Genomic DNA, 72,089 nt, shown 5'->3' with positions numbered 1-72,089 from the left:
ACATGCAAGAGGTCCACGTCACCTGCTTAGCCTTGGCCCTTAGATTGGATTTTGAATCAATTCCAGTCATCGATCTTATACCAGATGGCAACACAAAATAGTTTATCCATATTGCTCATTTAACACTTTATGTCATCTTTTCAGTTCGTGAATAATAACTCTGATCAGACTTTTATGCCATACTGCGAGCCTTTAGCGAGATTTTCCTCTTCGTCTTCCCTTCACCACAATAAAATCCGATTCGTGGACATGCATCCTCTTCCCTTCCCACTCCCATTTAAAGCCATGTATTCTCCTCTCCATTTATAAGTGCAGCAGGCGATGCATCTACTCACTTTCATTTTCTCAATGGAAGAGGGCCGAGAGGTATCTAGCTCCCCAGGCGCGGCCGGACGACGCTGATTCCACCACCACTTCCGCAGCTCACTTGCATGTTGCTGATACCTGCAGCTGCAACGGTCAAGAGGACGGTGCCATCTTCAGAGCACTGGTGTCCTCCAACGTGTTTCCGCCCATCAGGTACAACTATGGTAAAGCACGAGTGCTCAAGCTTATTCTATTGCCATCAGAATAAATTGTATTGTTCTGTAATATGATTCCCATCCTCTCTTCCCTGTCTGTTATGATGCTCCTTAACAACCCATCTCATCTAATTTCTTTGCAGGTTTATGTCTACATAGCATAATTACCTCAAAACAATGAGAAAACCGGCCTAAGAAAAATAAAACTAATCTTGATAGTATTGATGCTACCGACGATGCAGACATGGTTGAAGAAACCTTCAGAGATCTAGACCTCAGATCCTGGGTAGCCGTTTTGAAGTTCATCTTTAGAATATATTTGCAGTGCCGCATCTACTCTGATGTAAATAGATGTTTTTGGTCCTATTTTTACTTGCAAACAATATCATGGATCATATATTTGTGCCAGAAATGAGTAAACAAGTAGATAGGCACTGTTAAACAAAAAAAAAGCTTAACTTTATTCTTTCCCATTTCACCTTGCAAAAGGTGTAACCTATTTGTGGTTTTTAATTTTATGGCTGACACCACTTTATGGGGGAGGCTCTTTTCAATACAGTTGTGGGTATTAACATTAGCTTTACTACATGATGAATTCATGTTTTTTTGAATGGGTTTTTGTTTGAAATCATGTTTATTTAGAATACACTTCATAAGATGCAATTGTCTAGAGTTTGGAATCATTGACTCAATAATCTTCAGTCCTCTCAAGAAATATTTATGGTTTCTTTACAATCTTTGATCAATTTTTATTTTGTACTATTATTAGGAAAAATTTCATCTACAAATTTCCGCAGCAACGCGCGGGGCGTCAACTAGTAAGTTTAAAAGAAGACGCCATATTGCAGCAGTTCAGCATCACATTTTCAAAAGTTGGTACATACCGTAGACACTAATATTAGTATCTATTGCAAAAATTATCTTGCAGGCAACAACACATTATTGGGTAGAGCATCTCTAACCGATCACTTAATTTGGGGAGTAAAAGTCTCCCTATCCTTTACAAGAGTACGGTTTCTAACCGAATCCCTAAACTTTTTTTTTTTAATGAAGGCAAAAGCTTTGCCTTATCCATTAATTAAGAAGAAAGTACCCACTTAATTTATGGAAAATCGGGCGAAAACCATACAACAAGACACCACAGGGCCACGCCCACACTCGCCACAGGGCCAAGCCCACCCAAACACACCAAAGAAACAAGAACGTTCGGTTCGTCGAATCCCTAAACTTAACTCCCTAAAACTTGCATCTCGCTCATACATTTCATCGAACACGGTTCGGTTCGGCTACAAACTCAACTACAACACTACTTCAAAGCACGAAACAAATCTATCATTGCGATTACAACCGTGACTAAACTCACAATTGCGTCAAATGCGTAATGAAGGAAAACAAAATCACACTATGACATGTCTTCCTCATCTTCAATCTTTTTTCGCTCGCCTTGGTTTTGTAGCCTCCGGGTCGTGCTATCGCTCCACCGCGTCGACCCGTCGGGGTGCACCGCCCTCGCCCGCCTCCCACCACCAAGGAGAGGATATCGGGGCTTACCCACTTTTTTTTTTCCCTGGGATTCGTTCCCCTCCGGAGCAAGACGATCGGGAGGGGATTGGAATCCTTTTCCAAAAAAATCTTAGGATGTACCCTTTGATTCTTTGAGAATTACTGGAACTGCAAAAATTACAAAATAGTACAAGGTCCAGGTGAGAATTCCATCCACGGCCGCCTCCCCCTCCCGTGGCGCGCTCCTTGCATACAAACGTCCGCCTCCCGCGTCGCCACCCCCCAACCCCAATTCCACCACCCAATTCTCACGGCGATCCTAGGGTTTCCTCAACCAGCTCCCTTGTGCCGATTCCGCCAACCTCGGCTCGATCGAAGCGCGCGCGCCGTCTGGTTCGTGACGGGCGACCATGGTCGGGTCAGGGGAGAAGGCGGCGGGCGGGTGCGTCGGCGGCGGTGGAGGGGAGCGGCGCAAGTACCCCATCCTAGCGGACGACTACGAGTCGGGCAGGGCGTCAGCGCCATCGTCTACCGCGCGCTCTGCAGGCCGCTCCGCGAGATCGTCGCCGTCAAGGTGCTCGACTTCGAGCGCACCAACAGCGACCTGGTAAATAATGCATGCATTAATTAATGCCGCCAGTTTTTCTCGCCCCAATTGGCAATTCCTGTCTCGTTCGTTGGGTGATGCATTGTAGCCCCCCCAGAAAGTCCCAAGTGCAGATTTCGATCATATGTTTAGGGGAATGGTACGCTTGGATTCATAATTCTGGGTGGGACCAAGCAATCATATCATATAGCTGGAATTGGGTTTATAAATAAATTTGTAGGTGCAAAATATCTCATGTAGAGGGGACCCGACAGCCTCGTTTGTTTCTATTTAGTTCTAGCATTTTCTGCCGCAGTTTCGCGGACCCTATTCAAGTTTTTGTCCCTCTTCACTCTCACGTTTTGTTTCTAGGAAAAAGATGAATGGAGCAGGTGTGCATAGAGCACCTGCACATTTCTTGATTTTGTCTTTTTTGTATCTCTCAAATTATATATTATTTTGATTAGATTTGTTTTGCAAGTTACTCAAAAATAACAAATAGAATGGAGGAAAAATAGTTTGGATTTTTTTTGCGCAAATTTAAATTTTAAATCATTTAAAATTTAAAATAAATTCTTGAAATATATATGTAGATAGCGACATAAAAAATCCAAAATATTTTTCCCACATTCTAATTGGTATGTTTAAGTGATCTGCAAATTTTCGAGTTCAAACAATATGTGGTGTGAGAGATACAAAAATAAGAAGTTGTTTAAGAGGGGAGAAAAAGAACTTGCAAGGATCTTGATGCAGTATACACGGTATGGATACGGGTGCGCACCAAGCACCTTCTTTCTTTCTAATAAAATGACCGACGCCGTTTTTCTTACGCAGAACAATATCATGCGTGAGGCTCAGACAATGATCCTTATAGACCATCCTAACGTCGTTAAGGCGCTCTGCTCGTTTGCAAATAACCAAACGCTGTGGGTAGTTATGCCATACATGGCTGGAGGATCTTGTCTGCACATAATGAAATCAGTCCAGCCGAATGGTTTCGAGGAAGCTGTCATTGCGACGGTACTCCGTGAAGTTCTAAAAGGTTTGGAGTATCTTCATCATCATGGGCATATACATCGCGATGTCAAGGTAATTAAATGCACATTTTAGACCTAACTGTGTTCATATATATCAGAAGTATCTGATGTTCCCTTCTGCTGAGCGCTGCACTGATATTGCTAGGGAATTCGTAAATATTATTCTGATTTACCCTTTCCAAACAAGTTATGTTACTGTTCATTTTCTTTTTTTCTTTCTTCCTTTTGACCATAGGCAGGAAATATCCTAGTTACCTATATACTTGTGATCTGACTAGACTGATGAAGGAAAGCTACTCAAGGACAAGGGTTCAACTGAGCGTATATAATAAATGTTCTCAGTTTATTGGTGCCTCTCATTCAGGAGTTTTAAGGTCTAAATGGCTACTACCGTTTTGCCTTTGGTAGGAAACTTCATGTTTCAGCAGGCTAGGGCTTGATTTGGATCAGTTCATCTCGACATCCTTTCCCGATGGACATTTTTTCATATTAATTTCGTTTCTTGAGTTATTAAATGCTTGCATTGATTCAGCTTTTAGAAATAATGTGTGCTTTTGCAGGCATTCAATATGGTGTGTTGGCTGATGGATTTCTCCGCCCTTTCCTTGGTCAGATACAGGCTTGCTAAACTTTATAATTGGATTGTTTAGTCTATATAAACTTGAAGGCATAGCCATTTATATGGATGTAAGAGTTGAACTCCGTAGAACGTGAAGTTCCTATTAGAGTTGAATACTTTAGTCATGTAAAAATAGATGCTTCTATTATCTATGTTTTGTTAGGGATTTCTATAGCTCTTCTCTAAAAAATGAGATGGATGTAAGAGTTGAAATCTGTAGAACATGAAGTTCCTATTAGAGTTGAATACTTTAGTCATGTAGAAATAGATGCTTCTATTATCTAAGTTTTTTTTAGGAATTTCTATAGCCCTTCTCTCAAAAATGGACGGGCGCAGCAACGCGCGCATTCATGGTCTAGTAAATAGATGTTATATACCTTCCCTAAGCATGTGTAAGTGTTTCCTCTTCTTTTTGCTTAAAGGAAAATATCAAAATTTATTATAGGTAATAAAACTAGAAGGTCAAAATTTTCTATAAAGGAGGCTTTAGGATTAAACCAATAATTACATTTAGAAGTGCGGTGTTTTGGAGCTCAGGCTACATGGAGCATTTTTTTTGTAAATTTTAAAATAGCATTTCATAATTTCTGAAAACTATGAAACAAAATTCTAGAGGTAGACAACGATGTACTCAGCCAACCTGCAAAAAAGTAATACGAAGCACTTAGTGTTTTGGGTTGTGCCAAATTCACAAAATTGTAAATATGAAGTAGTGAACGGTATAGAATTTGAAACTTCCAACATTTTGTCAAGATTTGTTATATTTCTATAGCCTAGAGATTTTGCACAGTAGTACAATACATCATTTGCTACATCCACATTTTTTCAGAAATTTGTGAAACTTTAAAATATGGAATTTGAAATTTTGAAAAAAAAAACAGGAGCCATGTAGCTCGGACCACATTCGGGGTTTTTGTTACTTTTAGGCCATTTTAACATCCATTCATTAGCCCTTCCACATAGACCATAAGGGAATAATTTTTCTATAAGTACGTTACTTCTTATATTTCTCAATTTTAGATATCCACATCTTTTATTGAACTTAAATAAATGCTAAATGGTGGGATCATCTTTTACATTTCCATTAAACCTATCCATGTAAATCGATCTAATTAGCTCGTAATCTAATTTGAATGGTTCATTCATTCCATAGATGGCGCAATCAGCGTGAGAAATTAATTGAACCCATGGCATGGCAGGTGGTTTTGGTCATGCCATGGGTCCCGCCCACCAGCTCGTTGGTCTTTGGGTGATCTCCTTCTTCATGAAGTCTTCGTCCTCCCAAGATAATGACGTGGTAAAAAGTCTTGCAGTTTTTGATGCCTAGGAGTTTTCTAATGGTCCAAAATACATAAAATAGGGTTTTCTTGTCCCACAAAATTTAATAACAAAATGTTAGGATTTTTTGAGAAATCATGTAAATCAATGTAAAATCATGGTGGAACCTTTGTTATGATTCAAGTATGTTGAAATTTGACACAATAAACTACAAAGTCTGTGGATAAATCTTCTTACCCTTGTTGGCAACAATGGTGGTTGATGTAGTTGTATTGACAAAACTTTTGTCATTTTTTTCTTGTAAAATTTTGACTGTGTGCATCCTCTATGTATTGGCTAGCTATTGTTTTCATGTTGGTGCGAAGACCGGTAACTTCTTGATATTAATACTTCATCCATTCTTGCATACAATGCCATAAATTTATATTCCAGGTACCAAAAAAATAAACTTAAATAACAAATAACATGATTAGTTATGTGGAAATGGCCCTTGTTTAGGGCTTATGAAACATTACTCCATGGATGCATGCAATGTTTGCATTAGTGAACATCCTCCTACGAGCTAAAAATGTAACCAATTTTTTTCCGCTTAATATTAGTGGCTTTGTATAATGGTATGTATGAAAAATATACTTTTGATAGCGGCCATTTATACAAGAACGGAGGGAGTATATATGTTTCCTTTTGAAAAACATAATAATAGTTAGCTATTCATGCCGACCAAGTGGATGTAGCACTTGTCGGCCACACTATTCACCCGAGTTTGTTTTAAATCCTCTTTTAGCTTAGTTTTTTTTGAAGTAACCACATATTTCATTACATATTCTATTTACAAAGATTACACGCACGTTCATCATATGAGACAAATATAGATATCAAACAACTTTGCGTAAAGAATTCAGCAAGTAAAATCACAATTTTGCATTGGAGAACCTTGTGCCTGGCTGAATCCTCCACCACCACCATGGCAACGCTGGATAAAGAGGCAAACCGCCGCCATAAGTCAAAGTATGGGCAACAAAATCCCGCTATTCTCCAGAGAGAATGTTTATGTCAAATTTAGTTACAGAACACACGCATGCAGAAATAGCAAGAAAAAGATCCACAAAATTATCAAGGAATTCTTTTCCACGAAAAGCAAAAAAGACTGAAGAGGCGACCACAATCACACAACATTAACCGCGAACGGCGTCCGGACCGAGTGCGCGCCATCCGACCAGGTGACGGCGCCGTACGCGTACCCCTTGCTGACCCCGGCGGCGGTAGCGAATGTCACCTTGTACGCCGCCGTTGTCCACCGCCTCGAGAACACCAGCCGCTCGGGCAACACCTTCACCGACAGGCCCGGCGGTGCCTCGACGACCAGCTCGTACGTCGCGTTCGACGGCCCAACATTCATGGCGGTTCGTGACACGGCGACCGGCTTCCCGGAGACGAGCCTGGGCACGGAGATGGACGGGTAGTTGAGGTCTGTCGCGATAAGGTCCGGCGATGTCCCGCCGGGTGGGCAGGCGAACCCGGCGTCGCCGGAGACCTTGCGGACGAGCTTGTCCTTGTAGCCGTAGTAGCAGAGGAAGTTGAGGTAGTCCTTGGTGGTTGTGTCGAACACCAGGCCCGGGCTGAGCGCCCTCAGCGGGCTGATCTCCCCGGCGCCCATGTCGTGGCCGGTCGCCGCCGCGCCCGTGCTGCTCGCCACCGGCTTACCGAGGTTGTTTGTCGTGGTCGCTGCAGGCAAGATCGTTCTGGTTAGAAATGCAAAACCCCCAAGCGACCTGCTTCGCTTCATGTGAAGACTGAAAACTGATTGGATTGTTACCTGTGGTCATGAGAGCTGATCTGATCATGGACGGGGACCAGCCCGGGTGAGCCGACTTGACGAAGGCTCCGGCGCCGGCGACGTGCGGGCAGGCCATGGAGGTGCCGGATTTGATGGCGAAGGCCGAGGGCTTCTTTCCGGCGGGGACTTCCGCCTTGTCCGTGGACGGCATCGCTGCGGCGAGGATGCTCACCCCTGGCGCCATCAGATCAGGCTGCCACACACACACAAAAAAAAAACGCCATCAAAACGGATGCTAATTAATCCGTCTGGCAAGACTCCATCAATGGTGCTAATTAATCAAATGAGTTTCAGAGCTAACCTTGAGCACGGATTCGGTGAGGCCACCAGGGCCGCGCGCCGAGAAGGACGCCACCGTGGGCGCAGGCTTGAACTCCTTGACATCCTCGGTCGGGAGGATCACGGCCGTCGGATTCCTGAATCAGAGAAACATCGTCGTTCATTTCATTTCACTTCCTCCACTAACAACCACCGGCCGCTGATTGGTGACTCACTTGGTGGAGATCATGTAGCCGAGGATCTGGGCGCCGACGTCGTTGCCCACCTGGGAGAAGGCGAAGCTGCCGGCGTCGAACGGCACGTCCTTCTGCTCGTCGTCGATCAGCACCAGCCCGCTCGCCCCGGACCCCTCCGCGACCAGCTTCTTCACCCGCCTCGCCACCATCGAGTTCGTGCCCACGCACACCACGATCTTCCCGGCCACCTTCTGCGCGTCCAGCGATCCAGGATAGCAGTTGCTGCAATGCAATTCGTGACAAGACAGGATCGACACTGATCAAGTTGCAGGCGTGACGATGGTGGCGTTTGTGAAATCCTCAAAATGGTCGATCTTGTAGTACCTTGCCTCCGACACCGGCGTGTACCGACCTGCCGCTTCGGCCCCCGTCACCAGAGGGTAATGCTCTCCACTGAGGCTTTGGTTGCAGAAGTTTATGGCGACTCCCTGACACGGCGCGTTGTGTTCAGGTTGCAGCTAAGACTAGAACTTTATCGAAAAAAAAGCTAAGACTAGAAGCCATGGCAATATTGCACTAGTGTACAGTGCACGCGGACGTGGTGGTGCGTACCTTGATGACGTTCCCGTTGCCGAGGACGACGCTGGACTGGAAGGTGCGGTCGATGGTGGAGGCGGCGACGGTGAGGATCCACGGCGCGGAGTTGACGACGGTGTAGGGGGTAGGCCCGTCGTTGCCGCCGGAGCATACCACCAGGACGCCCCTCTGGTTCGCGTGGAACGCACCGAGCGCGATGGGGTCGGAGAGGAAGTCGGACGCCAAGGCGGAGCTCATGCCGATGGAGATGGAGATCACGTCCACACCGTCGCTCACCGCGTCGTCAACAGCCTTGAGCAGCGCCGAGCTCGAGCACCCGCCCAGGGTGCACACCTTGTACGTGGCCACACGGCTCGCCGGCGCGCCGCCCTTGGCCATGCCCCGCGCGATGCCATAGTAGTCCGCGTCCGCCACGGCCGCGCCTGCCGCCGTCGACGCGCAGTGCGTGCCGTGCCCGACGGTGTCCCGCGGCGAGCCTGCCGTGTCTGCCGGCAACGGTGCCGCACCGGAGAGGGACGCGTTTGGCGAAGCCGACGCCGCCGATTCGGGCTGGCTGCCGTAGTACCGTGCGCCGATGAGCTTCCTGCGGCACAATGCGGGCGATGGCAGAGGTTTAGCGGCGCGTCTGACACAGGAATGCAGTGCACATTGACTGCAATTGTTTTTTTTTTCTTTACTTGTTGCAGTCGCTCTTCTTGAAGTCCGGGCCTTCCATGCACACGCCTCGCCACCTCGCCGGCACGCCCCGCATCCCATCGTCGTTGAAGCTCGGCGCCTCCGGCCAGACACCTGCCCGCCGGCGACACCAATTAGGTAAAAAAGGATTCGCGCAGGTGAGAACAGTGTAATGCAGGTGTCAGTCTCACGACTCATCACGACGTAGAATTGCCTTGCCGATCGTACCGGTATCGATGACGCCGATGATGACATCGCCGGAGGCCCGGCGGCCGAGGCGTTCGGCGTGGAGGCCGGACTGGGCGTCGAGGAAGTCCCACGAGCGCGTCGTGTGCAGCTGCAGCGCGCGGTCCCGGAACACCGACACCACCCTCTCATGCCCTGCTCATGCAACAACCGAACAAAATCCGGGCACGATGTTAACTCCGCAACTAACAAATCCGGCGCGGAGCGAGGACGGGACCGGGAGCCGAACCGGACAGCGCGGCGGCCTCCTCCTCGGTGAGCTCGGCGGCGAAGCCCTCGAACGCGTGGTGGTAGCTCTGCGTCAGCGTCGACGGCCGCTCCTGCTCGTCGCTCTGGACGACGATGGACGACAGCATCTGCAGATGGGAGGCCCGCACCGCCTCCGCGTCGCCGCCGGAAGAGCTCCCCAGGTAGACGACATACGACTGAATCAATCACACCCAGCAATCAAATCAAACAAAGTATACTAGGATGACATTCCAATAACCCACGCGCAACAACAAGCATCATTATATTTCCTGAGTAAGCTACTTTAGTTCTTGCATTTCAGGCATCTAGTTGCAGTCTAGTAACACTGATAATTCTACCTCTTTGGCGTGCTGTGCTTCAGCTGAGAGGGATACCAGGAGGCGATAGGCGAGGACGAGGATGACGAAGTGCGCGCGGTTCACCATTGATCAAATGCTCGATCACTGCCAGTCTCCAGCTGATGGGAGTGATCACTTGCAGCATGCTCAGGCCCAATTTGTAGCTTCTCGTTTTTGGTTTGTTTAAAGGAATCCGATTCATCTGAACCCTGACTGGTCTCTCTTTATGTTCCTTTTCTCCGGTGCTGCCGCTTTAGCCTCGCACCGTCGATAGAAACTTCTCTCGGACAAATCCTTTCTCGTCGCTGTCACCTGATCAACCACATGCCTGTCTGAAATCATATCTGAATGCTGCATAGATTATTAGTAGTATTATATTCTTTTCTTTGAGGAATCTGCTGGAGAGATTGCTTGGCATTTCGGAATGGAATATGTGCGCTTTCACCGGTGGAGACGGTTCCTTGCTTTCCTGACCTCCTGCACTTACGCTTGCTGTTCCTGCCATTCCGATGCTTCCCTATCAAGCTTTAGTTAGTGCATAAGTACATGTTACTGATAATGAAGATAACTAAATTTTGGATGTCACAAGGAAAGTATTAGATCTCAAAGTTGACGCAGAATCTCATGCGGTGTCATCGCGCGTTTACATGTCGATAAGCTACGTGTCAGCGCTAATAGTGTCGCCGTGTCGGTGCTGCGCAATGTAGCTGAGCAATTGTCGAACAACGCTGGAGCAGGTCGTTTTCAGATACCTTATCTGCTTGCTTTGTACTGGTGACGCTCGTTTTCTGGTAGTTGAGCTCTCACCTCAGGCAGCATGAAGACACATTAATTCTCGTAACAATGCATTTCTGGTTTGTTGCTGACTACTGTTTCCTTTTTTCGTAAGGATGTCTCTCCTATTCTTTACTGAGCACTGCGTCTCTTTTTTCATATTGTATGTACGGGTATGGCAATATCATACTTGTGGTTTTTTTTTTCGATAAAGGATGCTTTATTACTTCAAGAAGCAATTACATCCGGCCTCTGCATAACCAGGATGCACACAACCGTTTGTTGTCTCAAGTGACCAAAGTTACATAAAACAAAAATAGGCGAAATACATATCGGAATGATGAATCATATGACGCCTAAGAGCTAGGTGGAGCTACTATCCGTAGACTATGCTGCCACCCATGTAGGGAAAAAGTATCCCTCGCCGTATCCTCCAACCGTGTACAGACCTCCGTAAATAGGTCTCGGTTCTCCACACGCTGAAGAGGTAACCACGAACGGAGAATACCTGTGCATCTGTAGATAACCTGCAACAAAGAGCAATTTTTGTCATTAAAGATCTTGTCATTTCTACATAGCTAGAGCGCCCAGATAACTGCTAGCGCCCCCATCCTAAGAAGCATTTTAAACCTTGAGTTGATACCATGAAGCCAATTGCCAAAGACATTAGCGACACTAGTCGGAGGATACAAGGTAGACGCTACTTGGATGACTGACCATATAGATCTCGCATAAGCGCCTTTGGAAGAATAAATGATTGATGGTTTCATCATGATGACAAAAGACACATCGTGTACTTTCGTGCCAATTCCGCTTAACAAGACTGTCTTTGGTGAGAATAACTCCTCGACGAAGATACCATCCAAAAATTTTAATTTTTAATGGTATCTTCATCTTCCAAATTTTCTTATTATTATCAACTGGTAAAACAGAAAGCAGCATCGCATTGTATAAAGATTTTACAGAAAAAGAACCATCTACGTGGAGGTTCCATCGAAATTCATCTGGCTCTGGCGATAACTGAATATCTCCAAGCCTCTGAATTAGGTTGTTCCATGCCACGAGCATTTGTCCTAGTAAAACCCGTCTGAACGTCACATTCGGGGGTGAGGTAGCCATTACAGTTGCAATGGTATCACCTTGGCGACGCGCAATTCTATACAAAGCGGGATACTGTTCACATAGGGGTGCATTGTCGAGCCAAGCATCTTCCCAGAACCGTATCTGTGCTCCATTCTTAATGGAGAAAGTCCCATGTCGAAAAAATGCATTTTTTGTCGCCATAAAACTAGCCCAGAAGTGTGAATCCCCAGGTTTCCAGACCACTTGAGATAATGTCTTCGAGCCGATATACTTTCTCCGAAGTATGGTTTGCCAAATCCCATCCTCAGTAAGTAGCTTAAAAAGCCATTTACCCAGTAGCGCTGAATTCTTGACCTCTAGGTCATGAACTCCAAGCCCTCCTTGATCTTTGGGACTACAAACTATACTCCATTTAACCAGTCGATATTTCTTTTTCTCGTTGTCCCCTTGCCAAAAGAATCTGGATCGATAATAATCGAGTTTGTGCAGAATTCCTTTGGGTAAGATGAAGAATGATAACATATAAAGTACCATATTAGTTAGTACCGAATTAATGAGTACCAATCTTCCACCCAGGGACAACAATTTACCTTTCCAACTACTGAGGCATTTTTGTAATCTTTCTTCCACTAATTTCCATTCCGCAATTGTCAGTCTCCGATAGAGAATCGGAATACCCAAATAACGAATCGGAAATTGGCCTTGCCCACAACCAAATAACTTTGTATACAGAGCTACATCGTCTTGGGCATCACCGAAGCAGAACAATTCACTTTTATGAAAGTTAATTTTCAATCCTGATAATTGCTCAAAAGCTGCTAAAATTAATTTCAGATTTCGAGCTTTTTCAAGATCGTGATCCATAAAAAGAATTGTGTCATCAGCGTATTGAAGGATAGATAAGCCACCATCAACTAGATGTGGAATCACACCTTCAATTTGACCATCAGACTTGGCCCGCTCTATGAGTACCGCCAACATATCCGCTATGATGTTAAACAACATCGGAGATAACGGATCCCCTTGGCGTAACCCTTTTCGCGTTTGGAAGTAGTGTTCGGTGTCATCATTGACCCGTATAGCCACACTACCTCCATAAACGAAATCATTAATTAGAGCTCGCCACTCAGGCGAAAAGCCTTTCATCCTGAGTATCTGTTGAAGGAAAGACCATTTAACTTTATCATACGCCTTCTCAAAATCAAGCTTTAATATAACCCCATTTAATTTCTTAGAATACATCTCATGTACCGTCTCATGCAAAACCGCCACTCCATCAAGGATATTACGTCCTTGCATAAAGGCTGTTTGCGATGGTAAAACCACATGATCCGCAACCGTATTAAGTCTAATGGTGGTCACTTTAGTGAAAATATTGAAACTTACATTTAATAGGCAAATGGGTCTATATTGTTGGGTCCTTTCCGCCTCATTAATTTTCGGTAACAAGATAACTTCACCAAAATTTAGACGAAATAATTCTAGTTGTCCAATGTGTAAATCACTGAACAAATCTAGAAGGTCCGATTTAATAGTATCCCAGAAGGTTTGATAAAACTCTGCTGGAACACCATCTGGACCCGGTGCTTTGTTGCATTTCATTTGGAAAACTGCCTTCTTAACCTCTTCCTCAGTATAAGGTGCGGTTAGCAAGCCGTTTTTTTCCAAAGAAACTTGGGGTATATCATCTGTTAAGTCCTCATTAAGAGAAAAAGTACTTTCCATCGGAGGACCAAACAGACCCTTATAATAATTAGTAATGTAAGACTTGAGTTGCTCATGGCCTTCAATCAACCCTTCATCTTGAACAAGAGAGTGAATACGTTTTTTCCGGTGTCTCCCATTGGCTAAGCCATGGAAATACCACGTATTTGAATCTCCTTCCAAGATGAATTGAGCCTTGGATCGTTGATACCATTTGAGTTCCTCTTCGCGAAGAAGACCCGCCATCTGTTCATTGGATTGATTTTTAAGCTCAATCTCATGTGTAGACAGTGGTCTAATCTCCGCAACAGCCTCAAGCTCATCAATCACATTTGATAAGCGAGTTTTTTTCTTTTTTAAGGATACCAGCCGTATGGGCAGCCCAACCAGAGAGATGTTTGCGCATAGACCGCATTTTATTATTCCATCTCAAAATAGGCGTACTCCCCCCGACCGGTCTTTCCCAAACCCTTCTAACCATATCATGAATTCCCTCTCGATATAACCAGCCAAGTTCAAATTTGAATGACCGTTTACAAACGGTTCTGGGATTTCCAGTGGTTAAAAGTATGGGAGCATGGTCAGACAATTTTTCAATACGTTCTAGTGCACGGACTGACACCATAGGGTATTTATTTTCCCAATCGGTATCCATCAACACGCGATCTAGTTTCTCGTATGTGGGCTCTGGCAAGCTGTTCGCCCAAGTAAACTGTCGACCAGTCATAAACACCTCTCTTAAATCAAGGCTATCGATGACAGTGTTGAACAAGAAAGGCCAATGACCATCAAATCGGCCTTTACTTTTCTCATGAGGAAACCTCAACATATTAAAATCACCTCCGATTAAAATCGGGTAAGGATTATCCTTTGTAAGGTTTACCAACTCACGTAAAAAGTCAGCCTTAAACTCTTCCTGGGCGGCACCATACACAGCAACCAGACTCCACACAAAACCGTCTGCTTTATTCTGAATGTCGAGCTTAATGTGATACTCTCCATCAGAACTAGCCAAGACGGTCATGGTGTCTATGGTAAAATGCCCCCTGACCTACCACGGGGCGGGCGAGAAATCCACTGAAAGTTAATCCCGCCCGACAAACGGTCGAGAAAACTTTGAGAGAAATTTCGCCTACCCGTCTCCGATATAGCAAGAAAATCTAAATCATAATCTCTACAACCATCAGCAATGTGGGAATGCTTAGCCAAGTCGCGAAGACCTCTGCTATTCTGGAACATGCCATTCATCGAGAAACTATTTTAGATTTATAGTTCTTGCCATACCTACGAGATTTCTTTCCAGCCGATGATCGAGAACCACGTTCGGACGCTTGTAAATCAGAACTAAGCTCCGCGTGTTCTAAATCAACTTCTGAAATGTTGCCAATTATAGCCGAGAGAATTTGACCATCTAGGATGTCATCATCTTCATCATCGTCTAAAATTGCCGTTTCAGGCCTGATGACGCGTAAAGCACACGCTCGTTGGGAACCCCAAGTGGAAGGTGTGATGCGTACAGCAGCAAGTTTCCCTCAGTAAGAAACCAAGGTTTATCGAACCAGTAGGAGTCAAGAAGCACGTCGAAGGTTGATGGCGGCGGGATGTAGTGCGGCGCAACACCAGGGATTCCGGCGCCAACGTGGAACCTGCACAACACAACCAAAGTACTTTGTCCCAATGAAACAGTGAGGTTGTCAATCTCACCGGCTTGCTGTAACAAAGGATTAACCGTATTGTGTGGAAGATGATTGTTTGCAGAAAACAGTAGAACAAGTATTGCAGTAGATTGTATTTCAGTAAAGAGAATTGGACCGGGGTCCACAGTTCACTAGAGGTGTCTCTCCCATAAGATAAACAGCATGTTGGGTGAACAAATTACAGTTGGGCAATTGACAAATAAAGAGAGCATGACCATGCACATACATATTATGATGAGTATAGTGAGATTTAATTGGGCATTACGACAAAGTACATAGACCGCCATCCAGCATGCATCTATGCCTAAAAAGTCCACCTTCAGGTTATCATCCGAACCCCCTCCAGTATTAAGTTGCTAACAACAGACAATTGCATTAAGTATTGCGCGTAATGTAACTAGTGACTACATCCTTGAACATAGCACCAATGTTTTATCCCTAGTGGCAACAGCACATCCATAACCTTAGAGGTTCTTGTCACCCCTCCAGATTCACGGAGACATGAACCCACTATCGAGCATAAATACTCCCTCTTGGAGTTACTAGCATCAACTTGGCCAGAGCATCTACTAATAACGGAGAGCATGCAAGATCATAAACAACACATAGACATAGCTTTGATAATCAACATAACAAGTATTCTCTATTCATCGGATCCCAACAAACGCAACATATAGAATTACGAGATAGATGATCTTGATCATGTTAGGCAGCTCACAAGATCCGACAATGATAGCACAATGGGGAGAAGACAACCATCTAGCTACTGCTATGGACCCATAGTCCAGGGGTAGACTACTCACACATCACACCGGAGGCGACCATGGCGGCGTAGAGTCCTCCGGGAGATGATTCCCCTCTCCGGCAGGGTGCCGGAGGCGATCTCTGGATCCCCGAGATGGGATCGGCGTTGGCGGCGTCTACGGAAGGTTTTCCGTATCGTGGCTCTCGGTCTTGGGGGTTTCGTCACGGAGGCTTTAAGTAGGCGGAAGGGTAGGTCAAGAGGCGGCGCGAGGGGCCCGGACCATAGGCCGGCGCGGCCGGGGGTGGGGCCGCGCCGCCCTGGGGTTTGGCCACCCCGTGGCCCCTCTTCGTTTCGTCTTCGGACTTACGGAAGCTTCGTGGAAAAATAGGCCCCTGGGCGTTGATTTCGTCCAATTCCGAGAATATTTCCTTACTAGGATTTCTGAAACCAAAAACAGCAAGAAAAACAGAATCGGCACTTCGGCATCTTGTTAATAGGTTAGTTCCGGAAAATGCACGAATATGACATAAAGTGTGCATAAAACATGTAGATAACATCAATAATGTGGCATGGAACATAAGAAATTATCGATACGTCGGAGACGTATCAGCATCCCCAAGCTTAGTTCTGCTCGTCCCGAGCAAGTAAAACGATAACACAGATAATTTCTGGAGTGACATGCCATCATAATCTTGATCATACTATTTGTAAAGCATATGTAGTGAATGCAGCGATCAAAACAATGTATATGACATGAGTAAACAAGTGAATCATAAAGCAAAGACTTTTCATGAATAGCACTTCAAGACAAGCATCAATAAGTCTTGCATAAGAGTTAACTCATAAAGCAATAATTCAAAGTAAAGGCATTGAAGCAACACAAAAGAAGATTAAGTTTCAGCGGTTGCTTTCAACTTGTAACATGTATATCTCATGGATATTGTCAACATAGAGTAATATAATAAGTGCAATAAGCAAGTATGTAGGAATCAATGCACAGTTCACACAAGTGTTTGCTTTTTGAGGTGGAGAGAAATAGGTGAACTGACTCAACATTGAAAGTAAAAGAATTGTCCTCCATAGAGGAAAAGCATCGATTGCTATATTTGTGCTAGAGCTTTGATTTTGAAAACATGAAACAATTTTGTCAACGGTAGTAATAAAGCATATGCATCATGTAAATTATATCTTATAAGTTGCAAGCCTCATGCATAGTGTACTAATAGTGCCCGCACCTTGTCCTAATTAGCTTGGACTACCGGATCATCACAATGCACATGTTTTAACCAAGTGTCACAAAGGGGTACCTCTATGCCGCCTGTACAAAGGTCTAAGGAGAAAGCTCGCATTGGATTTCTCGCTATTGATTATTCTTCAACTTAGACATCCATACCGGGACAACATAGACAACAGATAATGGACTCCTCTTTTATGCATAAGCATGTAACAACAATTAATAATTTTCTCATTTGAGATTTGAGGATATATGTCCAAAACTGAAACTTCCACCATGAATCATGGCTTTAGTTAGCGGCCCAATGTTCTTCTCTAACAATATGCATGCTTAACCATAGGGTGGTAGATCGCTCTTACTTCAGACAAGACGAACATGCATAGCAACTCACATGAAATTCAACAACGAATAGTTGATGGCGTACCCAGTAAACATGGTTATCGCACAACAAGCAACTTAATAAGAGATAAAGTGCATAATTACATATTCAATACCACAATAGTTTTTAAGCTATTTGTCCCATGAGCTATATATTGCAAAGGTGAATGATGGAATTTTAAAGGTAGCACTCAAGCAATTTACTTTGGAATGGCGGAAAATACCATGTAGTAGGTAGGTATGGTGGACACAAATGGCATAGTGGTTGGCTCAAGTATTTTGGATGCATGAGAAGTATTCCCTCTCGATACAAGGTTTAGGCTAGCAAGGCTTATTTGAAACAAACACAAGGATGAACCGGTGCAGCAAAACTCACATAAAAGACATATTGAAAACATTATAAGACTCTACACCGTCTTCCTTGTTGTTCAAACTCAATACTAGAAATTATCTAGACCTTAGAGAAACCAAATATGCAAACCAAATTTTAGCATGCTCTATGTATTTCTTCATTAATGGGTGCAAAGCATATGATGCAAGAGCTTAATCATGAGCACAACAATTGCCAAGTATCACATTACCCAAGACATTAATAGCAATTACTACATGTATCATTTTCCAATTCCAACCATATAACAATTTAACGAAGGAGAAACTTCGCCATGAATACTATGAGTAGAAACCAAGGACATACTTGTCCATATGCTACAGCGGAGCGTGTCTCTCTCCCATAAAGTGAATGCTAGGATCCATTTTATTCAAACAAAATAAAAACAAAAACAAACCGACGCTCCAAGAAAAAGCACATAAGATGTGATGGAATAAAAATATAGTTTCAGGGGAGGAACCTGATAATGTTGTCGATGAAGAAGGGGATGCCTTGGGCATCCCCAAGCTTAGACGCTTGAGTCTTCTTAATATATGCAGGGGTGAACCACCGGGGCATCCCCAAGCTTAGAGCTTTCACTCTCCTTGATCATGTTGCATCATACTCCTCTCTTGATCCTTGAAAACTTCCTCCACACCAAACTCGAAACAACTCATTAGAGGGTTAGTGCATAATAAAAATTAACATATTCAGAGGTGACACAATCATTCTTAACACTTCTGGACATTGCATAATGCTACTGGACATTAGTGGATCAAAGAAATTCATCCAACATAGCAAAAGAGGCAATGCGAAATAAAAGGCAGAATCTGTCAAAACAGAACAGTTCGTATTGACGAATTTTAAAATGGTACCAGACTTGCTCAAATGAAAATGCTCAAATTGAATGAAAGTTGAGTACATATCTGACGATCATGCACGTAAATTGGCTTAATTTTATGAGCTACCTACAGGGAGGTGGACCCAGATTCGTGACAGCAAAGAAATCTAGAACTGCGCAGTAATCCAAATCTAGTACTTACTTTTCTATCAACGGCTTTACTTGGCACAACAAAACACAAAACTAAGATAAGGAGAGGTTGCTACAGTAGTAAACAAATTCCAAGACACAAAATAAAAACAAAGTACTGTAGGTAAAATAACACATGGGTTATCTCCCAAGAAGTTCTTTCTTTATAGCCATTTAAGATGGGCTAAGCAGTTTTAATGATGCACTCATAAGAAATAGTAGTTGAAGCGAAAGAGAACATCCAGAGGCAAATTCAAAACACATTTAAGTCTAACATGCTTCCTATGCATAGGAATCTTGTAAATAAACAAGTTCATGAAGAGCAAAACGACAAGATCAGGAAGATAAAACAAGTGTAGCTTCAAAAATTTCAGCACATAGAGAGGCATTTTAGTAACATGAAAATTTCTACAACCATATTTTCCTCTCTCATAATAATTTTCAGAGGCATCATGAACAAACTCAACAATATAAGTATCACATAAAGCATTCTTATTCACATGCATAAAAGTATCATTACTCTCCACATAAGCATAATCAATTTTATTAGTTGTAGTGGGAGCAAATTCAACAAAGTAGCTATCATTATTTTTCTCATCATCAAATATAGGAGGCATATTGTAATCATAATCAAATTTATCCTCCATAACAGGTGGTACTAAAAGTCCAATATCATTATCATAAATAGGAGGCAAAGTATCATCAAAGTAAATTTTCTCCTCAATGCTTGGGGGAATAAAAAGATCATGAAAACCAGCTTCTCCAAGCTTAGAACTTTCTATATTATTATCAACAATGGTGTTCAAAGCGTTCATACTAATATTACTACTAGCATGCAAATAAGATTCCATAGGTTTTTTAATTTTCGCATCAAACAATCCATATTTTAAATCAGGAAATAGAAATAGAAGCTCATTCTTGTCCATTATACCAAACTAGTGAAATAAAAACATGCATGATATTAAGTAAAGTAAAACAAGTAACTAATTTTTTTGTGTTTTTGATATAGCAAACAAGATAGCAAATAAAGTAAAACTAGCAACTAATTTTTTTTTGTATTTTGATTTAGTGCAGCAAACAAAGTAGTAAATAAAACTAAGCAAGACAAAAACAAAGTAAAGAGATTGAGAAGTGGAGACTCCCCTTGCAGCGTGTCTTGATCTCCCCGGCAACGGCGCCAGAAATTTAGCTTGATGACGCGTAAAGCACACGCTCGTTGGGAACCCCAAGTGGAAGGTGTGATGCGTACAGCAGCAAGTTTCCCTCGATGAAACCAAGGTTTATCGAACCAGTAGGAGTCAAGAAGCACGTCGAAGGTTGATGGCGGCGGGATGTAGTGCGGCGCAACACCAGGGATTCCGGCGCCAACGTGGAACCTGCACAACACAACCAAAGTACTTTGTCCCAACGAAACAGTGAGGTTGTCAATCTCACCGGCTTGCTGTAACAAAGGATTAACCGTATTGTGTGGAAGATGATTGTTTGCAGAAAACAGTAGAACAAGTATTGCATTAGATTGTATTTCAGTAAAGAGAATTGGACCGGGGTCCACAGTTCACTAGAGGTGTCTCTCCCATAAGATAAACAGCATGTTGGGTGAACAAATTACAGTTGGGCAATTGACAAATAAAGAGAGCATGACCATGCACATACATATTATGATGAGTATAGTGAGATTTAATTGGGCATTACGACAAAGTACATAGACCGCCATCCAGCATGCATCTATGCCTAAAAAGTCCACCTTCAGGTTATCATCCGAACCCCCTCCAGTATTAAGTTGCTAACAACAGACAATTGCATTAAGTATTGCGCGTAATGTAACTAGTGACTACATCCTTGAACATAGCACCAATGTTTTATCCCTAGTGGCAACAGCACATCCATAACCTTAGAGGTTCTTGTCACCCCTCCAGATTCACGGAGACATGAACCCACTATCGAGCATAAATACTCCCTCTTGGAGTTACTAGCATCAACTTGGCCAGAGCATCTACTAATAACGGAGAGCATGCAAGATCATAAACAACACATAGACATAGCTTTGATAATCAACATAACAAGTATTCTCTATTCATCGGATCCCAACAAACGCAACATATAGAATTACAGATAGATGATCTTGATCATGTTAGGCAGCTCACAAGATCCGACAATGATAGCACAATGGGGAGAAGACAACCATCTAGCTACTGCTATGGACCCATAGTCCAGGGGTAGACTACTCACACATCACACCGGAGGCGACCATGGCGGCGTAGAGTCCTCCGGGAGATGATTCCCCTCTCCGGCAGGGTGCCGGAGGCGATCTCCTGGATCCCCCGAGATGGGATCGGCGTTGGCGGCGTCTCCGGAAGGTTTTCCGTATCGTGGCTCTCGGTGAGGGGTTTCGTCACGGAGGCTTTAAGTAGGCGGAAGGGTAGGTCAAGAGGCGGCGCGAGGGGCCCAGACCATAGGCCGGCGCGGCCAGGGGTGGGGCCGCGCCGCCCTAGGGTTTGGCCACCCCGTGGCCCCTCTTCGTTTCGTCTTCGGACTTCTGGAAGCTTCGTGGAAAAACAGGCCCCTGGGCGTTGATTTCGTCCAATTCCGAGAATATTTCCTTACTAGGATTTCTGAAACCAAAAACAGCAGAAAACTTGACAAGCGGCACTTCGGCATCTTGTTAATAGGTTAGTTCCAGAAAATGCACGAATATGACATAAAGTGTGCATAAAACATGTAGATAACATCAATAATGTGGCATGGAACATAAGAAATTATCGATACGTCGGAGACGTATCAAGGCCCAGTGGAGACATTCGGGGAACCGTTAAACGGTCAAGCTCCGTTTGTCTCAACACATTAGCCGAAACAGAAATCTCGTCAGACCGACTACCCAAGGAAACCCCTAGGCTACTCAAATTAGAAGAAATACGAGTATCTGAAAAAGAAACAAAAGACTTAGACGGTTGTTTAATACCTGCCGTGTCAAGGTTCATCTCCGCCTTGTGTCGCATGGCTCGCTGCATGACGTCCTCATCCGTCGCCCCTGCCCCATCCTCCGAAAGAGCAAACCTCCCACTCCTCCTCACTGTCGGCTGAACGACCGGAGGAGGAACCGTGGGTGAAGGCTGCTGCAAGGAGGCCGGCGAAGAAGTGGGCGAGCGCGGCGGAGAACCAGCTGGTGAAGAAGAAGCCGACGATACAGGGGTAGTGGGTGAAGTAGCCCCCTGTATCACCCCCGCCTTGACCGGCGTAGGCGAGGAAGCCGGCGGAGCCGCTGGCTCGGAAGACCTAACCGCCATAGACGGCTCGGTCCTCGGAGTCCGCTGCTCCTCCACCGCTGCGACACCCGGACGTGGTAGCGGCGGAGAAGACTCGGCCAGCGTGACCATCCGGCCCTCCTGCGTGTCGCCCTCATACTTGTGGTGGGTCGATCATCCTTGATGATGTGATGATGAGATTGTTTCATTTTCTATCTGGCTGGAGATCCAAGACGGGATCGGAATCAGGAAATCATTACCGCTGTTGATCAACTGGTGGGGAGTAAAGTAGAAAGTAGCAGGGAGGTGTGTCAAGGGCCAGCACATGAGCAAAAGCATTTTGGCTTCACAGCATCCTGACTTTTGCTTCCACCGGCTAATCCATGACAATGCAGCATCCAATTCTTGGTGTTCAGCCTGCCTGCCATCTTCTTTCAGGCCTTCCTACTGAGTGACACCAACCAGACTGAGAATCAAGTATTGTGTTCCTCTTCTTCAGTTATTCAGTGGAAACCAATAATCCGAGTGATCTAGTGATCAAGAATGTGAGGATTCTACATAGACAGATTAAAAACTTGAGGGTATTGTAGTTCAGAGAACTGGGAAGAGACTGAAGAGTTTGAGGGGGCATACGTTATCGATGTTCCTTCCTTGAACGTGTAGACTGGTTGCAGTATTCACATACTGGGCATCATAAGCAACTGAGCAAGCAAGCAGAGATTCGGACTCCGCTACGCTTCGGCCCAAGCCTACCAGCGACGGGCCTCGCTCCGCTCGTCAGAAGTTAGCCTCCCTTTAGTATATGAATTTGGATCACAATGAAAACCGGCGTGTTTTTTTTTTTTTGAAAACAACATAGAACTATGTTTCTTCGAATTCAAAAGCCACACTGCATATTGAAGGGCAGTCGGTGTATACATGTAGGCGTTCCACTATAACATGCTATTGATGTCTGAAATGAAAACAGGTTACAAAATAACAGATGAAAAAGACACGCCCAAACTTGCTTCAGACGGGCAGTTGTACGACATCAACTAACCACAGGTACAACTACATCAATCTGCAGCTGTATACAAGTAAGAAAAAATCATTATCATAAAATTTTAATTGCATTATACCAATAGTGTGTCTCAGAACAACAAAATTGTACAGACGAAACAAACACCAATGCATCAGTTACGCAAAAAGAGCATTGGAGGAACGAAACACACAGGTTTACAGAAGAACGGTAGCGCTGACTGTCCAACATGATGGGTTGTTCAGATGTTCTTGAGCTTCTTCATCTTGGACGGTGGCCAGCTGCCCTTCTTCCTCAGCCGCCTCTTTTGGACGAGCCGCCTGCGCCGCTGCCTCAGCTTCTTGGCCGCCTTCATCCGTGCCCTCTGCTCCAGGATCATCTTCTGCTTGGACTCGAGTGGCATTTCCTCGATCGAAGCCGCTGGTTTTGGCTTCTCCGGTTGCTCTGCTGCATCAGCTGCACCAGCATCCGCGGAGGCATGGACAATTACCAGCATCTTCTTGGAAGGAGATACATGGCTGAAGGAGGCAGTATTCTTGCACTGCAGTCTCAAGGCTACAAGAATAGAGATGACAAACGGCACTTAGTAGGATCCCTTCTTACCATGCTGTAAACTTTGAAATTCTGTGCTCATGTATGTTGCATGGGTCATCATAGAAAATGAAATGCACCGTGGATAACCTTAGTGTGCTCACTAATAATACCATTAAATGGAACTGCTGGATAAAGATATGGCCGGTATATTCACTTACTCATCTGTGAAAACTCGAAAACTGCGGGGTTGCCGCAGTGTGTTTAATGATATATCATCAGCTGCCTATAGCCTACGCCCATAAGGCAATTGATAGTAGCACTATGTTTGAAAGGAGAAATATTTGTAGCCCTAAAGATGTTCGTAACACCTAACTGAAGTAATATGTAGCCTAGCAGAGGAAAACAAACATAAATTTTCCAAGAACCGTTGCAGGCAGAGTGCTTGAAGAAATTCCCCGACGAATCATTCCATCGTGGAGAGGCGGAAATATCGCGACTCGAATTGCGCACGCTCAAACTAATTCCCCATCTAATTCTCCGTCAGAATTTGAAGCGAGGGATAACTCCGTTAAGTACTTAGACTAAGTTGTCAACCTTCAACGCATGTACGGGGCAATGGAAAGGGCCGGTGCCAGGCAAAGGAGGCACAAGGGCTGCTTACCGGAGGAGGGGACGACATTGCTGGCGGCGGAGGCGGTGGAGAGAGCTCGGGCACGAGGAGGAGATGCAGATGAGGAGGCGAGGAAAGAGACAGTGGGGGATAGGAGGAGCGCCATGGGTGCGGATTTGGGCTCTGGCCTATCCTATGCGGAAGAAGACCACCTCCCCCAGGAGGATAAGCTTGTGCGGAGCGAGTGCGCTGCGCTCTGATCACAAATCAACGGTTCGATTTAGTCACACTTGAAAGGGGTGGAGAAAGTGAGAGAAGCTCTCAAAGTCTCAAGTCTCAGCCAAGAAAAGATAAGCATAATGTAATAAGGTAGAACGAAAAGAAAATCATAGCGAAGACATAAGATTTTAACGTGAAAAACCTCTTTAACACAGAGGTGAAAACCCATTGGCACCAGCCGGTAAAACTTTACTATATCGGAAAGTGTTTACAAACGTGGTGGATTTATCTTATAATCTGATAAATCTTAGTCGGCGCCTTACAAGAGGTATATATAGGCAGTGAAGACGATCCGTACCGCCGGGGCGAAGGGGGGGGGGGGGCACGCTTCGTCATCTAAACACTTAGCCTCCCTCTTATATGAATTTGGATCACAACATAGCACGTAGGATAGTAATTATGTCAAGGAACAATTCATCGTAGTTTAATTATTTTATTTTGGGTGTGATTAGTCTACTGAGAACTAACTTCATTCTCGGTACAATCACATCATCGAATCTCATTTGCAACCCATGTTATAACTCACCATTATCATAGATCAGGAAGCAGTCTAACGGTTTGTAGGCATTTTTCGTAGTTATAACCTCACTTGCAACTGAAAACATGCAATCTAATTTGCAACTAAAATACACCAATTCAATGCAAATCTAACATAGCAGGAGCCTACTGAGCACGAGCTTCGTTCTCATTCTAGTTATCTAGCAAGAACTAGCAATTCCATTTTATTTTAGGGTCGCAAAAGGATAAGACCCAAATTGATGTTGAAATATTGGGCCCATACTTAGTGGCCCATACTAGATTTCTGATTTTCCCTATAAATCTCAAAGTCCACGTAGTGGTAGCCTTGTGAGTTTGAGCCCAAGTTGGTGGCAGCTCACTAGGGAGTGGTAAGAGGTGGAAAGTTTAGTCCCACATGAAAAGTTGGGAGGAAGTTAGACCACCTTATAAGGTGGGTTGTTCCACCACTAGTAAGTGAGTAAGAATAGGAGTGGTTCACGCGCGCTCCTCCTCCTCCTCCTCCTCGCTCGTCTCGTCTCGACTCGACTCGACACGTCACGACGCGCGTCGCGCTCGTGGTGAGTGGATTGAGCCTCGAGCCGAGACTTTCCTTTCTTTTTGCAGTTCAGGAAAACGAACAGAGTCCTAGACGGATGCGTCGCAGTTAGTCGGTTCAAGTCGCTCCCGGACCGTGGGCTATCTGTAACCGACTCGAAACATTCGTGTGACGTGGGCGTGGCCCACATTGCCTAGGGTTTCCTGAGCCTATATAATCTCTTGCCCGGCTACCGCAGAAACACATCTAATACACGAGTTAGGGTTTTGCCACCTCTCTCTGCTTGCGCCACCATCGTAGCCTACTCCATCCCGCGCGTCGACGTGCATCGGGAGAGCAGGTCTCCGGAACCGCTCGTCCTTGCGATCCTGTACGAGAGAGGGCGAATTAGGTTTTTGGGAAGCGCTTTGCGCGACTGCTCAAGCTCTTCATCACGGGTCGCCTTCCGTCCAAGTCGGGCGGTGCTACCTACCGTCGTCTTCAATGTCGTCTACTTCAACCCGTCGTCCCTGTCGTCAACAACATTGTCATCAACAACGTTACTGCTGCGACAGCATCTGCTACACCTCCACCGCCACCTCCACCAGATCGGTACGTGCGACATATCTCGATCTGTTTAGCGATGGATGCTTTACCGTTTGCGCTGCTGCTACTCATGTTGATTAATGCATCTAGTATGTCCGAGTTTCACATGTTAGTAGTTGTTGTCATCATGTTTTATATTCTAGAATTAATCATGGAAATTGTGCCTAATTATCTAACAATCCAAAAACCTAATTGTAGGCAATTTTCTGAGTTAACTATGGCTAGTTGTGCTGATGCACTGAGGCCGGATAAGTTTACCGGTGTGCGCTTTAAGAGGTGGCAGATTAAGGCCACGCTCTGGCTTATTCATCTGAAAATATTCCAAGTTAGTAATGGCTTACCTGAAGGAACTATATCTGACCAAGATCAGACCAAGTTCAAGGAAGACAATACTCTCTTCATCGGATGCGTTCTGAGTATTCTTGATGATCGTCTATGTGATGTGTACATGCACATAGTAGACGGTAAAGAGCTCTGGGATGCACTGAATGCTTAATTCGGTGCAACCGATGCTGGCAGTGAACTGTACATCATGAAGAGCTTCCATGACATCAGGATGGTGAACAACCGTTCTATAGTCGAACAAGCTCATGAGATACAGTGCATTGCGAAAGAGCTTGAACTCCTTAAGTGTGCCTTACCTGACAAGTTTGTGGCTGGATGCATCATCGCTAAGTTGCCCCCTTCATGGAGGAACTTTGCCACAACTCTCAAACACAAGAGATAGGAGATATCAGTTAAAAATCTGATAGTATCTCTTGATGTTGAGGAGAAAGCTCGGGCTAAGGATACTACTGAGAAAGGAGAGGGTTAGTCTAGCGCCAACATGGTGCAGAAGAAACCCTACAACAAGAATAAAGAGAATAACAAGCCCTCCTTCAATAAGCCTATGAAGACTACAACTTTCAAGAAGAAGAAGAAGAAGATGATGATGATGATAAACAAAGCAGATCTGAGCTGCTTTACCTGTGGAGAGACTGGCCATTTTTCTAAGGACTGTTCAGAGAGGGCAGACCGCAAGAAAAGGGCGAGGCAAGTGTTGGAGATATGCCCAAGAGGCAATAATAAATGGTTATTATATATCTTTGTGTTTATGATAATGTTTACATACCATGCTATAATTGTATTAACCGAAACATTGATACATGTGTGTTATGTGAACAACAAGGAGTCCCTAGTAAGCCTCTTGTATAACTAGCTTGTTGATTGATAGATGATCATAGTTTCATGATCATGAACATTGGATGTTATTAATAACAAGGTTATGTCATTATGTGAATGATGTAATGGACACACCCAATTAAGATCACGTCATTAAGTTATTTGCTATAAGATTTTGATACATAGTTACCTAGTCCTTTCGACCATGAGATCATGTAAATCACTTATACCGGAAGGGTACTTTGATTACATCAAACGCCACTGCGTAAATGGGTGGTTATAAAGGTGGGATTAAGTATCCGGAAAATATGAGTTTAGGCATATGGATCAACAGTGGGATTTGTCCATCCCGATGACGGATAGATATACTCTGGGCCCTCTCGGTGGAATGTCGTCTAAATAGCTTGCAAGCATATGAATGGTTCATAAGAGATCACATACCACGGTACGAGTAAAGAGTACTTGTCAGGAGACGAGGTTGAACAAGGTATAGAGATACTGATGATCAAATCTCGGACAAGTAAAATATCGTGTGACAAAGGGAATTGGTATCGTATGTAAATGGTTCAGTCGATCACTAAAGTCATCGTTGAATATGTGGGAGCCATTATGGATCTCCAGATCCTGCTATTGGTTATTGGTCAGAGAGAGGTCTCAACCATGTCTGCATAGTTCGCGAACCGTAGGGTGACACACTTAAGGTTTGATGTCGTTTAAGTAGATATGGAATATGGAATGGAGTTCGAAGTTTTGTTCGGAGTCTCGGATGGGATCCAGGACATCACGAGGAGGTCCGGAATGGTCCGGATAATAAGATTCATATATAGGAAGTCATATTCCAAGTTTGGAAATGATCCGGTGCATTTATGGCAGGTTCTAGAAGGTTCTAGAAAAGTCCGGAAGAAATCACCATGGAAAGTGGAGTCCCGGAGGGACTCCACCTAGCATGGCTGGCCAGCCCTAAGGGGGTGGAGTCCCAGGTGGACTCCACCATAGGTGGCCGGCCACCCCACCTAAAGGAAAGGTGGGAGTCCCACCTTGGGTAGGACTCCCTCCTTGAGTAGGTTTCCCACTTTTGGGAGGTTTTGTTGTTGGGGTCTTATTCGAAGACTTGGACTACAACTCTTGGGGACTTCCACCTATATAATGAGGAGCCAAGGGGAGGGGCCGGCCACACCAAAGCCTTCTAGGCCGCAGCCCCCAAGTGGCCGGCGCCCTAGACCCCCTCTCTCCCCAAACCCTAGCGCCCCTCCTCCACATATCTCTCCCGCGGCGCATAGGCGAAGCCCTGCCGGAGATCTCCACCACCACCGACACCACGTCGTCGTGCTGCCGGGATTCCGAGGAGGATCTACTACTTCCGCTGCCCGCTGGAACGGGGAGAAGGACGTCGTCTTCATCAACACCAAACGTGTGACCGAGTACAGAGGTGCTGCCCAATTGTGGCACCGTCAAGATCTTCTACGCGCTTTTGAAAGCGGCAAGTGTTCGTCTACCGCAGCAACGAGAGCCTCCTCTTGTAGGCTTTGGAAATCTTCAAAGGTTAGTCTCGTTCATCCCCTCGTTGCTACCATCTTCTAGACTGCATCTTGGCTTGGATTGCGTTCTCGCGGTAGGAAATTTTTTGTTTTCTATGCTACGAATCCCAACAGTGGTATCAGAGCCGTGTCTATGCATAGATGGTTGCACGAGTAGAACACAATTGTTTTGTGGGCGTTGATGCTTATGTTGTCTTTAGTTTGAGTACTTTGCATCTTTGTGGCATAGTGGGATGAAGCGGCTCGGGCTAACTTTACATGACCGCGTTCATGAGATTTGCTCCACGCTCGACATGCAACTTGTATTGCATAAGTGGCTTTGCGGGTGTCTGTCTCTCCTACTATAATGAAGATTCAATTTACTCTTCTATTGACAACACTAGTATCACCGTTGTGGTTCATGTTCGTAGGTAGATTAGATCTCACTCGAAAACCCTAAACCACGTAAAATATGCAAACCAAATTAGAGACGTCTAACTTGTTTTTGCAGGGTTTGGTGATATGATATGGCCATAATGTGATGATGAATATATATGAGATGATCATTATTATATTGTGGCAACCGGCAGGAGCCTTATGGTTGTCTTTAAATTTCATGTTGAGTAGTATTTCAAAATAGTTGTAATAGTTGCTACATGAGGTGAACAACCATGAAGACGACGCCATGGACCTTGACGCTACGCCGATGATGATGGAAATCATGCCCGTTGATGATGGAGATCATGTCCGTGCTTTGGAGATGAAGATCGAAGGCGCAAAGACTAAAGGGCCATATCATATCACATATGAATTGCATGTGATGTTAATCCTTTATGCATCTTATTTTTCTTAGAACGCGACGGTAGCATTATAAGATGATCCCTCACATTAAGATCAAGATAATAAAGTATTCTCCCCTCGTATGCACCGTTGCAACAGTTCGTCGTTTCGAAGCATCTCGTGATGATCGGATGTGATAGATTCTACGTTCATAAACAACGGGTGTAAGCCATGTTTGCACACGCAGAATACTTGCACTACCAGAAAAGTTGCCATGGCCGACGAAGTTGAAGTCGCGCTGTGGTTGCTGGTGTACCATGGCCGACGATTTTGGGTCTGTCCGTTGTGCATGTCAAAACATTTTTTTTCTCGTTTTTGAGGCCACCTAGCCCGACGAAAACGGCCAAAACGTTGCGTATGGTGGCCCGGGACGTGGTGCATCTCGAATTCTCGGGTTCGCCGACCGAGTCAACGCAAATCCGCACCGCCGAGGGATGTAGGGCCCAGATGGCAGCCTCTCTGGCATTGTTTTTTTTCTCGATCGCGCCATCTCGTTCAATGCTCTCCGATCGAGCCGTTTATGATGCAGGATCATGGGTCCCGCATGTCATCCTCTATGAACCAAAATTCTTTATATTCTTGGATTTTTTTTGACCCCCTGATTTCTGGCTACTTCCTTTTTCTTTTGATCCCTTGCCGCCTTGGAAACGTTGACACCGCTGCTGCTAATTGGGACCCGCATGTCATCCTCTATGAGCAATCAACTTTCTTTTCTTGGAGTTTTTTTGGCACCTCAAATTTGGTCACTTGCCTTTTTCTTTCGATCCCCTACCGCCTCTCAAACGGTGATACCGCTGCTGCTAAATGGGACCCGCATGTCATCCTCCATGTACTATAAAACTTTCTTTTCTTGGATTTTTTTTTGGCACCTCATATTTGGTCACTTACCTTTTTCTTTCGATCCCCTGCCGCCTCTCAAACGGTGAGACCGCTGCTGCTAAATGGGACCCGCATGTCATCCTCTATGTACTATAAAACTTTCTTTTCTAGGATTTTTTTGGAACCTCATATTTGGTCACTTGCCTTTTTCTTTCGATCCCGTGCAGCCTCTCAAACGGTGATACCGCTCTTGCTAAATGGGACCCGCATGTCATCCTCTATGTACAATCAAGTTTCTTTTCTTGAATTATTTTTGGCTCGATATTTGGTCACTTGCATTTTCTTTCGATCTCATGCCACGTTGAGGACCCCTGCAGGATCATGGGTCCCGCATGTCATCCTCTATGTACAATAAAATTTCTTTTCTTGGATTATTTTTGGCTCCTGATATTTGGTCACTTGCCTTTTTCTTTCGATCCCGTGCAGCCTCTCAAACGGTGATACACGCCTGCTAAATGGGACCCGCATGTCATCCTCTATGTACACTCAAGTTTCTTTTCTTGAATTATTTTTGGCTCCTGATATTTGGTCACTTGCCTTTTTCTTTCGATCTCATGCCACGTTTGAAACGTTGAGGAACCTGCTGGCTCATGGGACCCGCATGTCATCCTCTATGTGCTATAAAAGTTTATTTTCTTGGGTTTTTTCACCCTACGATTTTTGGCTATTTCCTTTTTCTCTTGATCCCCTGCCGCCTTGGAAACGTTGAGTAAGCTGCTGACTCATGGGACCCGCATGTCATCCTCTATGTACAATCAACTTTCTTTTTCTTATGATATCAAGCCGCATATGAAACGTTGAGACCGCTTCTTTGCTAATTGGGTCCCGCATGTCATCCTCTATGTACAATAAAGTTTTTTCTTGGATTATCTTTGGCTCCCGATATTTTGTCACTTGCCTTTTTCTTTCGATCTCATGCCGCCTTTGAAACGTTGAGTAAGGCTGTGGCTCATGGGTCCCGCATGTCATCCTCTACGAACAATAAAAGTTTCCTTTCTTGGAGTTATTTTTGACCCTAATTTACGGCTATTTGCCTTTTTCTTTTGATCTCCTGCCCCCTTTGAAATGATGACGATGCGGTGGCGGGTCGGTCCCACATGTCATCCTCTGTGAACAATAAAAGTTTCCTTTGATGGATTTATTTTGAACCCCTAATTAATTTCGGGATATTTCCTTTTTTCCTTTGATCCCCTGCCGCCTTGGAATCGTTGAGGATGCTGCTGCCTCATGGGTCCCGCATGTCATCCTCTCAGAACGGTAAATTTTTCTTTTCTTGGATTTTGTTGACCAAATGATTTTTGGCTTATTTTTTTTTCGATCTCCTGCAGCCTTTAAAATGTTCGAGGCGGCTGGCTCACGGGTCCCACATGTCAACCTCTATGAACAATAAACGGCGAGGATGCTGCTTGCCTCATGGGTCCCGCATGTCATCCTCTCGTAACGAAAATGTTTCTTTTCTTGTATTTTTTACCAACAGATTTTTGGTTTATTTTTTCTTTCCATCCCCTGCCGCCTTTAAAACGTTGGCACGACTGCTTTGGCTCATGGGTCCCCGATGTCAGCCTCCCCGTACAAGAAACATGTGATATCTTGATTATTTTGCAGACAATAAACATTGTATTTTGCTCTGAGCTATTGCAAACGGATAAATTAAATCTTTATTTTTACATAAACAAACTTATATGTTGAATCTCCTTGTTTTGTGTTTTTGCGAAGCATAGGACTTTCCTGTTTTTTTTAGAAAAATCCGAACTTTCCTGTTTTGGAGTGGGCTGAAATTGTACGAGTCAAAAGGCCCGACAGATAGTTCGAAGGCCCAGATGTCCAGATGCAGCCCAATTGAAATCTTTCTTTTCTTGGATTTTTTCACCCCCTGATTTCTGGCTACTTCATTTTTCTTTTGGTCCTGTGCCACCTTGGAAATGTTGAGACCGCTGCTGCAAAATGGGACCCGCATGTCATCCTCTATGTACAATAAAATTTCTTTTCATGGATTATTTTTGGCTCCTGATATTTGGTCACTTGCCTTTTCCTTTCAATCTCATGCCGACTTTGAAACGTTGAGGAAGTTGCTGGCTCATGGGTCCCGCATGTCATCCTCTATGAACAATAAAAGTTTCCTTTGTTGGATTTATTTTTTACCCCTAATTTCTGGCTATTTGCCTTTTTCTTTTGATCCCCCTGCCCCTTTGAAACCATGACGACGCAGGTGGCGGGTCGGTCCCACATGTCATCCTCTATGAACAATAAAGGTTTCCTTTGATAGATTTATTTTTTACCCTAATTAATTTCTGGCTATTTCCTATTTTTATTTTGATCCCCTGCCGCCTTGGAATAGTTGAGGATGCTGCTGCCTCATGGGTCCCGCATGTCATCCTCTCAGAAAGGTAAAAGTTTCATTTCTTGGATTTTGTTTACCAACTGATTTTTGGCTTTTTTTTTGTTTCGATCTCCTGCCGCCTTTAAAACGTTGGACGACGCCTTTGGCTCATGGGTCCCCAATGTCGGCCTCCCGTCTTGCAAATCCTCTTTCTGCAAAGGTTGTATTTCTAGCTAGATAGCTAAGGTGGATTCGAATCTGCCGTGGTTCAGGCAGCTCAGGTAAGCCTTCTTGCACTGATTAATGGAACTAGTGTATAGCAAGGTCAAGACATGTGGCTTGGTGTAATGAATCTATTTGAATCATGTTGTGGATTCAATCTGATAGTTCTCTAACAGGTCAGCCAAAATAGAAATTAAGTTTTTTTCTAAAACGGAAATGCAAATTAAGATGAACACAAACATTAGTTATCATAATAGCTGATCATACATACATACTTGCTAAGAGCAAAAGCTTGCCAGAGTTTTACCACCCATACAATTAATTAGCAGTTCAGATAAGATAACCTTATATAAGTATAACTACAAATGCATTTGCTAAGGGCTCATGGGACAATAGAACTAGACAACCGCAAACTTGATGGCCAGCATGTCACAGCGGCATCGAAAGATCTTGACCTTCAACTTTGATCCAATGCGAAGTTTGGCACCGTCAATGAACTTTTTCCACCTGGAAGTAACAGCCAAGCGGCCATCTGTGGGACTGACGGAGTACCGTCCCTCCACGGTGAGACCTTCACTCTCCATGACGAGGGAAATCTTGCCCCTTCGGCCAGCATTGAGATCCTTGGCGATACTTTTAGGAAATTTCTGATTCAAAGCAAGAGATACCAACAAAAATTAGTCAATGGCACCAATGCACCAAGACTGAACCATGTGAGACTTTGAGCAGAGAAGACATCAAGATAAGAGCAGTTATCTTTGTCATATACTCACGAACATAGCCTTCGAGATGCGTCCTGGTCACCACACGGGTGGCCACGACAATGAGCTGAGACCTCGGTGATCTGGTGGGGCAGGTGCGGGAGCACAGGCTGGTACACGAGCTGGTGCCGATGCGGGGAGACTGCTGGGCGGGTGCAATAAATGGTGCCTCTAGAGGAACCGGTGGCGATGCAGAGGACCGTTGGGCGAGTGCGATAAACGGTGCAGCTAGAGGAACCGATGCGATGCGAGAGCTCTTTGGGCAGGTGTAGTATATGGGGCCTCTACAGAACCAATGCCGATGTAGGGGCCTGCTGGGTAGATGCAATAAATGGTGCTGGTACAGAACCGGTGCGATGCGGGGAGAGTGGGAAGCCGGTGCCGGTCTTGGTGTGGGTGCCCTTTGTGACATCCGCTCCTGTTCCATCAGGGGATCTGCAGCTTTGATCATGTTAAACCCAGCAAGCTAGAACAGAGGGAATGGTTTAGAACAACTGCTCAGAATGCAGTAATCAAAGGATATGAGTACAAAAAAGTTACATATTATATATTTGGAAGTGTCTCCAACTCTGTAAGCAGTTACGTATATCTGCCCGTTTGAGTTTCTGGTCCTCAGCTCGTCGCCCTTCTTCAGACCGTAGTCGAAAGCAAACTTTCTCCAATCATGTCCATACAAATATATGATGGCCTGCGTCTTGTAGACATACACCTCATAGACCGTGTAGGTGTTCATCAATTTGCCATTGCCATGTATAGTGAAAGACCCTTCATGCGGACACATCTGGTTAATCATTGGACGAAGTTCACAAGGTACAGTCTGCAGGTGAAAATTGATACTAATGTAAGAAGCAGGAAGACTAAAAACAAGACTTTACTATATGCCAATTCATGCTAAACCACTGAGAATACATACCTGTAACTCTGTGAAGGAGTTATTAGAAAGGTAGATATAGCCATAGGAGGTGTTATATGCGGGGTATGTACATGGGCCCGCCATATTCCCGCAAGCTCGGCATCGGGATGGTGAAAGAAACATGGGAGGTACTACTGGTGCGTAGTGCTGAATGTAAGTGGAAGAATTAGGTTGTGTAAAGTGCATAGTTCAGAGCAATGCAAATGTTGACAAGCGAGTGCATAACACTATGTTACAAACTGAACAGTCAAAATTTTGTATATGATGAATATAAGCATGCTAATTTGGCGTTTCCGAATTCCAAGAAGCGATGAAACGAGCCGGTGATAATATCAGAAATAAATCATGGCATGTATATGTGGCTTAAGAAAATATACCCGAACCCTTGGATGGTTACGGCCCGGCTGGTCCTTAGACTTGAGCTTATATAAGCATCCAAAAGGTGGGGCTGACAGTAACTTGGTGGCAGCCTCTGCAGATGCCTCATCAGCAGCAGTTGCAATCCTTTTGACCAATGAAGGCTTAGCAGTTTCAGTCTCCATTTGAAAATTGATGAGCAACAGACATCAGCAGTGATATATAAAATGAATCTATGAGACACTGATGCATATAGTGCTGGATGTAAGTGGAAGAATAAGGTTGTGTGTGTTTCTGAACTATTGGTAAGCATAATTAGACAAAGCCGGCAATAAACAGACAAATCAAATCATGTATGAGGATTAAGAAAATATACCTGCTTAAAAAGGATACCACCCAGCTGGCCCGTGGCCTTGTGCTTGAGGAGGTTTTCAGAAGATGGTGGCGGCACCATCATCTTCACAGCAGCCGCATCAGGATCATTTTTTATCCATTTGAGTAGAGGCACAGAAGCTTCATCCTGCATATGAATAGCAACAGAACTCATCATTGATATTTAATAAATCTATGAGATGGACTGATGCAAAAAGTGCGGGATGTAAGTGGAAGAATAGGGTTGTGCATAGACAACAGTTGACAACAATGCAAATGATTACAAAAGAAGCCAACGGAACTCAACAGTTTATATACTGGATGAGACAGACTGAAAAGTGAAAAATTAGTGTATGATGATTGTAAGCAAACGCAGTGTTTCTGAACTTTTGGTAAGCATTAGGCAAAGCCAACAGTAATTAAACAGATAATAATAAAATCATGTATGTGGATTAAGAAAATATACCAGATTCATTAAAAGGTCACCACCCAGCTGGCCCATGGCCTCGTGCTTGTAGAGGTTTTCGGATGATGGTGCCGGCACCATCGTCCTCACAGCAGCCTCATCACCCTCATTTTGCATCCACTTGAGTAAAGGCGCATCAGTTTCAGCCTGCATAAGAATGGGAACAGATCTCAGCAGTGATATTGAATGACTCTGAGACAGACTAATGCATATAGTGCTAGATGTAAGTGGAAGGGTATGGATGTGTATGGACAACAGTTCACAACAATGCAAGGGTGTGTTCGGTTCTGAAACAGCGTGGAATGGAATGGAATGGTTCCATTTCAGAGGAATGGAATGGTTACATTTTTTTGGTTGGGAAAAATGGAGAGCGGAACAGATCAAGGTTAAACTAATCATTTGCCTCAAAATTGTAATTAGCAATTGCAAATGACATTTAATCTCAAAATCGTAATTAACAGCGCCTAATGATGCTCTTTTAATCTAAAAATCATAATTAACATCATTTTTTGTTGGGTTAGGGGAACTAGAGAGTAGATGAACATTACTGTATGATGATTGTAAGCAAACGTGTAACATCCCAGGTTTTTCAAAAATCAAAAACTTGCATGCATTCATGTTCATTTTTGCATTTGTTTGTTCACATAAAATATTAAGCACAAATATGACAAAACCACAGCGACACACCCTATTTGCAAAGGTCATAATTATGCACCATGATATTTTGGTCCAAAACTTTGTTCAATATTGTTTAAATCAAAGCCCTGAATTTTACAAAATTTTAGAAATTGGTTTGGGTCAATTTGGATACCTAAAACTAAAGTTATGTCAAAATCACTAAAAAGAAAAAGAAAAAAAAACGGTTCGGACTGGCCGAGTTGGGCCAGCCCGACCGCATCAGCCCACCGGCCTGCCAAACACGGCCCACGCCCGCACCGCCTCCCTCTTTTCTTTTTTCCTCTCTCTCACACACAGGTGGGCCGCCTGTCAGCGAGGCCCACTCGTCAGCGTCTTCTTCCACCTCCGAATCGTGGCCGACCCGGACACCTCGCCGCCGCCGCCCTAACCCTAACCGGCCCCACCTCGACGTCCGTGCCTTGGAGAGCACGCCCAGGCCGCCTATAAAAGGCCCCGGACCCCGCCGCCTTTTTCCCCCGACCGCGCCGCTCCTCGCGCCGCCAAACCCCGGCGATTTCTCGCCGAAGTCGCCGCAGCCGCGCCGCCTCCGCCGCCGCGGCCGCCCTAGCCCACCATCTGTCACGCCGCTACCACCAGAGCCCTCCCCGTGTCGCGCCGCACCCCGTGCGCCCCTCGCCGAGCTCGCAAGCTGCGGGAACGCCGCCGACCGCCGCCACCGAGCCGCCGCGCCGCCCGTCCCGCCGGCCAGGTGAGCTGCCCCCTTTTGTTTTTTATTTTTTTTTATTTTCTTTTTCTCGCACCGTTAGATCTAGATCCCATGGCCCAGATTAGATCCAGTACCAAACCGGTACGGACCAATCGTGTCGCGCCGCGTGGCGTCCCAGTCAGCGCCGCCGGTCAGATTGGTCAAATCTGTTTTAAATTCGAAATTCAAATCTCAGATTGCATCTCGATTTTGTAAAATCGATATAAAATCATTCACTGGGCCAAATTTTACGAATTTTATACTTTCGGAAAGCTTACAATCTGTAGAACATCTTTATGCAATAATATAGCATAGGTACTGTGATAGATTTCGTATTAAAATTCAGATAGGATTTTTGACTATTGTACACTATAAAAATTATATAAAATAATATACCGGGCCAAATTTTATGATTTTGTACTTTCTGGAATCCTCAGAATATGTACTACAACATGGGATAAAAATTGTACAACTTTGATACGTGCACAAACTTACTTTAATAAAATCTATTCAAATCAGTATTTCAATCATAATTTAAATTCTATAAATGATTTTCGAGTAATTCCAATTGCTCTGTCTTTGTATTACTGTAACCTATCCAGGGAAGTCGAGCTTATATTTTTACAACACATAATGCTTTCTGTAGCTATTTAAGAAGGTTGTATATGTTAAGTAGATACTCGATTAATGCTTTTTCTAAATCAAATTAAAAGTCCAGAATACTTTATTAACATTGTACACATCAGAGAATACATAATGCAACACTTACACACTACCTTTCTTGTGAAGTTAAATTGTTGCATAGCATGCATGCATACATGTCTATGATTGTCATATCGAATGTTTGTTTATTTCTGTTGTGCTTGTCTGAATAGTTTGTGGAGGAGATCAAGGTGGTGCTTGTAATTGCTGTGATTGTGTGGGTTGCTTTGATCAAGGCAAGTGACATTCAAATCCTACTTATTTTATATTATGCATTAGTGTTTTGAAACTGGTATGCATGGTAGGATTTTGTTTTCAAAAGAAAAGTATTATGCTATGCTTAGATCCTAGTAGTGTGTAGCCACCCCTTGAACACAACTTGCTAGGATTGTCAGAGGTGATTTAAAAATGATGTCAATGCTTTGTTTCATTTGTTGGTTAAAGTGTCCTTTGAAAAATTTAAAGTTAATAACCTTAATGAAACACCTGGGTGGAATTGGTGTGGCTTTGGATTATGTTGAGTGGCTACCTGGGGCTACATACATGGGAGTGAACCATGGTATGTGGTGGTGACCTGGGGGGTGAGTACACTTGTGGTTGGCCACCCAGGATTAAAGAGATTATTATGTCGTCCATGTTTTAGATAGCTTCCAGTGCAACCACAATGCATTATGGGCTCTGTCTTGGCTAAGTACTTGGTGGGAAACCTTGCCTAGGGTACCGCCAGTGGGTGGAGTTTGGGTACGGGCGGATCCGGTAGGTGGAGGGGCTACTAAGGAAAAGCTTCGTTGTGACCTCGTCCTGGCCTTAATGAAGATGAAGAATTTTGGCAAAAAGGCTTGGTTGTGAATTGTGGGTAAAGAGCGCAACCTCTCGAGAGTTAAACCTAAGATCTTAGCCGTGTCCCCGGTTATGGACAATTTGAGCTTCTAGGCAGGAAATGTACGGAAGAATCTCATCACCTTTTCTGAATGATTAAAATTTGTGTAGAAACAATCACAGGACGGGATTTTCCCCAGGGCTACATACCTGGCAGTGAAAACCATGGTATGTGGTGGTGACCTGAGGTTTATCCTAGTGGAGTGGCCCCAGGGCTACATACCTGGCAGTGAAAACCATGGTATGTGGTGGTGACCTGGGAGTCATCTCGACTCTGTGCCCCTTTTTGTAAAAATGTTTTTCAAGAGTTACCAAAAGGTTTTGTTTTGAAAAATATAGGATAAAATTGGCTTTATGCAAATTTGCCTAAACTCCACTAGCCAAATATCATGTAGATAGTCATGCCTAAACACTGCCACCGTATAAGTGTCATTTGCCAGTACATCATTGTACTGACCTCCATTCGTGGGGCTGCATATTCAAACGTGCAGGTTCTTCGGAAGACGAGTTCTAGTAGGATCTCGAGTCTACATTCCAACATGTCTGCCTGTGGCGCATGGAGATGATGGAGGCTCATTGAAGTTTATTTCCGCTGTGTTTGCTTTGAACTTTTATATTTGAGCTAGTCAGTTCGACTATGCAATTTGTAAGACTTTATTTTATCTCCTGTGGATCTACGTTGTAATAAATTTGATACTATTGCTATGATTACTACATTCGAAATGTGTGTGCTATCAGTGATCCCGGGAATAGCACTATACACAGGTATCTTACCTTTATTAAAGGGTAGGGTGTTACAGAATGGTATCAGAGCATAGTGTTGCCTGTAGGATCGAGACCCTAAGTTTGGATTAAAAATAGGAAGACCCTAGGATGAAAAGTTTGTCAAATCCTATTTCAAAAAAAAAATGCTTTGTGAACTTCTAGTACTCTTATCTATTCCATTTTAAAAAATGTTTTTCCTCTTACCTTAGATGACCTAACTCATGAAAACCATCAATGAAGATGAGGAAGATGAACAAGTACCATATCCTTTAGCTTGTTACGGTGTAGTAAAGAGGCGTTAGATGACCCCTTAAATCCTATGTAATCTATTACGCTCTTTGTATTGTCCTACTATCTGATGTATGGCAGTACCAACTATCTTAATCGTATTTTTCGAAACTCATTAAATATAAATAAAGTTTGGAATCCTGGTTTTAAATGTTTTTGTTTGGTGGTGTGCCTTGTTTGTGCATGGGTAGGAAACTTTACTCCCTAGATCTGTCTATCTTGTTTCTTATCTATGCTAAAACTATAACAGATGCCGCCAAGACGTGACCCAACACAGGACGCACTAAATCAGATGATGACAGCTCAGGCACAGCTCATGCAGTTGATGACCCAGTTCATCCAAACCACCCAGAACAACAACAACAATCCACCACCTCCACCACCACCGCCACCTCCACCACCACCCCCACCCCCTGTGGACAGACTCGCCAGATTCCTGAGACTCAAGCCAGCAAAGTTCTCAAGTGCCACGGAGCCCATAGTAGCTGATGACTGGCTTCGTTCTGTCAGCAAGGACTTAGTCACCTGTGAGTGCACGGAGGCAGAAAAGATAAGGTTCACTGCCCATCTGTTGGAAGGACCTGCTGCTAGGTGGTGGGAGACATATCAAATCACCCATCCCATTGATGACCTAGACTGGGAAACGTTCAAAGAAGGTTTTCGTACTGCTCATATCTCATCAGGCATTATGAACCTGAAGAGGGATGAATTCCGCAGCCTGAGGCAAGGAGGAAGGACCTTGAAAGAGTACATGGATGACTTCTGTGCCTTGGCAAGGTATGCCCCAGAAGACATTGACACTGATGCGAAGAGAAAAGAGAAGTTCCTCAATGGACTTAAGGGTGAACTGAAGATTCCATTGACTGTAGCTTACGCACCCAGTTACCAGTCCCTACATGATCAAGCCATCGCCCTGGACAATAACATCACGAAGGAAGAGAACCGCAAGAGGAAGTTCAGCAATGGTAAGAACCACACTGAGCTGTTCCACAAGAAGCACCATTCTTCTGAAGGAAGTGGGAGTCACAACTCACACAAGCATAATGGTCATTTCAGTAAAGGAAATGGCAACAACTACAATGGTCATAGGCACAATGAAGGACTCAAGGGAGACCATTCCAATAGTCACCCAAATGGAAACAATGGTCGTCGCAATGGTGGTAATGGACATCACAATGGAAACAACGGACAGTACCGTCATAATTCAGGGGACTTGTCACATATCACCTGCTTCAAGTGTAAGAAAACTGGACACTTTGCGGATAGATGCACTGAGAAAAAGCCTGATGAAGTTATCAAACACAATCCAGTCCAGAAGGGACAGGCGAACCACCTCAATGTGGAGGAAGTGATGAATGAACCTGATGCGGTGATGGGTATGTTTTCACTCAACTCGTTACATCATTGGTTTTAATTGATAGTGGCGCAACACATACATTCATACCAATAGTTCGAGTTACATCCCAATTGCATAATGGTGTTATTAGGCTAAACATCTTAAGGGGGTTAGCCTAGATCAGATACCCATGGTAAAGGAATACTCGCGCCAATACTATATAGTTCTGTTCAGTGGAGTCACCATAGTGAGGAAGAGGCAGCTTGGGAATGATGAAGAAAATCTTCGAGAATATCACCCACACCTATTTGCTAGCCTTTTCGAAGCCCGAGGACGTGCTTCATCTTAAGGGGGTTAGTCTGTAACATCCCAGGTTTTTCAAAAATCAAAAACTTGCATGCATTCATGTTCATTTTTGCATTTGTTTGTTCACATAAAATATTAAGCACAAATATGACAAAACCACAGCGACACACCCTATTTGCAAAGGTCATAATTATGCACCATGATATTTTGGTCCAAAACTTTGTTCACTATTGTTTAAATCAAAGCCCTGAATTTTACAAAATTTTAGAAATTGGTTTGGGTCAATTTGGATACCTAAAACTAAAGTTATGTCAAAATCACTAAAAAGAAAAAGAAAAAAAAAACGGTTCGGACTGGCCGAGTTGGGCCAGCCCGATAGCATCAGCCCACCGGCCTGCCAAACACGGCCCACGCCCGCACCGCCTCCCTCTTTTCTTTTTTCCTCTCTCTCACAGACAGGTGGGCCGCCTGTCAGCGAGGCCCACTCGTCAGCGTCTTCTTCCACCTCCGAATCGTGGCCGACCCGGACACCTCGCCGCCGCCGCCCTAACCCTAACCGGCCCCACCTCGACGTCCGTGCCTTGGAGAGCACGCCCAGGCCGCCTATAAAAGGCCCCGGACCCCGCCGCCTTTTTCCCCCGACCACGCCGCTCCTCGCGCCGCCAAACCCCGGCGATTTCTCGCCGAAGTCGCCGCAGCCGCGCCGCCTCCAGCCGCCCGCCGCGGCCGCCCTAGCCCACCATCTGTCGCGCCGCCACCACCAGAGCCCTCCCCGTGTCGCGCCGCACCCCGTGCGCCCCTCGCCGAGCTCGCAAGCTGCGGGAACGCCGCCGACCGCCGCCACCGAGCCGCCGCGCGCCGCCGTCCGCCGGCCAGGTGAGCTGCCCCCTTTTGTTTTTTATTTTTTTTTATTTTCTTTTTCTCGCACCGTTAGATCTAGATCCCATGGCCCAGATTAGATCCAGTACCGAACCGGTACGGACCAATCGTGTCGCGCCGCGTGGCATCCCAGTCAGCGCCGCCGGTCAGATTGGTCAAATCTGTTTTAAATTCGAAATTCAAATCTCAGATTGCATCTCGATTTTGTAAAATCGATACAAAATCATTCACTGGGCCAAATTTTACGAATTTTATACTTTCGGAAAGCTTACAATCTGTAGAACATCTTTATGCAATAATATAGCATAGGTACTGTGATAGATTTCGTATTAAAATTCAGATAGGATTTTTGACTATTGTACACTATAAAAATTATATAAAATAATATACCAGGCCAAATTTTATGATTTTGTACTTTCTGGAATCCTCAGAATATGTACTACAACATGGGATAAAAATTGTACAACTTTGATACGTGCACAAACTTACTTTAATAAAATCTATTCAAATCAGTATTTCAATCATAATTTAAATTCTATAAATGATTTTCGAGTAATTCCAATTGCTCTGTCTTTGTATTACTGTAACCTATCCAGGGAAGTCGAGCTTATATTTTTACAACACATAATGCTTGCTGTAGCTATTTAAGAAGGTTGTATATGTTAAGTAGATACTCGATTAATGCTTTTTCTAAATCAAATTAAAAGTCCAGAATACTTTATTAACATTGTACACATCAGAGAATACATAATGCAACACTTACACACTACCTTTCTTGTGAAGTTAAATTGTTGCATAGCATGCATGCATACATGTCTATGATTGTCATATCGAATGTTTGTTTATTTCTGTTGTGCTTGTCTGAATAGTTTGTGGAGGAGATCAAGGTGGTGCTTGTAATTGCTGTGATTGTGTGGGTTGCTTTGATCAAGGCAAGTGACATTCAAATCCTACTTATTTTATATTATGCATTAGTGTTTTGAAACTGGTATGCATGGTAGGATTTTGTTTTCAAAAGAAAAGTATTATGCTATGCTTAGATCCTAGTAGTGTGTAGCCACCCCTTGAACACAACTTGCTAGGATTGTCAGAGGTGATTTAAAAATGATGTCAATGCTTTGTTTCATTTGTTGGTTAAAGTGTCCTTTGAAAAATTTAAAGTTAATAACCTTAATGAAACACCTGGGTGGAATTGGTGTGGCTTTGGATTATGTTGAGTGGCTACCTAGGGCTACATACATGGGAGTGAACCATGGTATGTGGTGGTGACCTGGGGGGTGAGTACACTTGTGGTTGGCCACCCAGGATTAAAGAGATTATTATGTCGTCCATGTTTTAGATAGCTTCCAGTGCAACCACAATGCATTATGGGCTCTGTCTTGGCTAAGTACTTGGTGGGAAACCTTGCCTAGGGTACCGCCAGTGGGTGGAGTTTGGGTACGGGCGGATCCGGTAGGTGGAGGGGCTACTAAGGAAAAGCTTCGTTGTGACCTCGTCCTGGCCTTAATGAAGATGAAGAATTTTGGCAAAAAGGCTTGGTTGTGAATTGTGGGTAAAGAGTGCAACCTCTCGAGAGTTAAACCTAAGATCTTAGCCGTGTCCCCGGTTATGGACAATTTGAGCTTCTAGGCAGGGAATGTACGGAAGAATCTCATCACCTTTTCTGAATGATTAAAATTTGTGTAGAAACAATCACAGGACGGGATTTTCCCCAGGGCTACATACCTGGCAGTGAAAACCATGGTATGTGGTGGTGACCTGAGGTTTATCCTAGTGGAGTGGCCCCAGGGCTACATACCTGGCAGTGAAAACCATGGTATGTGGTGGTGACCTGGGAGTCATCTCGACTCTGTGCCCCTTTTTGTAAAAATGTTTTTCAAGAGTTACCAAAAGGTTTTGTTTTGAAAAATATAGGATAAAATTGGCTTTATGCAAATTTGCCTAAACTCCACTAGCCAAATATCATGTAGATAGTCATGCCTAAACACTGCCACCGTATAAGTGTCATTTGCCAGTACATCATTGTACTGACCTCCATTCGTGGGGCTGCATATTCAAACGTGCAGGTTCTTCGGAAGACGAGTTCTAGTAGGATCTCGAGTCTACATTCCAACATGTCTGCCTGTGGCGCATGGAGATGATGGAGGCTCATTGAAGTTTATTTCCGCTGTGTTTGCTTTGAACTTTTATATTTGAGCTAGTCAGTTCGACTATGCAATTTGTAAGACTTTATTTTATCTCCTGTGGATCTACGTTGTAATAAATTTGATACTATTGCTATGATTACTACATTCGAAATGTGTGTGCTATCAGTGATCCCGGCAATAGCACTATACACAGGTATCTTACCTTTATTAAAGGGTAGGGTGTTACAAAACGAATTTGGTGTTTCTAAACTTTTGGCTTCGAGATCTTATGGGCTTCAACTATAGCCTACCCCAACTTGTTTGGGACTGAAAGGCTTGGTTGTTGTTGTTGTTGTAAACTTTTGGCAGGCATTAGAAAAAACCGACAATAAACAGACAAATATCAAGGCATGTTTTGTGGATTAAGAAAATATACCATATTCATTAAAAGATCACCACCCAGCGGGCGCGTGGCCTTGTGCTTGTAGAGGCATTTAGAAGATGGGGGCGGCATCAACATACTGGCAGCCTGATCAGCCGCAGTTTTGATCTTCCTTTTGAGTAAAGGCCCTAAAGTTTCAGTCTGCATATGAATAGCAAAACAAAAGGCAGACCTCAGCAGTGATATTGAATTACTGTATGAGATAGACTGATGCATATAGTGGATGCTCTTAGCCTTTTGCACCATGAACACTAGCTATGGACAGACAAAAAAAACTACTCCAGTTGACTCAGCTTTGTCTAGATACCTCCATCCCAAAGCTTAAGGCTTATTTATTTTTGAGAAATCAAAACAAGTAAAGTTTGACCAAAATTTTAGAACATTCTATCAACAAATATAATATTGTGTAGATACCGTAGGAAAATATATTTCACAACCTATTTAATGATATTAATTTTGTATTTTGCATGTTAATGATTTTTGGTAAAAGCTTAGTCAAACATGGTATAGTTTGACTTTCTAAAAATAATATAATCCCTAAGCTTTGGGATGGAGGTAGTAGTATCTAGAGCTAAAAACACATCTAGATACATCCGTATCTACAGATAGTTGAGTCAATTAATTTGGATCTGAGGGAGTATCAGATTCAGACTACATCATGGTAAGTTGGTTTAAAAAAATTACCCCTCGGCGGTCCCTGCCCAGCTCGGCAGTGGCATTTCGCTTCTTGTGCTGCAGATCGGGCCATGCTCCTGCAGCAGGTGGGGCGCTATTCTCGTTCCTCATAGCCTCAGCATGGAACCTGGAGGTACCAACCTGATACACAGAATATAGAGCATGGTGTCACAGAGGCTTTATGCACAAACAGCTGAAGACATGTGCTACTTTAAGCATCTTCCAGAACAGGAACAGATTGAGGATGCGACGGACGAGTGGATAAGCAAACGGAGTACAGCTTTGCGGGGTTGGGGACGCAGCTCAGGCTCAGCCAACTGCCCACATGCGTGGTGGCCTTACGCTCCATTGCCGGCCCCCCCCCCACCACCGAGGTATTTCCTTTCTGTACAAGTGACAAAAGATACATTGAGGATCTGCAGAAACTACAAAGGTTGCAAATGTCGACAAATAAAGGAAGAACACCCCAATCCAAACAAAGGTAGCCCCGCCCCCACCCCCATCAATCACTCCCGGCGCGAGGGTGACCGAGAAAGACACCCCTTCGCCCCGGAATAGGAAATAGTAGATGCGCAAGATATCGAGGTGAGGAAAAAAGAACCGATCTCGAGAAAGGAAAGAGCATTACTAGTACTACCTAATCCGCTTGGTCTAGATGCAGCTTGCCCCTCCAAGCTGGATGCCTGGACAGTGGAGGCGAAAGGAGGGGATCGAGCTAGCGGCTTGCATCCGTCGGCTGTCGGCACTCGATCGGGAGAGACAAAGGGGGCTACATAAAGGGGAGGGGTAACATATTTTATTACACAGTGAACTTACTGATGTGACTAATCATTACATGTCTCACTGAAACTGGGGCCCATAGTGTGGCACCCCAAATTCACTTGAACCTGCACGGCGGGACGCATTGGCGCGTCAAGAAAACCCCCGAATTGTAGCGGGGAAATGAAACATTTCACAAAAATTCGAAATTCAAGCACACTGCCACGCGCCAAGCACGCGGGCTGTTCCTTCCTCTTCCTCGGTTCCTCCTCACCTATCCGAAAAAACCCCAAATCCCAAGCTCAAACAACAACAAAAAAAAAACCAAATCCCCTGGCCGCCATGCATGTCCTCGTTAACCCGCTGGAGATCGTTCCCGGACGAGGCGGACCCCCCGCCCTGAGATCCCGAGTTTGTCCGTTCCGTCCACCTCGAGGCACTGCGTGCTGTCTCGCAGCGGCGGCTTGAGGGCGCTGCAGAGGAAGTTCCGCCGGAAAGTGCTCATGGCAACCGTGCAAGCTCACCGGCGTGCTGTATCCCGAGAGGAACTGGTCAAAGCTTTGCTATTCGCAAAAAAAAAGTGGGCCAAGATCTGGTCAAAGCTTCGTCGATGGCTTGCCGCCTGGAGGACTTGGGCGGTTTACACCGATTCATATTAACTGAATCAAGTTTGTTAGTCTAGTTAACAAATGCATCTAGATACATCCATATCTAGACAAAATTGTGTCAATTAATATGAATCAGAGTGGAGTGCCTGAAAGTGTTTCATGCTACCAATTAATGCGCTGGCAGGACTGGCTGTAGAAGTAATTGTGCTACTACTCATACGATGAACTAATTGTGTGGGTGTCAAATTTTGCAACGCGATCATCCACTGAATGCTTAATTATAGTTCTAGCGCCAAAGGCGTACAAATCATAACAAAGATAGTACATACTACAACACCAGAACATAAGAGTACGAATCATAAAGTAGCTCAACATTTTGCATCAGGGCTAGGTGGTCCTGAGACTACCGGGACGCCCCTGATGATCTCCGGGCGTGCATCCGCTTCAACGCAAAGCTGTGTACTCGGTCCACGGCCTCCTTCTGTAGGCTGGATAATCTCAGGTGCAGGACCTTCGTCTATGAAAGGCTCGTCATCAGTACCATCCACAGGTGCATCAGGGCTGGGTGGTCTTGAGACTACCCGGACGCCACTGATGATCTCTGGGCGTGCATCCACTTCAACGCAAAGCTGTGTACTCGGTCCACGGCCTCCTTCTGTAGGCTGGATAATCTCAGGTGCAGGACCTTCGTCTATGAAAGGCCCGTCATCAGTACCATCCACAGGTGCATCAAACTGAGATTCATCTTCAAATCTCCCATCAAACTGAGAGACCTCTTCAACTCTATGCTTCTGCAATTAGTACATCAACAGATTAGACAAACATCTAAGGGATGCAACCTGAACAAATGCCGTTTTACATATTTACCTTCTCATCTGGCACAGCACATGTCCCAGAGCTGAAACCCGATTCCTGAAGCAAGCGCTTTTTCTCTCCTTCCCGTCCATCCATCTGCAACAAGTTAAATTTGAGTACAGAACTTGCACAGCAATGCAAACTATTGATCGAAATAGCGGCAGCATCAATATAAATAATTAACTACATATGCCAGCACACATACAGTGTGAGCAAGATCTGCTTCTCCCGCTGAAGGATCATTATGTGGTTCACCATGATAAACCCACCAAACATATGTGCGGTCCATCCCAAAAATGTGTAAATGATCTTCCACTACATGGTGAGGCCTCTTCTCACCATTCATACATGTGCAGCGCAGGCAATACACGTCCAGGTCGTGACCTTCATGAGCTCTAATAAATCCCATAAAGGGTTGAACACCATTTATATATGAAGGGGAACATAAGTGTCCATGCAGTATCCAAGTTCTGTCCATCTGTTTAATTATGAGATACAATGGTTGGTGATTAATTTAAGGCGAAGTAGGAAATGTATATCCATCGAGTACAAAACTATACTAGTACATGATTATGCATTTCAACAATCATGTCGAGTACAAAACAAAAAATGCCCATCGACATTTTAGCAAACAGATTGTGTACAAATCTCTGCCATGGCATTTCAGCAAATTAACGGATTGAGTGCAGAACTGACTCTATATGCCCACGCAAATGAACAAATTGATCGAGGACAAATCGAGCGGAAAACTATAAAGTGCCAATTAGTTCGAGCATACTGACGATTTTTTTTAGCAGCATCAAGAAAATATAAATCGTTAGGCCGTCTTGCCCGATGCATGATTGAGCTAGATATAGCAACCCTACCGTGGATCAACTTGACCGCCGGTGCGTCTCGAGAAGAACGACGGGGAGGGGAAGCTTCTTCTTCGCACGGACGGGATGGGGAGGGGAAGCTCTTCGCACGGACGGGGATAAGTTGTGTAGCGGTGGGTGGGGGGTCATGCGGCCGGGCCGCCCGGTAGGTGGTGTTTAATGGAGTTGCGTGTGTAATTTGCCGTGCACAAGGTTGAGGAATAGGCGGTTCCCTTTGCCGCGTGCACAATTCAAACTATCCCGCCCATGTAGTTTAAATTCGCCCTATTTTCGTTAAATCGACATAAAGTCATGTAAGTGGGTGGAAATTAGCAAAGTTGCTTGCAAAATAGTAAAACTCTAGAATTATCCTTTAAATATGCTCTACTTCCTTTGAAAATCGGGGTGTGGAGGCATGTTGAGCTGTTTTATTTGTACCTTCTTCATTAAAACTCCCATTTTATGCACTTTGGATGGAAAGAAATCATTTGTACATAAATTTTGACAACGCCATTTGCAAACATTAATTGTTTTACATGCCAAGATGCACCCATCCACCAAATATGGGGCAAAAGTTTATCACAATCTAGATATATATGTATAATTAGTGAGGGACCCCTTTTGATTTTGTGCAATTTCCACTAATTAGCTAGAGAGAAGGGGCCAGTTAATTAGGCCATGTTAGGGGCTATGTGTTTTAGATTAGGGTTGTGTGGATTCAAATACAACTTCTATATTTGTGTGCTATGATTAATCAAAACTAGACCGATCGACTGCGATCACATTATTAGAGGCACATGCCTTTGCGCACAAAGTGCATGTGTGTGTTGTTGGCCACCAACGAGAGAGCGGCGAGAGAGCGATTGAAATCTCCAAATTAAACACATATATAAGCATACATGGTTAGGCCATGCATGCATATTGATTATATATATTGTGAGGCAAATAAATTAAAGTACATGTGTATATATATAAGTGTGTTTCTTGGCCACCAACGATATATAGATCGAGAGAGAGAGATTGAAATATATATATCCCCAAGAATATCTTCAAACATGTATTGAAATATATGCACGAATGATATGCAAGGTATGCCATGCGCACATGCACACTAATTATATATATATTATGAGACAACTTAATCAAATGTGTTTTCATTCGAGATCGAGAACTTGTCAAAAATAAAGTTAATTAATTTATCAGCGCTAATTAGTTAATTGGTCGCCTACTTGATGAGCAATTAAGTGTCGTTGGCCTATATATATATATATATATATATATGTAGGGTTTAATTAGGGTTTAGGGTTTAGGGTTAGCTAGCTAGGGTTTTAGGGTTAGGGTTTACGGTCTAGGGTTTAGGGTCTAGGGTTTAGGGTTTAGTGTTTAGGGTGTTTAGGGTGTACATTTAGGGTTTATGGTCTAGGGTTTAGGGTCTAGTGTTTAGGGTGTTTAGGGTGTACGTTTAGGGTATAATTAGGGATTAGGGATTAGGGTTTTAGGGTTTAAGGTTTAGGGATCAACGATCGAGTGCACACACACATTATTAGAGGCACCCGCGCCTTTGCGCATAAAGTGCATGCGTACATATATAAGTGTGTTTCTTGGCCACCAACGATATATAGATCGAGATAACAGAGAGATTTAAATATATATATATCCCCAAGAATATGTTCAAAAATATATTGAAATATATGCACGAATCAAGTTAATTAATTTATCAGCGCTAATTAGTTGGTCGCCTGCTTGATGCGCAATTAAGTGTCGTTGGCCTATATATGTAGGGTTTAGGGTTTAGGGTTAGCTAGGGGTTAGGGTTAGGGTTAGGGTTTAGGGTTTAGGGTTTAGTGTTTAGGGTTTAGGGTTTAGGGCTTTAGGGTTTAGGGTTTAGTGTTTAGGGTGTTTAGGGGGTGTATGTTTAGGGTATAATTAGGGATTAGGGATTAGGGTTTTAGGGTTTAAGGTTTAGGGATCATCGATCGAGTGCACACACACATTATTAGAGAGGCACCCGCGCCTTTGCGCATAAAGTGCATGCGTATATATAAGTGTGTTTTTTGGCCACCAACGATATATATATATAGATCGAGAGAGAGAGATTGAACTATATATATTTATCCCCAAGAATATGTTCAGATATATATAGAAATATATGCATGAATGATATGTGCAAGGTATGCCATGCGCTCATGCACACTAATTATATATATATTATGAGGCAAATTAATCAAATGTGTTTTCATTCGAGAGAACTTGTCAAGATTCAAGTTAATTAATTTATCAGCGCTAATTAGTTGGTCGCTTGCTTGATGCGCAATTAAGTGTCATTGGCCTATATATATATATGTAGGGTTTAATTAGGGTTTAGGGTTTAGGATTAGCTAGCTAGGGTTTTAGGGTTAGGGTTAGGGTTAAGGTTAATTAATTAGGGTTTAGGGTCTAGGGTTTAGGGTTTAGGGTTTGGGGTTTGGGGTTTGGGGTTTAGTGTTTAGGGTTTAGGGTCTAGGGTTAGGGTTTAGGGTTTAGGGTTTAGGGTGTAGTGTTTAGGGTTTAGGGTTTAGGGTTTAGTGTTTAGGGTGTTAATTTAGGGTGTACGTTTAGGGTATAATTAGGGATTAGGGATTAGGGTTTTAGGGTTTAAGGTTTAGGGATCATCGATCGAGTGCACACACACATTATTAGAGGCACCCGCGCCTTTGCGCATAAAGTGCATGCGTATATATATAAGTGTGTTTTTTGGCCACCAACGATATATATATAGATCGAGAGAGAAAGATTGAAATATATATATTTATCCCAAAGAAATATGTTCAGATATATATTGAAATATATGCACAAATGATATGTGCAAGGTACGTATGCCATGCGCGCATGCACACTAATTGTATATATATTATGAGGCAACTTAATCAAATGTGTTTTCATTCGAGAGAACTTGTCAAGATTCAAGTTAATTAATTTATCAGCGCGCTAGCTAATTAGTTGGTCGCCTATATATATATATGTAGGGTTTAATTAGGGTTCAGGGTTTAGGGTTAGCTAGCTAGGGTTTTAGGGTGAGGGTTAAGGTTAATTAATTAGGGTTTAGGGCCTAGGGTTTAGGGTTTAGCAGGGTTTGGGGTTGGGGTTTAGGGTTAGGGTTTAGGGTTTAGGGTGTAGTGTTTAGGGTTTAGGGTCTAGGGGTTTAGGGTTTAGTGTTTAGGGTGTTAATTTAGGGTGTACGTTTAGGGTATAATTAGGGATTAGGGATTAGGGTTTTAGGGTTCAAGGTTTAGGGATCATCGATCGAGTGCACACACACATTATTAGAGGTACCCGCGCCTTTGAGCATAAAGTGCATGCGTATATATAAGTGTGTTTTTTGGCCATCTACGATATATATATATAGATCGAGAGAGAAAGATTGAAATATATATATTTATTCCCAAGAATATGTTCAGATATATATTGAAATATATGCACGAATGATCATATGTGCAAGGTATGCCATGTGCGCATGCACACTAATTGTATATATATTATGAGGCAACTTAATCAAATGTGTTTTCATTCGAGAGAACTTGTCAAGATTCAACAAGTTAATTAATTTATTAGCGTTAATTAGTTGGTCGCCTGCTTGATGCGCAATTTAGTGTCGTTGGCCTATATATATATGTAGGGTTTAATTAGGGTTTAGGGTTTAGGATTAGCTAGCTAGGGGTTTAGGGTTAGGGTTAGGGTTAAGGTTAATTAATTAGGGTTTAGGGTCTAGGGTCTAGGGTTTAGGGTTTAGGGTTTAGGGTTCAGGGTTTAGGGTTTAGGGTTTGGGGTTTGGGGTTTAGTGTTTAATTAGGGTTTAGGGTCTAGGGTTAGGGTTAGGGTTTAGGGTTTAGGGTTTAGGGTGTAGTGTTTAGGGTTTAGGGTCTAGGGTTTAGGGTTTAGTGTTTAGGGTGTTTAGGGTGTACGTTTAGGGTATAATTAGGGATTAGGGTTTTAGGGTTTAAGGTTTAGGGATCATCGATCGAATGCACACACACATTATTAGAGGCACCCGCGCCTTTGCGCATAAAGTGCATGCGTATATATAAGTGTGTTTTTTGGCCACCAACGATATATATATAGATCGAGAGAGAAAGATTGAAATATATATATTTATCCCCAAGAATATGTTCAGATATATATTGAAATATATGCACGAATGATATGTGCAATATATGCCATGCGCGCATGCACACTAATTATATATATATTATGAGGCAACTTAATCAAATGTGTTTTCATTCGAGAGAACTTGTCAAGATTCAACAAGCTAATTAATTTATTAGCGCTAATTAGTTGGTCGCCTGCTTGATGCGCAATTTAGTGTCGTTGGCCTATATATATATATATATATAGGGTTTAATTAGGGTTTAGGGTTTAGGATTAGCTAGCTAGGGTTTTAGGGTTAGGGTTAGGGTTAAGATTAATTAATTAGGGTTTAGGGTCTAGGGTTTAGGGTTTAGGGTTTGAGGTTTGGGGTTTAGTGTTTAATTAGGGTTTAGGGTCTAGGGTTAGGGTTTAGGGTTTAGGGTTTAGGGTTTAGGGTCTAGGGTTTAGGGTTTAGTGTTTAGGGTGTTTAGGGTGTACGTTTAGGGTATAATTAGGGATCAGGGATTAGGGTTTTAGGGTTTAAGGTTTAGGGATCATCGATCGAGTGCACACACACATTATTAGAGGCATCCGCGCCTTTGCGCATAAAGTGCATGCGTATATATAAGTGTGTTTTTTGGCCACTAACGATACATATATATATATATAGATCGAGAGAGAAAGATTGAAATATATATATTTATCCCCAAGAATATGTTCAGATATATATTGAAATATATGCACGAATGATATGTGCAAGGTATGCCATGCGCGCATGCACACTAATTGTATATATATTATGAGGCAACTTAATCAAATGTGTTTTCATTCGAGAGAACTTATCAAGATTCAACAAAGTTAATTAATTTATTAGCGCTAATTAGTTGGTCGCCTGCTTGATGCGCAATTTAGTGTCGTTGGCCTATATATATATGTAGGGTTTAATTAGGGTTTAGGGTTTAGGATTAGCTAGCTAGGGTTTTAGGGTTAGGGTTAGGGTTAAGGTTAATTAATTAGGGTTTAGGGTCTAGGGTTTAGGGTTTAGGGTTTAGGGTTTGGGATTTGGGGTTTAGTGTTTAATTAGGGTTTAGGGTCTAGGGTTAGGGTTTAGGGTTTAGGGTTTAGGGTGTAGTGTTTAGGGTTTAGGGTCTAGGGTTTAGGGTTTAGGGTGTTTAGGGTGTACGTTTAGGGTATAATTAGGGATTAGGGTTTTAGGGTTTAAGGTTTAGGGATCATCGATCGAGTGCACACACACATTATTAGAGGCACCCGCGCCTTTGCGCATAAAGTGCATGCGTATATATAAGTGTGTTTTTTGGCCACCAACGATATATATATAGATCGAGAGAGAAAGATTGAAATATATATATTTATCCCCAAGAATATGTTCAGATATATATTGAAATATATGCACAAATGATATGTGCAAGGTATGCCATGCGCGCATGCACACTAATTGTATATATATTATGAGGCAACTTAATCAAATGTGTTTTCATTCGAGAGAACTTGTCAAGATTCAAGTTAATTAATTTAGCAGTGCTAATTAGTTGGTCGCCTTCTTGATGCGCAATTTAGTGTCGTTGGCCTATATATATATGTAGGGTTTAATTAGGGTTTAGGATTTAGGATTAGGTAGCTAGGGTTTTAGGGGTAGGATTAGGGTTAAGGTTAATTAATTAGGGTTTAGGGTTTAGGGTTTAGGGTTTGGGGTTTGGGGTTTAGGGTTTAGGGTCTAGGGTTTAGGCTTTAGTGTTTAGGGTGTTTAGGGTGTACGTTTAATGTATAATTAGGGATCATGGATTAGGGTTTTAGGGTTTAAGGTTTAGGGATCATCGATCGAGCTAGTGCACAGACACATTATTAGAGGCACCCGCGCCTTTGCGCATAAAGTGCATGCGTATATATATAATAAGTGTGTTTCTTGGCCACCAACGATATATATAGATCGAGAGAGAGATTGAAATATATATATATATATCCCCAAGAATATGTTCAGATATATATTGAGATATATATATGCACGAATGATATGTCCATGGTATGACATGCGCGCATGCACACTAATTGTATATATATTATGAGGCAACTTAATCAAATGTGTTTTCATTCGAGAGAACTTGTCAAGATTCAAGTTAATTAATTTATCAGCGCTAATTATTTGGTCGCCTGCTTGATGCGCAATTAAGTGTCGTTGGCCTATATATATATGTAGTGTTTAATTAGGGTTTAGGTTTTAGGGTTAGCTAGCTAGGGTTTTAGGGTTAGGGTTAGGGTTAATTATGGTTTAGGGTCTAGGGTTTAGGGTTTAGTACGTGTTTAGGGTTTAGGGTCTAGGGTTAGGGTTTAGGGTTTAGTGTTTAGGGTTTAGGGTTTAGGGTCTAGGGTTTATGGTTTAGTGTTTAGGGTGTTTAGGGTGTACGGTTAGGGTATAATTAGGGATTAGGGTTTTAGGGTTTAAGGTTTAGGGATCATCGATCGAGTGCACACACACATTAATTATTAGAGGCACCCACGCCTTTGCGCATAAAGTGCATGCGTATATATATAAGTAAGTTTCTTGGCCACCAACGATATATAGATCTAGAGAGAGATTGAAATATATTTAGGGTTTATGGTTTAGGGTTTAGGGTTCAGGGTCAAGGGTTGGGGTTTAGGGTTTAGGGTCTAGTGTTTACGGTTTAGGGTATATGGAGTAGTGTTTAGGGTTTAGGGTCTAGGGTTTAGTGTTTAGGGTGTTTAGGGTGTATGTTTAGGGTATAATTAGGGATTAGGGTTTTAGGGTTTAAGGTTTAGGGATCATCGATCGAGTGCACACACACATTATTAGAGGCACCCGCGCCTTTGCGCATAAAGTGCATGCGTATATATATAAGTGTGTTTCTTGTCCACCAACGATATATAGATCGAGAGATAGAGATTGAAATCCCCAAGAATATGTTCAAATATACGCACACACATGAATTATTAGAGGCACCCGCGCCTTTGCGCATAGAGTGCATGCATATGTGTGTTGTTCTGGCCACCAACGATAGATCGAGAGAGATAGATAGATTGAAATCCCCAAGAATTAGAGGACCCCTTGCACAAGTGTTGGCCATCTATATATAATATGAATCCCAATAATGTTCATACATGATAGGGCATATGTGTGAAGCAATTTTTTTTCGAGAACATGTAAAGATTCAAATTTATCAGTGCTAATGGAAACTAGTGCACATTAGAGGACCCCCTCTTACACGTGTTGGCCATCTATGTATAGTTTGAATCCAAATAATGTTCATACATGATAGGCTATATGTGAATCAATTTTTTCTTCCAAGAACTTGTCAAGATTCAAATTTATCGGTGCTAATGGAAACTAGTGCGCACTAGACGAGCCCCTTGCACAAGTGCTGGCCATTACATATAGTTTAAAACTCAAGAATGTTCATACATGATAGGCCATATGTGCAAAGGAATTTTTTTCCCGTGAACTTGTCAAAATTCAAGTTTATTGGTGCAAATGGAAACTAGTCCAAAAAATTACATAGATGTCCAAGAGAACTAGACAATAACTAATAGGACCTGCAACTTTACAAAAAGGACCCCAAAACATATAGAAGAAAATCAATCGAGTCCTTCTGGACCGCACATCAGATCTCTGCTCCGCATCCTTTCCAGCAACTCCATCGCCGGGGACGCACCACTTGGGATGGTGTCGCCGGTAGTCGCCAGGACGAAGGAGAAGAAGGGCCTCAGCAACGGCACATTGGCTCTGAGAAGGGCCGCTGAAAGGCCAAGATGTTCACGGGCAAGACGGATGACGCCGTCGTATGCCCCGAGCTTGTGAACATTAGCAGCTTGACTTCCCCATTGGCCAGATCTGAAGCACTGACCAAAGCAAGCCTCACCGTTAGCGCCATCACCTTGATGGCACCAGATCGGGGTTTGGCCGGCAAGATCCGCCAGATTCACCGTAGGCCAGATCTGAAGCCGATGACGAGATCCCCGACTCCATTGCACCATTCTGCTCATGGGAAACACTGGATCTAAGCTTACAACAACATGAACTCCCTCGGATCCAAATTAACTGACCCAACTTTGCTTATCTAAATATGGATGTATCCACACATGTTTTTACTCGAGATACATACACGTCTAAGGAAAGTTGAATCAATTAATTTAGTTCGGAGGGTGTACGATATACAAAGAGAAGTCGGCCTCGTCTCCGGCCGACGAGGCTGTCGGAGAGAAGGGGGAGAGGAGCCAGGGGAGTGGGAGAGACTCGAGAGAGAAAGAGAAGAGGAAGAAATGAGAGCTCCCTGGGGAAGAACATTATTTTTGCCGTTCTGCTCGTAGCTTGAAACTGAAAATTTCGGCCGCGCGCCAAATCATCTCGCCGCATCCATTCGAAAATCCCGTGACCAGTTTTACCCTTTTAACCCTGGTCCGGAAGCTACAACCCACCGACCATGGAGGGCTCATTCGGTAACAATGAAATATCTTGCCTAGATCCCGAACCCTCCCCACAGGCCCACACCCACCCACCAACCATTCGCCCCATTAGCTCAAAAATACTCTCACACGCCAAAGCTTTGACTCTCTACAGTACTAGATCTGCTTCACCGTCGGCATACTCCTCCACAGCGTAGCCTTGATCGTGTTGGCTGTCCACCCACCTGATCCGCTCCCCCACCGCCCTCGCCACCGACGGATCTGCTTCACCGCCGACCTCGCCACCGACGGATCTGCTTCACCGCCGACCTCATCCACAGCGTAGCAATCAACGCCTTTCCTGTCGACGCACCGGATCCTCTCCAACGGAACCATGTCTACGCCCGCTTCTACTGAAACAGGGTCGACTCATCGTCTCCCGCGTTCGCCGCCGCTGGAATGCAAGTTGCCGCCCCCGTCCACCCCGCCGCAGCTTGGTTAGTACGCTGGCCCGTTAGATCGCGGTGTTTCTTTAGCCATGTTTTGTGTAGTTATTTGCAGATCTCATATGCCATTAAATTTCTTGATGTGTTACTTCGCATGAAGTTCGTTTAAATATTGTACAGTACCAAAGCATTATCCGGTCGCTACCATCCTGTTCATTCTACTGACACATGTGTGCATCCACATATTTATAGAGGACCCATTCATTTGCTGCCAACTGTTTTTGTACTGCATGCTATTCCTTTTATAGTCATGCTATGGGCATTTCCAATCTGGTTGTTCTTATACCACGTCATTAGCTCACCGCTAGCCGCTAGCTGTTTTCTTGTGTCTGCTATTCTTTTACTGCTTTTATAATCATGCTATGTGCATTTCCAATCTGCTTGCTCTTATACCTCGTCTATAGCTTATAGCTATTTTTTTCCATGAATGCTCCTGTCGCACAACTTGTATAGTTATTGCTGCGTGCATGTCTGGTCTTTGTATTATCGTAGACTAACTTGTCAATGTTATTTTTCCTAGGGATTGATCATGCGAACCACTTATTAGAATATCCAACATTAACAGCGGGGACGCTAGGGAAGGTTGGAATCTGAGTTCTTGGTTGGTAACTTTGGCAGTTTACTTCCGTTATTATCTATAACCTATATGCATTGTTCCTTATGCAAGAGATAAACACTTGGAACCCTGCCATAGCAATGCCATCCATGCTTTACTATGTTTACGCCTATTTGATATGCTTGTCTTGGAGCAAGCTGCGAAGGTGATTTGAACTCGACATTTGGTCATTCTTAATGCCAGTTTACTTTATGTGGAAAACCTTGGCATTACCCTACTCTAAATCTGAATGTCTGAAATTCGTATCTCATGCAAAGCAACATCTAGTTGGTTTTAATCTGATATCTGGTAAATATTGGCTTATTCATTTGGCAGCTCAAGTTTTTTGTTATTTGAAACCAATGACTTGGTCTTAAATGTGATATCTAAACACGGATTAAGGACAATGGAGCAGGAGGATTAGCATTTCACTTGATGGCTGAACCTAAAATGACGGGCATGTCGACCACGACTAGTGCACGCAAGAGAAGGACCTGCAATGAGCCGTTATGTTACGCTACATGTCGTTATCTCGATCTCTACATTGCGTAATACATGTTTGAATAGTTAATTGTTGTAACTATTTTTGCAATATTACCAGAATGCAGTTTTAGTGAAGCAGTCATCGTTAGAAGATAGTCGCCAAAGCGACCCTGTGCAACATTATGATGTAAGTCTGCTTAGTACAAGTTCCATACATTATCTTATTTATGCAACTTGTTATTATCTTATATCTACATTGCATAATAAATGTTTGAATAGTTCACTGTTGTAACTATGTTTGCAATATTACTAGAATGCAGTTCTAATGAAGAAGTCCTTAGTAGAAGATAGAGCGCAAAAAAGGTTCCGGCGTGAGCCTATGCAACGATATAATGTAAGCCTGCGCTTAGTACTTGTGACTATCTCATATCGACAATGCTTAATACATGTTTGCATAGTTCATCGTTTAACTCTTTTTGCATTATTATCAGAATGCCATTCTGATGAAGCAATCTTCATTAGAAGAGAGGCCCACAAAAAGTTCTGATCTTTGTTCTGATGCATCCTCTCATAGCCGTCAACCTAGACCATTCTTTTCATCAAACAGTAAACATCTCAAGGCTGTACTTTATAAAAGACATGGTATTGCTGCTTTAAGATGCAGAGGCGATATGTTGACCAAGAGTACACAAGATTCAATCAAGGCGATTGCCAAATGTCAACGTGTTATTGATGATGCTAATAGAAGTCCTCAATGATTCTATGTAATTTTTTTTATTTGGGCACATTAATTGCCTTGTAATTTTCCTAGTTATTTTATTTGTGTATGTAATTGTGTGTATCATTGATATCAGATTTTAGGCTCATGAAATTTAATGCAAGTTGACTAGTCAAACAACCAGGGCCCTATAACAGATTGGGCCGGCCCATTAACAGTAGTGTGGGACCCACTTTCATTTTGGGCCGGCTCACTTACTTACTGGGCCGGCCCGTTAACAGGAAAGTGGGACCCACCTGTGCTTTTGGCCCGGCCCACTGTCTTGTTGGGCCGGCCCACTTGCTACATGATGGACCCCACTTACAAACTGGGCCGGCCCTTTAACAGGAATGTGGGACCCACCAGTGTTCTTGGCCCGGCCCACTATCTTATTGGGCCGGCCCACTTGCTATATCGTGGACCCCACTTGCTCAATGGGCCGGCCCTTTAACAGGAATGTGGGACCCACCTGTGTTTTTGGCCCGGCCCACTTTCTTGTTGGGCCAGCCCAATTACGTTATGGTGGACCCCACATACTAAATGGGCCGGCCCTTTAACAGGAAAGTGGGACCCACCTGTGATTTTGGCCCGGCCCACTGGCTTGTTGGGCTAGCCCATTTAATCTATTGTGGACCCCACGTACTAAATGGGTCGGCCCTATAGGAGGAAAATGGGACCCACAGGCTAATTGGGCCGGCCCAATAACTTCTTGGGCCGGCCCACTAGCTTTAAGGTGGACCCCACTTGGTAAATGGGCCGGCCCAATAACAGGAAAGTGGGTTCCACATGTTTTGAGGGCCGGCCCTTTTGCCTGTTGACCGGTCAAACGAGTGCATTCGGCCCAGCCCACATGCTTAGTGGGCCGGCCCATTAATGTTTTGACCAGTCAACCTTAGAGGTTAGACCCGGCCCACGTAACTAATGGACCAGCCCTGCTATATAGTTGACCGGTCAAACTAAGTCAGCTGGCCCGGCCCGCAAGCTTAATGGGCCGGCCCGCTTAAGACGTGGCAGGCCTCGTGTGGGCCTACCATCTACCACGGGGTTTCAGCGGTTAACGCCGTTAACTGCCAGTTAACGGCGTCTGCCACGTGTCAGTTTGCATGACGTCAGCAGTCAACGGGCTCCCGGAAACACTTCTGCAACGGCCCAATTTTCCGTGGCGGAAGGGCGCCCAAGCGCGACGGACCGAAAAAATCGTCGTAGGACTTTGCCTGACGCAGTTTCGACAACAGAACCCATATCGTCGGGTTAGGCCCATAGGCGACGAAAAATACCCCTTAGCGAACGATTTTGAGACGTTGTCTATCAGAACTTTTCTTGTAGTGTTGGGTTTGCTTGACGAGCCTAGCATGTACAGACATGGCCTCGGGACAACGGAAACCGAAAGGTTGAACACGAGTCATATGGATGATATGATCAACATGTTGATGTTCCCCACTGAAGCTACATCATCTCACGTGATGATCGGTTTTGGTGTAGTGGATGTGGATCGTGTACCACTTAACAACTATGATGGATGTTGTATTAAGTGGGAGTTCATTAGTAATTAGATTAAAACATGAACTAATTATCATAAACATAGTCTGAGTAGTATTTTGAATTAATTTTGCAGTACTGGCATCCGTTTTTCTACCACGTGCTAGTCTTGTAATTGAGATAGAAATACTGTTAAAATCTGACAAGAAACTTTACGGACTGGTACCGTATTGTTCAAGAATCAAGAATTGTTTAAGTCCTATTGCAAACTTTTAGTAAACCTCACATTGTTGATTCAAAGAGCTATGATTTCAATTAGTACCTAAAGTCATCTTGTCTCCATGAAACTTGAAGTTCAAATCTGTTTGAAAAGTAAGGAGCTGAAAATTTAGTTTTCAGAAATAATCAAGGTGTGAGATATATGTGATATCTAAGACCTTATTGCAAGATGATAGAATATAATTTGGTGAGACTACATAAACTCATAAGTTTTATGGGAATGTACAAAGGTTGAAGACGCAAGGCGTCCCAATCCTCCAACTATTGGGGCACTAACGATATTCGCATATCCATGAAGTGATCGTCCTTAGTATGCACCGTTGCTAAGACTCGTAGTTTCGAAGCATCACGTGATGATCGGATGTTATAGATTCTACGTGTGCATACAACGGGTGCAAGCCAGATTTGCACATGCGAATACTGAGGTTAAACTTTACGAGCCTAGCATGTACAGACATGGTCTCGAAAAGTCATCATGATATGATGGATAAAATTATGAGTGAAATTGTTCATCATATTACTAAGTTACTAATAGTGAAATCTGAAACACTTGTCATATGATGATCAAATTCAAAGTAAGAACCTCAAGATTATTGGTATTTGACCAACAAACTTAGAATTTATTTAAGGTGAAAGTGTTTTCTGAGAATGAGGAAAGCTAAAAGAGAAACTACAAAAGATATTTTGGCAGAAAGAAAGAAAAAACTAGAAAGTCTAGCTCAGGTGTATATAAATGATATACATGTTATGGATGTATTCCTTGTTTGGTCACATAATGAAGTTCTTGGGTATTTGTACCAGATTGGTTGGTATGAGATGTCATACAGTACAACGCAATACAAGAATACGATGGCCTAAGTGACTGATAAGGCATATGGTAATAATGCACGTCTGGAACATAATAAAGTGTTATTATGTTTGTCGTTGGCATTCTACCTAGCCCTTAGAATTTATAATAAAGAACTTAATAATTGTTATTTTGCTCTAGTCAAATGAAAATAATAAGTTGTTCAAATTATGACATTACTCCATGTACGATGGATAAGTTATTATAAATCTTAATGGTAAAACACACACACATAATACTGACGCTAAAATGTCATAAGGCAAATGATTTGAATTCCACTTATTTGTGGAACCGCAATTTAGGTCATGTTAGAAAGGAATGCATGAAGGAACTCCATGCAAATGGATTTTTGGAGTCATTTGATTTTTGAATCGTTTGGCGCTTGCAAATTTTTCTAAAGAGAATGATGATACGTCCCAAACGTATCTATAATTTCTTATGTTCCATGCTACTTTTATGATGATACACACATGTTTTATACACACTTTATGTCATTATTATGCATTTTCCGGAACTAACCTATTGACAAGATGCCGAAGTGCCAGTTCCTGTTTTCTGCTGTTTTTGGTTTCAGAAATCCTAGTAAGGAAGTATTCTCGGAATTGGACGAAATCAACGCCCAGCATCTTAGAATTCCACGAAGCTTCCAAAACACCCGAGAGCCACCAGAGGAGAGCCACAGGGGGCCCACACATGGGGCTGGCGCGGCCAGGGCTGGGCCCGCGCCGCCCTATTGTGTGGCGGCTCCGTACCCCTTCCGACTCCGCCTCTTCGCCTATTTAAAGGTCCCTGACCTAAATCTTCGATACAGAAAAGCCACGGTACGAGAAACCTTCCAGAGCTGCCGCCATCGCGAAGCCAAGATCTGGGGGACAGGAGTCTCTATTCCGGCACGCCGCCGGGACGGGGAAGTGCCCCCGGAAGGCATCTCCATCGACACCACTGCCATCTTCATCAACGCTGCTGTCTCCCATGAGGAGGGAGTAGTTCTCCATCGAGGCTAAGGGCTGTACCGATAGCTATGTGGTTAATCTCTCTCCTATGTACTTCAATACAATGATCTCATGAGCTGCCTTACATGATTGAGATCCATATGATGAGCATTGTATCACTATTAGTCTATGTGCTACTCTTGTGATGTTATTAAAGTATTCTATTCCTCCTTCACGGTGTAATGGTGACAGTGTGTGCATCGTGTAGTACTTGGTGTAGGTTATGATCATAATCTCTTGTAGGTTATGGAGTTAATTATTACTATGATAGTATTGATGTGATTTATTCCCCCTTCATAGTGTAAAGGTGACAGTGTGTATGCTATGTTAGTACTCGGTTTAAATTGCAAAGATCTATTATGCTCTAAAGTTACTTAAATATGAATGTCGAATGTTGTGGAGCTTGTTAACTCCGGCATTGAGGTGCTCTTGTAGCCCTACACAACGAATGGTGTCATTATCAAACAAGAGTATATGTAGCACAAAGGAAGAGAACTTATTTATTTATGTGATCAATGTTGAGAGTGTCCACTAGTGAAAGTATGATCCCTAGGCCTTGTTTCCAAATACTGCAATCATCGCTTATTTACTGTTTTACTGCATCTTTACTTCCTACAATATTACTACCATCAACTGCACGCCAGCAAGCTATTTTCTGGCGCCGTTACTACTGCTCATATTCATTCATACCACTTGTATTTCACTATCTCTTCGCCGAACTAGTGCACCTATACATCTGACAAGTGTATTAGGTGTGTTGGGGACACAAGAGACTTCTTGTATCATGATTGCAGGGTTGCTTGAGAGGGATATCTTTGACCTCTTCCTCCCTGAGTTCGATAAACCTTGGGTGATCCACTTAAGGGAAACTTGCTGCTGTTCTACAAACCTCTGCTCTTGGAGGCCCAACACTGTCTACAAGAATAGAAGCACCCGTAGACATCAAGCACTTTTCTGGCGCCGTTGCCGGGGAGGAAAGGTAAAAGGCACTCATACTCCGGTCCCAGGTAACTAAGTACTTTTCTGTTGCCGTTGTGTGTGTGCTCGAAGCTATTTCCTTTAGATCCTGCAATTGCATCTTTTTGTTTCTTGTTAAACACTAGTAAGGCATAATGGAAAACATCTGTGAGCTCTTTAAACTATTTCCTGAGTCAAGACATGAATGGTTTAATGCAAAAATTGAAATACCTATGGAACCTTATTTGCATGCTAGTAGTAATATTAGTATGAACGCTTTGAACACCATTGTTGATAATGATATAGAAAATTCTAAGCTTGGGGAGGTCGGTTTTGATGAAAATGATCTCTTTAGTCCTCCGGGTATTGAGGAGAAAGTTTATGTTGATTATGATATGCCTCCCATATATGATGATTATAATGATAGTGGTCTTCTGGTGCCACCTACTATGGAGGATAAATTTAATTATGATTATACTATGCCTCCTATATTCGATGATGAGAATAATAATGATAGCTACTTTGTTGAATTTGCTCCCACTATTACTAATAAAATTGATTATGCTTATGTGGAGAGTAATGATACTTTTATGCATGTGAATAAGAATACTTTATGTGATAGTTACATTGTTGAGTTTGTTCATGATGCCGCTGAAAGTTATTATGAGAGAGGAAAATATGGTTGTAGAAATTTTCATGTTACTAAAACACCTCTCTATATGCTGAAATTTTTGAAGTTACACTGGTTTTATCTTCCTATGCTTGTTGCATTATGCTTCATGAATTTGTTTATTTACAAGATTCCTTTTCATAGGAAGTGGGTTAGACTTAAATGTGTTTTGAATTTGCTTTTTGATGCTCTCTTTTGCTTCAACTCTTATTTCTTGGGAGTGCATCATTGAAATTACTGAGCCCATCTTAATGGCTATAAAGAAAACACTTCTTGGGAGATAACCCATGTTTTTATTTTACTACAGTACTTTTGTTTTATATTTGAGTCTTGGAAGTTGTTACTACTGTAGCAACCTCTCCTTATATTTATTTTATTGCATTATTGTGCCAAGTAAAGTCCTTGATAGCAAGGTTGATACTAGATTTGGATTACTGCGCAGAAACAGATTTCTATCTGTCACGAATTTGGGCAGGGTTCTCTGTAGGTAACTCAGAAAAATCTGCCAATTTACGTGCGTGATCCTCAGATATGTACGCAACTTTCATTCAATTGGAGAATTTTCATCTGAGCAAGTCCAGTGCCTCTAAAAAATTCGTCTTTACGGACTGTTCTGTTTTGATAGATTCTGCCTTTTATTTCGCATTGCCTCTTTTGCTGTGTTGGATGGATTTCTTTATTCCATTGATTTCCAGTAGCTTTGGGCAATGTCCAGAAGTGTTAAGAATGATTGTGTCACCTCTGAACATGTGAAATTTTAATTATGCACTAACCCTCTAATGAGTTTGTTTCGAGTTTGGTGTGGAGGAAGTTTTCAAGGGTCAAGAGAGGGGGATGATATACTATGATCAAGAAGAGTGAAAAGTCTAAGCTTGGGGATGCCCCCGTGGTTCATCCCTGCATATTTCAAGAAGACCCAAGCGTCTAAGCTTGGGGATGCCCAAGGCATCCCCTTCTTCATCAACTTATCAGGTTTCTTCTATTGAAACTACTCCCTCCGTTCCTTTCTATAGTGCCTATAGATTTTTGGCATTTGTTTCACAATATAAGGCTGTAGCTTGGCTTTTTTCAATTACCCCCTCCACCGGTCAACTCCCACACGACATGCATGAAAAAAAATCTATACAAAAAATAGGAAATAGTTAATTGAGATTCCTAATGCATTGTCCCAAGGATTTCTTAGATTTAGGAAATAATGTTTTCTTTCCTTAATTAAATCTGACTGCACATATATGGAGAGTCAACCAGACAGATTTGTGGGATTTGTAACGGTAAGTTAGGAAGTTATCGATTTCCCTAATTTTAGTCTGATCTCAAATCGTTTAGCCAGGGGGTTTTGTGTAAAAAATACTCTTGCACTAATTTCCGTGCCAAAAATCTATAGGCACTATAGAAAGAAACGGAGGGAGTATATTTTTATTCGGTCACATCTTATGTACTTTACTTGGAGCGTTTGTTTGTTTTGTTTGAATAAATTCATGCTTGTGTGGGAGAGAGACACGTATGAACACATGTGTTCTTAGCTTTACTCTTAATGTTCATGGCGAAGGTTGAAAACCGCTTCGTTCATTGCTATTTGGTTGGAAACAGAAAATGCTGCATGTGGTAATTGGTATAATGTCTTGAATAATTTGATACTTGGCAATTGTTGTGCTCATATAGATCATGTTTAAGCTCTTGCATCATGTACTTTGCACCTATTAATGAAGAACTACATAGAGCTTGTTAAAATTTGGTTTGCATGATTAGTTTCTCTAGAGTCTAGATATTTTCTGGTTAAGATGTTTGAACAACAAGGAAGACGATGTAAAGTCTTATAATGCTTGCAATATGTTCATATGTGAGTCTTGCTTCACCGTTTTATACTTGAGTTTGCTTCAAACAACCTTGCTAGCCTAGCCTTGTATTGAGAGGAATTCTTCTCGTGCATCCAAATCCTTGAGCCAAAAACTATGCCATTTGTGTCCACCATACCTACCTACCACATGGTATTTCACTGCCATTCCAAGAAAATACTTCATGTGCTACCTTTAAACAATTCAAAAGCTAATATCTCTTATTTGTGTCAATGTTTTATAGCTCATGAGGAAGTATGTGGTGTTTATCTTTCGATCTTGTCATTTACTTCTGACAGACTTTCACAATGTACTAGCTAGTGGCTTCATCCGCTTATCCAATAATTTTGCAAAAAGAGCTGGCAATGGGGTTCCCAGCCCCAATTAATTAACTTGCATTAATAATTCTCTTCACATGTTTTGCCCTGATCTATCAGTAAGCAACTTAATTTTGCAAATAGACACTCCTCCATGGTATGTGAATGTTGGAAGGCACCCGAGGATTCGGTTAGCCATGGCTTGTGTAAGCAAAAGGTTGGGAGGAGTGTCATCAATAATGAAACTAAAATACATGTGTAAACAAAAGAGAAGAGGGATGATCTACCTTGCTGGTAGAGATAACGTCCTTCATGGGAGCCGCTCTTGAAAGTCTGGTTGATAAGGTAGTTAGAGTACCCATTACCATTCGTTGACAACAACAAACACCTCTCAAAACTTTACTTTTATGCTCTCTATATGATTTCAAAACTTAAAAAGCTCTAGCACATGATTTAATCCCTGCTTCCCTCTGCGAAGGGCCTTTCTTTTACTTTATGTTGAGTCAGTTTACCCACTTCTTTCTATCTTAGAAGCAAACACTTGTGTCAACTATGTGCATTGATTCTTACATGTTTACCTATTGCACTTGTTATATTGCTTTATGTTGACAATTATCCATGAGATATACATGTTACAAGTTGAAAGCAACTGCTGAAACTTAAATCTTCCTCTGTGTTGCTTCAATGCCTTTACTTTGAATTTATTGCTTTATGAGTAACTCTTATGCAAGTCTTATTGATGCTTGTCTTGAAAGTACTATTCATGAAAAGTCTTTGCTATATGATTCAGTTGTTTACTCATTGTTTTTACCATTGCTTCGAATCGCTGCATTCATCTCATATGCTTTACAATAGTATGATCAAGATTATGATAGCATGTCACTTAAGAAATTATCTTTGTTATCGTTTACCTACTCGAGGACGAGTAGGAACTAAGCTTGGGGATGCTTGATACGTCCCAAACGTATTGATACGTCTCAAACGTATCTATAATTTCTTATGTTCCATGCTAGTTTTATGACAATACCTACATGTTTTGTTCACACTTTATATCGTTTTGATGCGTTTTCCAGAACTAACCTATTGACGAGATGCCGAAGGGCCAGTTGCTGTTTTCTGCTGTTTTTGGTTTCAGAAATCCTAGTAAGGAAATATTCTTGGAATCGGACGAAATCAATGCCCAGCATCCTATTTTTCCACGAAGCTTCCAGAGCACCCGAGAGCCGCCAGAGGGGAGCCCTGGGGGGGCCACACGCCAGGCCGGCGCGGCCCAGGACCTGGCCGCACCGCCCTATTGTGTGGTGGCCCCGTCAGCCTTCCGACTCCGCCTCTTCGCCTATTTAAAGCTCCCTGACCTAAATCTTCGAGACGGAAAAGCCACGGTACGAGAAACCTTCCAGAGCCGCCGCCATCGCGAAGCCAAGATCTGGGGGACAGGAGTCTCTGTTCCGGCACGCCGCCGGGACGGGGAAGTGCCCCCGGAAGGCTTCTCCATCAACACCACCGCCATCTTCATCACCGCTGCTGTCTCCCATGAGGAGGGAGTAGTTCTCCATCGAGGCTAAGGGCTGTACCGGTAGCTATGTGGTTAATCTCTCTCCTATGTACTTCAATACAATAATCTCATGAGCTGCCTTACATGATTGAGATTCATATGATGATGCTTGTAATATAGATGTCATTATGCTAGTCAAGTGGATTTTACTTATGTGATCTCCGGAGACTCCTTGTCCCACGTGTGTAAAGGTGACAGTGCGTGCACCGTGTGGGTCTCTTAGGCTATATTTCACAGAATACTTATTCACTGTTATGAATAGCATAGTGAAGTGCTTATTTATATCCCTTTATGATTGCAATGTGTTTTGTATCACTATTCATCTATGTGCTACTCTAGTGATGTTATTAAAGTAGTATATTCCTCCTGCACGGTGTAATGGTGACAATGTGTGCATCGTGTAGTACTTGGCGTAGGTTATGATTGTGATCTCTTGTAGATTATGAAGTTAACTATTGCTATGATAGTATTGATGTGATCTATGCCTCCTTCATAGTGTGATGGTGACAGTGTGCATGCTATGTTAGTACTTGGTTTAGTTGTGTTGATCTATCGTGCACTCTAAGGTTATTTAAACATGAATATCGAATATTGTGAAGCTTGTTAACTCCGGCATTGAGGGTTCGTGTAATCCTACACAATTAGTGGTGTTCATCATCCAACAAGAGAGTGTAGAGTATAGCATTTATCTATTTATTCTGTTATGTGATCAATGTTGAGAGTGTCCACTAGTGAAAGTATAATCCCTAGGCCTTGTTTCCAAATAGGTCAATCATCGCTTGTTTACTGTTTTACTACTTGTTTACTTCCTGCAATATTACTACCATCAACTGCACGCCAGCAAGCACTTTTCTGGCGCCGTTACTACTGCTCATATTCATTCATACCACTTGCATTTCACTATCTCTTCGCCGAACTAGTGCACCTATACATCTGACAAGTGTATTAGGTGTGTTGGGGACACAAGAGACTTCTTGTATCGTGATTGCAGGGTTGCTTGAGAGGGATATCTTTGACCTCTTCCTCCCTGAGTTTGATAAACCTTGGGTGATCCACTTAAGGGAAACTTGCTGCTGTTCTACAAACCTCTACTCTTGGAGGCCCAACACTGTCTACAGGAATAGAAGCGTGCGTAGACATCAAGCACTTTTCTGGCGCCGTTGCCGGGGAGGAAAGGTAAAAGGCACTCGTACTCCGGTCCCAGGTAACTAAGTACTTTTCTGTTGCCGTTGTGTGTGTGCTCGAAGCTATTTCGTTTAGATCCTGCAATTGCATCTTTTTGTCTCTTGTTTTACACTAATTAGGCTTAATGGAAAACAACAACAAAATGAGAGATCTTTATGAACTTTATCTTGAATTAGGACATGATGTGTTTGAAGAGAGAATTAAAAAACCCATGGAACTTATGCATGCTAATGGGAATGTTATTAGTATGAATGCTTTGAACACCATTGTTGCTAATGCTATGGAAGAATTTAAGCTTGGGGAGGTCGGTTTTGATGAAAATGATCTCTTTAGTCCTCCGGGTATTGAGGAGAAAGTTTATGTTGATTATGATATGCCTCCTATTTATGATGATTATAATGATAGTGGTCTTTTGGTGCCGCCTACTATGGAGGATAAGTTTAATTATGATTACAATATGCCTCCTATATTTGATGATGAGAATAATAATGATAGCTACTTTGTTGAATTTGCTCCCACTACAACTAATAAAATTGATTATGCTTATGTGGAGAGTAATGATACTTTTATGCATGTGAATAAGAATGCTTTATGTGATACTTATATTGTTGAGTTTGTTCATGATGCCTCTGAAAGTTATTATGAGAGAGGAAAATATGGTTGTAGAAATTTTCATGTTACTAAAACACCTCTCTATATGCTGAAATTTTTGAAGTTACACTGGTTTTATCTTTCTATGCTTGTTACTTTGCTCTTCATGAACTTGTTTATTTACAAGATTCCTATGCATAGGAAGCATGTTAGACTTAAATGTGTTTTGAATTTGCTTCTTGATGCTCTCTTTTGCTTCAATTCTTATTTCTTGCGAGTGCATCATTAAAATTCCTGAGCCCATCTTAATGGCTATAAAGAAAGAACTTCTTGGGAGCTAACCCATGTGTTTTTTTACTACGGTACTTTGTTTTATATTTGAGTCTTGGAAGTTGTTACTACTGTAGAAACCTCTCCTTATCTTTATTTTATTGCATTGTTGTGCCAAGTAAAGTCTTTGATAGCAAGGTTCATACTAGATTTGGATTACTGCGCAGAAACAGATTTCTGTCTATCACGAATTTGGGCAGGGTTCTCTGTAGGTAATTCAGAAAAATCTGCCAATTTACGTGCGTGATCTTCAGATATGTACGCAACTTTCATTAAATTTGGGCATTTTCATCTGAGCAAGTCTGGTGCCACTTTAAAATTCGTCTTTACGGACTATTCTGTTTTGACAGATTCTGCCTTTTATTTCGCATTGCCTCTTTTGCTGTGTTGGATGGATTTCTTTATTCCATTGATTTCCAGTAGCTTTGGGCAATGTCCAGAAGTGTTAAGAATGATTGTGTCACCTCTGAACATGTGAATTTTTGATTATGCACTAACCCTCTAATGAGTTTGTTTCGAGTTTGGTGTGGAGGAAGTTTTCAAGGGTCAAGAGAGGGGGATGATATACTATGATCAAGAAGAGTGAAGAGTCTAAGCTTGGGGATGCCCCCGTGGTTCATCCCTGCATATTTTAAGAAGACCCAAGCGTCTAAGCTTGGGGATGCCCAAGGCATCCCCTTCTTCATCGACAATTTATCAGGTTTCTTCTCTTGAAACTATATTTTTATTCGGTCACATCTTATGTACTTTACTTGGAGCGTCTGTTTGTTTTTATTTTTGTTTTGTTATTTTCATTCTCTGAATAAATGCTTGTGTGGGAGAGAGACACGCTCCGCTGGTTCATATGAACACATGTGTTCTTAGCTTTTAATGTTCATGGCGAAGGTTGAAAACTGCTTCGTTCATTGTTATATGGTTGGAAACAGAAAATGCTGCATGTGGTAATTGGTATAATGTCTTGAATAATTTGATACTTGGCAATTGTTGTGCTCATATAGATCATGTTTAAGATCTTGCATCATGTACTTTGTACCCATTAATGAAGAACTACATAGAGCTTGTTAAAATTTGGTTTGCATGATTGTTCTCTAGAGTCTAGATATTTTCTGGTTAAGGTGTTTGAACAACAAGGAAGACGATGTAAAGTCTTATAATGCTTAAAATATGTTCATATGTGAGTCTTGCTGCACCGTTTTATACTTGAGTTTGCTTCAAACAACCTTGCTAGCCTAGCCTTGTATTGAGAGGAA

At 43.0% G+C, this 72,089-nt stretch overlaps 2 protein-coding genes across 3 annotated transcripts; both read right to left on the bottom strand.

Moving 5' to 3' along the window:
* Positions 1-6,522: 6,522 nt before the first annotated feature.
* Positions 6,523-10,194, bottom strand: LOC127342539 (CO(2)-response secreted protease). Of its 2 annotated transcripts, none has more exons than XM_051368511.2 (10): positions 9,978-10,194; positions 9,584-9,779; positions 9,337-9,489; positions 9,111-9,222; positions 8,449-9,016; positions 8,221-8,324; positions 7,876-8,118; positions 7,683-7,797; positions 7,361-7,574; positions 6,523-7,269 (listed from the first exon to the last, which is right to left on the bottom strand). In XM_051368511.2, exons 1-10 carry the CDS (start codon positions 10,026-10,028, stop codon positions 6,710-6,712), a joined length of 2,316 nt encoding a protein of 771 aa, XP_051224471.1. In that variant the 5' UTR covers positions 10,029-10,194; the 3' UTR covers positions 6,523-6,709. The 2 variants fall into 2 exon arrangements, with proteins under 2 accessions (XP_051224471.1, XP_051224470.1); XM_051368510.2 differs by having other exon boundaries at positions 9,942-10,191.
* Positions 10,195-23,285: 13,091 nt separating this feature from the next.
* LOC127342540 (large ribosomal subunit protein cL37) lies at positions 23,286-24,580 on the bottom strand. Its single transcript, XM_051368512.2, has 2 exons — positions 24,409-24,580; positions 23,286-23,768 (listed from the first exon to the last, which is right to left on the bottom strand). Exons 1-2 carry the CDS (start codon positions 24,521-24,523, stop codon positions 23,455-23,457), a joined length of 429 nt encoding a protein of 142 aa, XP_051224472.1. The 5' UTR covers positions 24,524-24,580; the 3' UTR covers positions 23,286-23,454.
* Positions 24,581-72,089: the final 47,509 nt, after the last annotated feature.

Source organism: Lolium perenne, chromosome 3, assembly GCF_019359855.2.
Source record: "Lolium perenne isolate Kyuss_39 chromosome 3, Kyuss_2.0, whole genome shotgun sequence".
Classification (NCBI taxonomy): domain Eukaryota; kingdom Viridiplantae; phylum Streptophyta; class Magnoliopsida; order Poales; family Poaceae; genus Lolium; species Lolium perenne.
This window is presented reverse-complemented; position numbering and strand designations above follow the sequence as displayed.

Excerpts from the sequence above, each read along its gene's own strand:
- LOC127342539 (XM_051368510.2), bottom strand. The coding sequence starts at position 10,028 with ATGGTGAACCGCGCGCACTTCGTCATCCTCGTCCTCGCCTATCGCCTC. Across the intron at positions 9,223-9,336 it reads CATCGGCGTCATCGATACCG|GTGTCTGGCCGGAGGCGCCG; the intron begins GTACGATCGGCA and ends GCCGGCGGGCAG. Across the intron at positions 9,017-9,110 it reads AAGAAGAGCGACTGCAACAA|GAAGCTCATCGGCGCACGGT; the intron begins GTAAAGAAAAAA and ends ATTGTGCCGCAG.
- LOC127342540 (XM_051368512.2), bottom strand. The coding sequence starts at position 24,523 with ATGGCGCTCCTCCTATCCCCCACTGTCTCTTTCCTCGCCTCCTCATCT. Across the intron at positions 23,769-24,408 it reads CAATGTCGTCCCCTCCTCCG|CCTTGAGACTGCAGTGCAAG; the intron begins GTAAGCAGCCCT and ends CTATTCTTGTAG.